Source organism: Lactuca virosa, chromosome 2 (assembly GCF_052849685.1).
Source record: "Lactuca virosa cultivar CGN04683 chromosome 2, Lactuca_virosa_CGN04683_v6, whole genome shotgun sequence".
Lineage (NCBI taxonomy): Eukaryota > Viridiplantae > Streptophyta > Magnoliopsida > Asterales > Asteraceae > Lactuca > Lactuca virosa.
Window position 1 is genome coordinate 112,276,583 of NC_136427.1, and position 72,089 is coordinate 112,348,671.

The following is a 72,089-nucleotide window of genomic DNA, read 5'->3' on the forward strand; positions in this document are numbered from 1 at the left end:
TCTTATAGTCTACGAAACACTTATATGGAAGTGTTACAATCACAAATGATTGCATAAAAGGAGTGTATGGTCACCAAATGGAGCTTTCGGTCCAAGTGGCATGTTCTTAGAAGCTTTCGGTCCTAATGGTATTCTCGGTCCGAAGGGTTCTCGGTCCGAAGAGGTTCTCGGTCCGAAGAGGTTCTTGGTCCGAAGAGGTTCTTGGTTTTTAGGGTTTTCAGTTAAGACCGAAAACTCAGGATCTTTGGTGCATGTGGTGGTTTTCAAGGGCTTTCAAACATGCATAGGGTTTCTAAGCTTTATCCGAAACCTTAAGTGAGTTTTAAGGTCTTAAAGGGACTTTTCTTTAGGGTTTTCGGTTTAAGGAGATGCACTAAACCGAAAACTCCTTTTGTTCTTGGAAGAAGACGATTTCAAGGCCCTAAATCAAGTATCCTTACTAGATAACAAGTATAGGAGATAGATACTTACAATATGGAAGCAAAGAAGGGTGTTTTCGGCCCAAAACACTAGTGTGTGTTCTTGGTGTTCTTGAAGAACACTTGAAGATCTAAGAAAAAGAGAAGATTTCATGGATGAAATTGTGTATAACTACTAGATGAAGTGTTGTATCAACAAATCAAGAGGAGAAACACTTACATTTTTGGAAGATTTGGAAGTATCTCTTATGATACTTGAGAGAAAAAGTGGGTGTTCTTGAGTTTGGAAGTAAGAAATGAGGAAAGGAGAAGTAAACTCATGCCTTATGCATGAGTTCTCGGTCAAAAGGGTTTTCGGCCCAAACCCCTCATGTTTGGCCGTGAGCACCTCATTAAGGTGTTATTTGTTTTATTTGTTCCCCAATAATCCTAGAAAATACTTCCTTTCGTTTATTCTCTCGAAGAATAAAATTTAAAAATACCCAAATGGACTTTAAACCGAGCTAAAAATTACCAGGAATGAATTTGACTTTTAATTGAAGTGTTTGACTGTAGAGTTCGTACAAATGAAAATTTCGGGTTGTCACACAAGTAGTTTTGAAAAGTGTCAACAATTAAGTTGGTGAGTTCATAAGAGTTTTGTTTGAGGAAGAAACTGTTTTCCTTGTAAAAGCGATAGATGTGACAACCCGAAATTTCTATTCTGTACAACAACTCACTTCATTAGAAGTCAGAACAGTTTCTGCTAACTTTCAGGCTTTTTAGAATAAGTTTGAGTGTTTTAAAGTTAGTACTTCGGGAGATATCAGGAGAGGGGATGCCCTAGGGTTTATTGTGCACCAATAATGTCCCAAAACTCCAAGAGTTTGGAGTTTACGGCCTAAACAAGGTGTTTACAGCCGTAAACCCCAAGGGTATAAATATGGCACTTAGCCATTTTTAGCACTTTTTCACCATTTCAAAGCTAGAACTCAAATCCTCTCAAGTATCATCCGATTTTCCTTCTTGATCTTCAACTATTTAAGTGTCTCTTACCCTAAAAAGTTGATATCTTGCTTAACCTAGTGATCTTACATGATTCCATCCGTGAAATCATTCCAAATGTGTAGATCTTCAAGTTTCACCAAGAACACCAAGAACACACACTAGTGTTCTTGGACTTTTAGCACCTTTTCAAGCTTCTACCTAGTAAGTACTCCTACCCTAGTGTATTATAAGACTTGTTACACTTCTTAATCATCTAGAAAACACCAAGAAGCACAAGATTAAAGGTGTTTACGGTCCAAGAACACCTTGGACCGTAAACCCTAATAAAGAGGCCAAAGTGTGCCCTAGTCCCTTACCAAGCCTTGGAAACTAGTCTAGATCCCATCCTTGATGTGTTTAGGACTTAAAACATTAAAAGACCATGAACCATATGGGTTTACGGCCGTAAACACATGGAGAAATGGTCCATGGGCCGTAAACTCCATAAAGGGGTGAAATGTTGCCCTAATCACTTCCAAAGGCTTAGACTCCAAGTAGGAATGCTTCTTATGACCTTTTAAGCTTCAAATCACAACATGGTAAAAGTACCATGAGTTTACGGCCGTAAACTCATGGGTTTATGACCGTAAACTCAAGGGGTGATGGTCACAAAACCGTAAACTCCCAAGGAGCTTACCCTTGAACCCTAAACTCAATAGCCAAATCCTACAACCCTTAGATGCAATCCTTAGGACTTACAACACTTAAATCAAGTGTTTTACTTATGTTAGGATGTCTTATACTTGGTTAATTAGTTGTTTTATGACTAATTGGATACATATATGTGTTATTATATGTTAACTAGGATCCTTGTGTGTGTTCAAGTCTTCACTTGACACTTAGCATCCTATACATTCCGTTCATCCAAACCACTCACTACAGGTGAGTTCATACCCCCTTAATTAACCTTTTAAATGTTTTTAAATGCTTTTATGGGGGGGGGATACAAGTTGATCTATTATAGTTATTATATCAATCACATGTGATTAATAACTACCAGTCTAGTGGATTTCTTACTTTTCAAACTGTGTTTTCAACAAACTACTTTTCAAACGGTTTTACAAGCTCTTTTACATACCAAATTCTTTTATCAAAATCTTTTACATGTCAATTACTTTTACTTAAACTCTTTTACACTTATATTCTGTTATATGTATATCTTTATAGATATAGTTATATAAGTAGGATTGAAAGGACTTAGGACTGATAACTCACCTTACTTCATGTTCCTTGTTTGGTTGTGGACTTAGGGTATCAGTTATTTGTCCGAAGGTCGTTTGAATCCTAGTTATATATTATGTATATGTATATAGATATAAAAGTTCCTTCTTTCATTCAGTTTAAAACCTTTGGGTAGCAAAGGCATACATACATGTTCATACATGCAAATCATATTACTAGTAAGCTACTATAGGAGTAGTTTAGGGAGTTACTAATACTATTACTAGAACAATGAGTCATACAATGAGTCAGTTCATACATTTCAATACAGTCAGTACATTACAATACTTGCTAGATAGAGAGAGAACACACAATACAGCTAGCACACACAGTACATTACAATACTTGCTAGATAGAGAGAGAACACACAATACAGCTAGTACACACAGTACGTTACAATACAGGCTAGACAGAGGGAGAACATACAATACAGCTAGCACATACATTACATATACATTTCTTCAGTTATGTGAGCCACGTAACGGGGCATGGCATCACCTGCCATGACCGTTTTGTATCCAGAATCTCCTTAAGTGGGGAGCGTATGAGTTTGTGTATAGATCTATACTGGATTGACTATCCTATACCTTGCTGCTCGCTACAGTGGGACTTGCAAGTCTACGGGTGCCAAATGTCATTTATTCCGACGTCTTACATCGTCGCGTTCTATATAGTCGGTAGCAGGATACAGGCCGATCACATAAGTACTTTAAATTACAATTGGTTTAAGGTAGTTAGTACAGCAGTAGTTACAACACTACAGTACTATTTCATTTTCCCATTGCATTCACTTTGTGATCTTCACACAATATGCAGTAATGCAAAAACTATATTTTTGGTAAATGATAGTCAGATTTGGGAAAATACACGCTCTTACAAGAGACACACACACACAGCTACTAGATGCCTTGGTAGAAGGCTACTTTCAGTAGGAAACATAGGGTTTTGTAGGAGATTCTAAACTTTTACATACTTACACGTCACATACTTACAAGCACTTTCATACAAATACTGACATTAAAATACTTATGATCTCACCAGCTTTAAAGCTGATACTCTCTTTCAAAATAACTTGTATCCTCAGGTCACCAGTAGACAGGTACCGATGCAAGGTTTAGAGAAGATGGAGCTCGTTCAAGACTCATCTTTCATTTTGATTTATTTTTGGTGTCTATATAACTTGACAGAACACACTTGTATTAAAATTATATTATTAATGCAATGGGTGATGTTGTTGCTTGTTTACTACTATTCATTGTTGTGATACTGTACATGACGTCCTCCGCCCCCGAATGTTCCGCCGTTCTTGGTTTTGGGGTGTGAAAATAGAGTATGATTTCCAGAAAATCCAATATTTTCTTAGTTAAGTGTGAAATGAATGCTCCTATGTTATGCAATAATGAACCCTAGAAAGAACCATAGATTCCCTCTATAATCACTCAGCGTATATAAGTTATATAAAATTTACGTTAAATAAACCGTTGAATATAATGGGTCTGCCCTAGGTCCACAACCAAACAAGGAACAGGAGATAAGGTGGGCCCACCAATTCTAAGTCGATTTCAGTTCAATTTTATATAACTCTAACATGTACACTTAGCAATTATAGCTGAAAACTAACAATTTTAACGATATGTAGTTTTAATATCATAAAAACCATTTTGTGTAAACCTGGTACTTTGTATTTGTACCCCTTTTTGTATAAACCCGGTACTTTGTATTTGTACCCCTTTTTGTATGAACCCGGTACTTTGTATTTGTACCCCTTTTTGTATGAACCCGGTACTTTGTATTTGTACCCCTTTTTGTATGAAAACCTGGTACTTTGTATTTGTACCCCTTTTTGTATAAACCCGGTACTTTGTATTTGTACCCCTTTTTGTATGAAAACCCGGTACTTTGTATTTGTACCCCTTTTTGTATAAAAACCTTTTGTAATGTAAATGAACATAAACTATACCTATTATAATTTATCAAAATGTTTGTAATGTATATGCAACCTAACTATACCTATTATAGTTTAGCATGTTTGTTTGTGGTGTATAAGAACCCTTTTCTATGTAAGTCGAATGTATAGCAAAAATATAACTATGTTTATCATGCCTTGTTTTGTACTAATGGTAATGGTGGAGGATTCTTACGATTCAATGAGTATTTTCTGTTATATAATTATACCACAACAAGAAACACATGTAAAATATGAAATCCTCAAAGATTAACACTTTGCTCAACAAGTTACAAAGTCTGATGAAAGTTATAAGCTGTTATCTAGATTTTGACATTTCTACACTGATTTAGAAAAATCATACGAAGTCGAAAACTGAATCCGTAAATTCTGAGAGTTCACAAAATGTGTCTAGTTTATTCATAATTTTTATTATGATTTTTAGAAGTCTTTAACTTGTGTTAAAATGTTCATATTCACATACTGGTCCGAATTCGTTTCTGAAATGATAGGCAGTTTTGTAAAAATCACCATAAATCGTAGAAAAATCGTATGGAGATGTGCAAGTAGTCATTTTAAAGGTATGAACCTGAGCTATTTGCATATTAAACAGTTTTGAAAGGTATTAAGTTTAAGATAGTCAAAACAGTCCGTGAATAAGACTCAACTTTTCTGATGAAAGCTGTTGTTTGAGTTTTGTTAAGTTTTTGGTGTTTTAACTTGTATTCCCCCCCCTAAAACTTGAAGAAAACATGAAAATGTAGGGGTATGAACTCACCTTGTGTGATTTCAGTGGGTGGATGTTGAAGAAAGGTAGTGTTCAACTCAAGAACACTTAGAAGATTGCTTGAAGATTCGAAGAACTAACACAATTATGATGAAGTTTGTGTAAGCAACCTATGATTTGAGTAGAAAGAGGTGGAATAATCATATGAAGGATAATATTACTTACCAAAAGTAGATGAAGAACTTGAAAATCAGCCTTGAAATCTCGAAATTTAGAGAGAGAAGTGAGAGAGAATGGAGTTTGTTCTTTGGTGGAGAATGAGAGAAATGAGAGAAATGTGAGGAGGGATAAGGGTTTCCAGCCTTTGACCAAGAGTGTGGCTGGAAAAATGGTGGGAAAGGACAATGAAATGACCAGGTATGGTGGAAGGACAAGGGCTGGTCATTGAGTGGGTATGGGGTGGTTGCTTGTGTCATACACTAAGGCAAAGTCAACACTCCACCCATAAATCTTACCTACTAGATTTTATTCTTAGGCAAGGATTTTCCCCAAAATATAATTATAATATGAATATTTAGGGTTTATTATGTTAAAATACGAGTTTGGGTGAAAATCTCGCGTTAAAATCACGAAAAACAGGCTCAAAACGCTAAAAATATTGAAAACCGGGTAGAAATTGCTAAAATCCGAAATTCAGGACCGAAGGTGCGAAGGTTCGCCTCCTTAGGAGCATAGAACCGAAGGTAGGGTTCGGTTGTATATGGGAACCGAGAGGTCTCGCAGGCGACTCATCAGAAGGGACCGAAGGTAGTCTTCTCGGACCGAAGGTAGCCTCTCGGACCGAAGGTTAAGTTCGGTTCCTTAGCAGGTTCGGTTCAGGAGGTGGTTTCGGTTCTCAGGAGGTTTCGGTTCCTTAAGGGAGGTTCGGCTCCTTAAGAGGGTTCGGCTCCTTAAGGCTGTTTTTCCCGTAAACTTCCGTTTTCGAGCGGTTTTCGATTAAATTAAGGGTCGGGATGCCCCGAGTGATTATAAGAAGTTGAGAGAGATTTGGGAGAGATTTCTCACACTTGGAGAGATTTCTCATACAGAGAGAGATTTGGGAGAGATTTCACACACTTGGAGAGATTTCTCATTCAGAGAGAGATTTGGGAGAGATTTCACATACTTGGAGAGATTTCTCATTCAGAGAGAGATTTGGAAGATATTTTCACACACTTGGAGAGATTTCTCATTCAGAGAGAGATTTGGGAGAGATTTCACACACTTGGAGAGATTTCTCATACAGAGAGAGATTTGGGAGAGATTTCACACACTTGGAGAGATTTCTCATTCAGAGAGATATTTGGGAGAGATTTCACATACTTGGAGAAAATTTTCATTCAGAGAGAGATTTGGGAGAGATTTCACATACTCAGAGAGATTTGGGAGAGATTTCGCATACTTAGAGAGATTTGGGAGAGATTTCACATACTTAGAGAGATTTGGGAGAGATTTGAGGTAAAGAGAGATAGAGTGAAAGAGATTGGGAGAGACTTCTTTTGTGACCTTTTTGAGTGTTTGGCTTTGTAACGCAAGGTTTGTAAACCTCGTTAAGTCTCGTTATGATTGTTATATGCCCCCGAGGGTTAAGGAATAATGTTTTATCGAATAGTTTCATCACTTGCCCTAATTAGGGTTTAGAATTTCCGAACACGTGAAAACTCTAAGTGATACTTTGTATTAGGATTGCGAGTTGTACAATAAGAAACGTAATGGAAACCCTAATATACAAGGGTTAGATGAGTTGACCGGTTTGACTTGTTGACTTTAGTTGACTTTGACTTGGCCAAAAATTGACGGTTGTCACACTTTCTGTTCTAGTTATTGTATGTTTGAACTGACTCATGTATGAATTGATTCATGTATAAACTGACTCTTGTAAGTTTCATTGTTCTAGAAATAGTAAGTAGTAATCCCCTAAACTATACCTATTATAGTTTACTAGTAAACTATGCAGTTGAATGACTGATCATGTTTGTACACCTTTGCTACCTAAAGGTAATGAACTGATTGGAAGAACTTTTATATCTACATACATATACATAATATATAACTAAGATTTAAACGACACTCGGATAAACAACCGATACCCTAAGTCCATAACCAAACAAGGAACAGGAAATAAAGCGAGTTATCAGTCCTAAGCCCTTTCAACCTTATTTATATAACTATATCTATATAGACATGATTTTGACAATTATAAGTTTAAAAGAGTTTTGTAAAACGATAAAGAGTTTATCATATAAAAAGAGTTTTAACCATTTGAATGATTATTGATGACTTAATGTCAGTTTATAAAAGAATTTGAAACAGTTCGTTTGGTAACACAGTTTTGAAGTATAAGGAATCTCTTGTTTTGATAGTTATAAATCACATGTGATTGATTATACAACTATATGGTTTTCTACTTGTACCCCCCCCCCCCTCCATAAAAGCATTTAAAATCATTTAAAAGATAAGTTTAGGAAAGATAGATATAGGATGCTTGAGATCACAAAAGGAGTCCCGAAGCACAATTGGATCCTATTAGACATATAATCACATATATTGGCATACAATTAGTGTATATAACAACTAATCATGTAAGGGAACAACCTTAGGTACTAGGAAACACTTGAAATGAAGTGTTACAATCACATATGATTGTTTGAAAGGAGTTCACAGCCACACAAGGATGTGTTCACGGCCAAGGAGTGTTCACGGCCAAGAATGCTTAAGTGTTTACGGCCAAAGCTTGGTCTAAGAAGGGTTTACGGCCATGGGTTGAAGGGTTCACGGCCACCACATGAACTAAGAAGGGTTTACGGCCCTAACAATATCACTTGAAGGGTTCACGGCCGTGAACACTTGAAGATGATGCTTAAATGATGCTTAAAAGGTGCTTGTCTCATGGGGATTCAAGAGCTCCTAATGGATAATAAGTATATGGAAAGGATACTTACTTAATGGAAGTCTTGAAGGTGTTTACGGCCCAAGAACAAGTGTGTGTGTTCTTGGTGTTCTTGGTGAAAAGATGAAGACTTGAAGATCTTGAAGGAAAAGTGATGAATTCAAGGATGTGATTCATATGATCAAGAAGATTAACTAGTAAAAGGGATGAATCACATACGTTTTTGAAGAGAAAGGATGGATTCCCTTGATGATACTTGAGAGAGTTTGAGTGTTCTTGATTGAAAGATGTGAGAATTGAAGAAATAATGAAGGAAATCTATACTTATGATGAGGGGTTCACGGCCAACATGGGTTTATGGCCGTAAACCCTAGTTTGGGCCGTGAACACCCTTGATGAATGTTCTTGGCTCAATTTGAAAGTCATAGATTTGTTACTCACACATCATAGCATCAAGTCCTAAGTGTATGAGGCTTAAAAACTCACAGAATAACCCTTAGCATGGCTAAAAGGTAACAGATACAAGTCTGACTTCACAAGATAGAAATTTCGGGTTGTCACATCATCCCCCCGTTAAAGGGAATTTCGTCCCGAAATTAGATTTTAATCAATTATAGATAAACTAAGGGAAAAGATAAGGATATTTCAGTTTCATTTGATCCTCGCGCTCCTAAGTGAATTCAGGTCCTTGCTATGCATTTTAAGCGGTCCTTCACTTATCGGGATAGGGATCTGATTAGTCCTAACGACTTTGTTGTTTAGGATTTCTATGGATTCTTCCACAAAGTTGAGGTTCTCGCTTACCTCGATCAAATCGAGTGGGATAACAAAAGTCTCGTCGGACGACCAGTCTTCAAGTTAGAGACGTGGAAAGTAGGGTGTATGTTATTGGATTTCCGAGGTATTCGGGGTCTATAAGCTACTGGATCAACTCTAGTAAGAATCTCAAATGATCTTACGTACCTTTGATTTAGCATTCCACGCTTTCCGAAGCATATTTTGCCCCTCCGGATGAGACCTTCACCTGACGAGGTCACCAACCTGGAATTTCCAAGGGTTTTCTCTTATCGAAGGCGTTAGCTTTTCTGCCTGACCCTGGGAGCTTCACGTCACCCTTGGATTTGTACTCTCTTCTCGGTAGTTTCTCGGATGAATTCCGGACCAGCGAAGGTGCCGTCTGGAAATTGGACCTCTAGCTAGTTGCGTGTCGCCTACTTTAATCCAGTGCAGAGAGGATCTATACTTGCAACCAAAGCGGGTTTCAAATTGAGCAACTTTAAGTGCAAGCATGGTCAAGGACTCGACTAGTTGATAAATGGGTATTCTTGTTCTTCCAAAGTCTATCACATAAGTTCTCCGCACAACTTCTAATGATTGAATCGTTCTCTCATTCTGTCTGTTGGTTTTAAATATGGTAGGCTATGCATCATGACTGGCCTAGTTTCTAGAAATTTCTGAAGTGACTGCCTGAACTGGGAGATGATTCAACTATCTCAAACTGAGATAACATATATTGGAACACCGTGCAGTCTAACTAATTTCTCGGACTCACGTCCTAGTTAACTTCTCTATTTTTCCTGATTCATTAAGATTGTAGGAAGGGTGCGGATTTGGCTGATCTGATGATGATCACCCAAAATGGCAATCAAGTCCACATGTTTCCTTGGTTAACTTGATTATGAATCTCTTTGTAATCCGCTACAACTTCCTCTCAGGTATCTCCGGTGGTTTGTAGTGAGCCTGCGGGCTTTAGCTCTAAATTTCATGATAAGACTCATACTTAGGTCATCCACCATCACCTCATGTATACAAGTCGTATATAATTTATATTGAAAAAACGTTCAGATGGGTGGCTCTGCCCCAAGTCCACAACCAGACAAGGAACAGGAGATAGGGCGGAATCACACATCCTAAATCTGGTTAAGTCTAAATTATATACCACTCTTGCATATACACTTAGCAACGATTGATTAACCTAATGAGTTCTTAGTCTCTATTCTTAAACTTAGTTTGCGGTACGAGTGGTCTTTCTCGTAGATCTACTGGGTATGCTTCGGGTGGTTACTGACTTCTGAGACTTCTTTGGTGTTTTTTGCTTCAATTTTATTATCAATGTGTAAGTTAGACGAGCGTGGTACCCCTCGCATGGGTACTTCTGAAGTTCTGAAGTGAGAGATGATATAAGGGTTTGCGTTGTGGATCGGAAGAATTTCATTAGACAGTTGATTAAGGGAAGAGTTCTTTTTACACAACAAAAAAATTTTGCATGGTAAGGACCAAGCCAAACCACGTCGGATGATGATGTCTGAACTTCTTGATGAATCAGGTATTATGTTAATTGGAAGAAGAAATGATTACGAGGACGATGAACTAACCTTGGTATGATTACTACGAACCCTATTTTATCAAAATTAACAAACACAACTAAACGAGGGTTCTGATAATTTGAAACAATGAACTTTCATGAAATGACTCCTACTAGGTCTCTCTATAACCATTTGGTGTACACCAATCATGTATAATTAATTAAAGGGGCTTGGAAGCGTATCAAAATTATAGCAGGGTTCTTTGATGCTTCCCCATATTCTGGGGTCAAGCTTCTCCTGCTTCCCCGCTATTCTTCTCTGTTGGACAGTCCCTTTTGAAATGTCCTATTTCTCCACAAAGGTGGCATATTGGACTGGTTCCAACATTAGTGGTTGAAGTAATGTGCCGGATCGGAATTCTGCAAAAACGGGTAGTGTGCCCGTTTCTGTTGCAGTTCCTGCAATGCATCACTCGGCAGACTCCTTGGTGATGGAAGCTGCACTCTTTGCACTTCGGTAGATTTCCAGCATACTGCCTTGCTGGTGTAGGGGTAACCGGGATATTAGTAGAAACAGTAGTAGGAGTAACAGATGTTGTGGCCGCAGAGGCTACCACTGGTTGTTGTCTCTTGGCTAACTTTTGAGGTGATTTGCCCTTCTTCTTATCCCAGAACATTAGTTTCTTGCTCTTCATTTGGAGGTTCGAAGTGTCGTTGTGAGTAGGCACTCGTTGTTGTACTTGGTTATTACCTTGATTGGGATTTCCGATAACAACGCCACTACCATTTGCGTTGTTAGCGTTAAGATGAGTCATGACAGCTGTTACGGCAGCTGAGACTGCAGCTTGAAAAGTAGCTGTATCTATCTGAAGGATTGGTATTTTGCCAGCGGTTTGGTTTTGTTTCTTCGGAGGCATGATTCTGTTACATGATAAGAAAATGAGTTCGTGAGTGTTTATGGTTGGATCCAGATATATCCTAATCCTTTATGTGATTGTAACTTTTTCGTTTTGTTATAATGTCCACGATGATTCGACCTACATCCATATGATGCAGTCCTGGTAAGGAGTAGAAGTAAGTTTTCAGAATGGTCATAAGGCGGGTGTCATTCGAACTAATTTATCTTTGGTTGGAGGATATCATGTTCCAACTTTCGAAAAGATTTGAAAGTAGCTCATAATAGAGTCTACATAAAATAGACTTATGAATTTTGATAAATAATCACTCTCAATTGAGATTTCGTGATCTGATTTATTGATGTTAGTAAATATCACTGGTATTAAAGATGTAACAAGTTCAGGAAAAATGACCTAGGAGTAGGTCTTACATCAAACCAGAATGAGAAAATTTTGACAGCATAAAGACCTAGTGAAACAGTACTTTCAGTACAGGAATATTTACAGGGAAAAATGCTACTTAGAGCATAGATAAGAAGGCTATTCCTTAAACCAAAAGAAAGGATGAGTAGAGCATCTCCTACTGGCATTGGACACCCCTCAGATGAACCCTTAATTCAGCCAGTTGACGCTCCACATCAAGAAGATGTCGTTCATACACAGTCTGGCGTGCTCGGAGCTCTATGACTTCAACTCGAGTTGCAGCTAGATCTTGCTGCAGAACCTCGTTAGCTCTCATAGCTCTCCCATGAGCAAATTCAAGATTACGAATACGATCCGTATTGGCGTTTGTTTCCGCATCAAGCTCCACGGTTTGTTGAATGGCTGTCGTTCCTAGCTCAACATTTCGAGCCACTTGGCGAACCAAGATGGGAAGGATTCTGTCTGCTGAGCCTCCCTCGCTCAGATTGTAGAAGCTTTTGTCCCTGTTGTATGGTAAGGGTTGACCCTGTTCTTGACTCCATCTACCCAAGTTCTCCGCCCATAGAGGCGTCAGGCCTTGAAAAGCCGGATGAGGGTTAGGATTTAGGATTGGAGCCACTAGGGGTAGATCATTGACTTCTGGCTCGGAGTCAGAATCCTCTAGGAAGTTTTCTGCGAAGTCATCATCTAAAGGAATTGCATGATTCTCTTCTGGCTCTGCATCGAGCCAGCCACCATTTCCTTGGTTGGGAAAGTAAGGGTCGCCGGGGAGATGGAATCCAGCCATGTTCTCTACGCTAGAATAGGGACAAAAAAGATAGTTAATAGACGTACTACTTAAGATAATTATAAGATGATCGTTACCGGTTACTTCAATACTTGCGTAGTGCATACCAGTCATATGTAACCAAAACAGAATAGACCTTCGAATAAGTAACCTGAACTCTAAGTCCACAACCAAACAAGGAACAAGAAGTAAAGCAAAGATCACAAATTCTAAGTCTATGACACCCTAGTCACATATAACCTTAGCGTATCCACTCACCAATTATTGACCTACTAATAAAGACCTTTTAGTTCTCAAATAAGTAATTATAGTAACACAATATACTCCTATAGTATTTTAAGTTTATGTTATGTTCTAAAGTTTTCATTGTAGTAGTGTTGGTAAGTTTTTAGACTTGCTGCAACACCACAACCATTCCTAGGCACATGCTAATCACTTCTCGGAAAGATATAGTTGATCAGGCTATATCACTCCCAGATCTGATTATATGTCCCCAAGCCCAATTGTGTTGTCCAACAATCGCAATACTTTTGTTATGTTCTAGTATGACACTGATCCTAGTATGAATGATTGTATGTATACTTTAGTTAAATATTTTATTATTTAAAAGTATAAACTCTTGGTCATAGTATTTTAATCCCGATGTGTTTATAGTTGTATATCTTTTATGGGTTGATATACTCAATTCACAATAAACAAAGCTCTGATACCAATCTGTCACACCCCCAAACCAAAACGACGGAAATGTTTGAGGGCGGAGGGCGTCATGTTCAGTATCATAACAATGCACAATAGTAAAACAAGCAACAACATCATCCATTGCATTAATAATATAGTTAATACAAGTGTGTTCTGAATGTATTTGTAAGACACCAAAAATATATACATCAAAATAAAAGACGAGTCTTGAACACGCTCCGTCTTCTCAAAAACCTGGTCCAGTGTACCTTTCTACTGGTGACCTGAGAATACAAGTTATTTTGAAAGAGTAGATCGGCATTAAAGCTGGTGAGTTCATAAGTATTTTAGTGTCAAATGTTTGTATAAGTTTGAAGAAAATGTTTGTAAGTGTTTGATGTAAAGTTTGTAAATGTTTGATGTAAAGTTTGTAAATGTTTGACGTAAAGTTTGTATATTTCCTAGAAAATCCTATATTTTCTACTAAAATGGAGAGTAGTCTTCTACCAAGACCCGACTGTTCTGTATGTTTGTTCTTTTGTAAAAGTGAGTGTTTTCCCAAGTATATGACTATTATTACCAGAAAATAGTTTACCTTTTATGTGAGAAGATCACTATATGAATGTAATGGGAAAATGACAGTGTACAGTAATGTTGTAATAAGTAACTACTGAAGCATTAACTACCTTAAAACCAATTTGTTTAATTAACGTTAAAATGTGATGTGGTTATAACCATACTGATTGACGAGTGTTTAACACGACGACCTACTGGCGTCGAAACTGATGTGACATTTGTCACCCCTTGGCCTGCCGGCCAAACTGTACCGAACAGTCAGGATGCGGGATTATCAGTCCCGTATAGATCTATACACACAATGCCCACTCTCCCTCCAGGAGACTTTGGTTACAAAACGCGACCTAACAAGTGTATTGCTAAGCCGTGAAGTAGTGGTTTCACATTAAAGTTATCTTGTTCTTGTAAAAGGATGTATGTTCATTTCTGCTCTTGTTATTGTATGTTCCTTTCTGTTCTTGTTTGTCTATGTTCCTTTCTGTTCTAGTTATTGTATGCTCCTTTCTGTTCTAGTTATTGTATGTTCCTTTTTGTTCTAGTTATTGTATGTTTGAACTGACTCATGTATGAATTGATTCATGTATGAACTGACTCTTGTAAGTTCCATTGTTCTAGAAATAATAAGTAGTAATCCCCTAAACTATACCTATTATAGTTTACTAGTAAGCTATGCAGTTGAATGACTGATCATGTTTGTACACCTTTGCTACCCATAGGTATTGAACTGATTGGAAGAACTTTTATATCTACATACATATACATAATATATAACTAAGATTTAAACAACACTTGGAAAAACAACAGATACCCTAAGTCCACAACCAAACAAGGAACCGAAAATAAAGCGAGTTATCAGTCCTAAGCCCTTTCAACCTTATTTATATAACTATATCTATATAGACATGATTTTGACAATTATAAGTTTAAAAGAGTTTTGTAAAAAGATAAATAGTTTATCATATAAAAAGAGTTTTAACCATTTGAATGATTATTGATGACTTAATGTCAGTTTATAAAAGAATTTGAAACAGTTTGTTTGGTAACACAGTTTTGAAGTATAAGGAATCTCTTGTTTTGATAGTTATAAATCACATGTGATTGATTATACAACTATATGGTTTTCTACTTGTATCCCCCCCCCCCATAAAAGCATTTAAAATCATTTATAAGATAAGTTTAGGGGTATGAACTCACATGTAGTGAGTGATTCGAATGGAAGATAGATATAGGATGCTTGAGATCACAAAAGGAGTCCCGAAGCACAATTGGATCCTATTAGACATATAATCACATATATTGGCATACAATTAGTGTATATAACAACTAATCATGTAAGGGAACAACCTTAGGTACTAGGAAACACTTGAAATGAAGTGTTACAATCACATATGATTTTATGAAAGGAGTTCACGGCCACACAAGGATGTGTTCACGGCCAAGAATGCTTAAGTGTTTACGGCCAAGAATGCTTAAGTGTTTACGGCCAAAGCTTGGTCTAAGAAGGGTTTACGGCCATGGGTTGAAGGGTTCACGGCCACCACATGAACTAAGAAGGGTTTACGGCCCTAACAAGATCACTTGAAGGGTTCACGGCCACATGAGAGGTTCACAGTCGTGAACTCTTGAAGATCATGCTTAAATGATGCTTAAAAGGTGTTTGTTTCATGGGGATTCAAGAGCTCCTAATGGATAATAAGTATATAGAAAGGATACTTACTTAATGGAAGTCTTGAAGGTGTTTATGGCCCAAGAACAAGTGTGTGTGTTCTTGGTGAAAAGATGAAGACTTGAAGATCTTGAAGGAAAAGTGATGAATTCAAGGATGTGATTCATATGATCAAGAAGATTAACTAGTAAAAGGGACGAATCACTTACGTTTTTGAAGAGAAAGGATGGATTACCTTGATGATACTTGAGAGAGTTTGAGTGTTCTTGATTGAAAGATGTGAGAAATGAAGAAATAATGAAGGAAATCTATACTTATGATGAGGGGTTCACGGCCAACATGGGTTTACAGCCGTAAACCCTAGTTTGGGCTGTGAACACCCTTGATGAATGTTCTTGGCTCAATTTGAAAGTCATAGATTCGTTACTCACACATCATAGCATCAAGTCCTAAGTGTACAAGGCTTAAAAACTCACAGAATAGCCCTTAGCACGGTTAAAAGGTAACAGAAACAAGTCTGACTTCACAAGATAGAAATTTCAGGTTGTCACAACCCCGCACCTTAACTGTTAGCTACAGTTAGCCCGGCAGGCCTGGGGTGACAAATGTTGTACCAATTCTGATGCCTAAAGAACATCATGTTCAAGCCATCTTAGGTCATCGAGCATGGTTATGATAACTCACAATTTGGTATTGAACAATACGATTAGTGTACGAATACATAAACAACTTCATATAGTTTTATTAAATAATAAAACTACAATACAGTATTTTAGATTACAGCTGGTGGATCCAGGCACATACATTTACAGAGTTTCATACAAGTATACTTACAACATACTATTTTCCAGTACAGAGAAACTTACATTTCAGAGAAACATTCATTTTCATATGGTTTTATTTAATAATAAAACTACGATATACTATTTTAGAGTACAACAACACTTATACATTTTGGTCTTATGGTATTAAGACTACAATACATTTATAAGTAAAAATATAGGATTTTCAGGAAGAACACACTTACATTTTTGAAGGAACAAATGACAGATTTCAAATACAAACGTGCTTATGAACTCACAAACTTAATTGTTGACACTCTTTTCAAAATCACTTGTATTCTCAGGGAATCGGTAGACAGGTACCCACACAGGTTTTGAGAATATGGAGCTTCATAGAGTCATATATTTTGGTTTTTGCTATACATTTTGGTGTCAAGTATACATTGATTTGAACACAGATGTAAAAACTATACATTATCAATATCATGGTTATTATACTCTGATTACTATTATGCAATTGTTGTGATACTGTACATGACGTCATCCACCCCGAAGTTTCCGCCGTTCCGGTTTGGGGGTGTGACATAACCTGACCCACTCAGTTTATTTGTATCACAGGTGTCGATACGATGATACATTACACTGAGAGATTAAAGGAGATGTAAATCATTAGTATACATGAATGTAAGGACTGTTTTTGCTTATGTTTCTATATTGACGATGACATCCCAATGTTTTAATATAAACAAAATACATTTCTTCGGAAATGCTTTGATAATATCTTGATCATGTTTTCTGGGAATAAATTCCGCAATATTATTCTTTAAAATGGAAACTCTAATTTTTAAATAAGCATAAATAAAATTTGTAAAATGTTCGTGAATTTGGGGATGTCACAGTTGATATCAAAGAATTAGTTTAAGCGAACTAGGAATTGTAAGAAATTTCTAGACTTAAACGTAGAATGCTAAGCGATGATTGTGAGATGAGTGTCTGTTGTATTTAGGATGAATGCCTAAATAGACATGCGCACTAGCTTATTTAGCGGAGATGCCTAAATTGCTTTTATGTGCTAATTGATTTATGCTATAATATGCCTTATATGCGTTATGATATTATCGTTTGATCGGACCTATGGTCTGTTGCCGACCGGATTTTAAAACTTTATGTCTTTAGATTTCTAAACGTTTAATTACGGTATTAGAACTGACATGTAACTTTTCGAAATGATAAATAGATTTATACATCATCGCAAATAAAGCTTTCCAATCTTAATTCTCGTCACTTCACACCGAACGCTTGATTTGGTGTATAGATCGACATGGTGAGAAATCGAAGCGGATTGGGAAATGGTAACCAGCAGCCTTAGCCACAAGTGATTGAGCGTGCACCAGAGGTAGCAACTGCACCCGAGCCAATCATGACGGCAGGAGTCCAGACAATGATATGGGATATGATTGCTGAACAAAGGGAGGAGATGAGGCAAATGTTTCTTAATAGGGATGAACTTACTGTGCCAATTGTAGTACCTGAACTGAATGATGGACAGTCAGAAGAAGGAAACTATAGTAGAACCGTTAGCCAAGCTGAACCGCCAGTGGTTAGAAGAAATAACCAAGATGAAGGGATTGAAAGGAATGGATGCAAGTATAAAGACTTCACGACTTACAAACCATCAACATTTACTGGGAAAGAATATCCAGACGGAGTTATGGACAGGATCTTTGAGATGGAACTAGCTTTCATAACATCTGGTTGCAATGGCAAGCTACAAACCACTTATGTTGTGCGTCAGTTTAGGGGTGGAGCTGTTCGTAGGTGTAACACTTTGGGAAAGATCATGAGCCCCAATGAGCCACTACAACTGACATGGGCAGAATTCTTGGTACACTTAAACGCAAGTTCTGCTCAACCTAAAACATGCTAGCGCTGGATAATCAGTTTCTGACATTGTAAAAGGGCAACATGTCCATTAATGAGTATACTAATGCCTTCACAGACAAGATGGAGTTTGCTTCGCGCATCGTCCCTGACGAGCTAACAAAAATCGATAAGTACACAAAGAGACTACCATGGGAGTACACTGTGCCAATACGCCAGGTACCTACTCTTGAGGAAACCATCTGGGTTGCTAAGTCTGTCAAAGAAATGATCAAAGGCAGAACCACCAACAAGGTTGAAGTTAGCGTGAAGATGAAGTTTGAGGAATCTTCAAGATCCGACAAGAAAAATAGGTTCCCGAAGTATGATCCCAACAACAAGAGGCATGGGGATAGCGATGAAGAAAAGTGGTGTGAGAAGTGCAAAAAGAAGCACTATGGGAGATGCTATGGAGAAGAGACTTGTTATAAGTGTGGGAGGATCGGTCACTATTCCAAGGATTGTACGTTTAATGATAAGGTATGCTACGGATGTGGAGACAAGGGGCATATGTTAAAGGATTGCTCGAAGAAAAATGAAGCAGCGTGGCCGAATACGTTGCCGAAGCCAAAGGCAAGAGCATTCCAGATGATCCTTGATGAAGCAGGTGACGATGCGAGGGATCAGGAGTAAGGATTTATATATTCGAAGAGCGAGTTATAAAGTGGCCACATAAATAGTACCATGTGGTGTAGCCTAATATAAGAGGTATAGTGTAGGGTGAACTTGAATATTATGTAATCGTTTCAAGAAATAATATAAACCTTAGTTATGTTATCCGATGTGTTAAATGATTATGTAAAATTCTTGTATGGTGACTTGGAGAACTGCGAGACAATACTGGGGATGAGTATGAGTAGGTGTGAAAGGTAGTAGAGGCCTATACTACAAGAAGCACAGGACTCACACTTGGATTAAGGAAAGTCACAAGGTTACCAAGGCGCTAGTAATTGATTATGTTTTGTTCATGTCTGTCATTACCATCGTTTTGGTAATGACTAAAAAGATGATTCTTATTCTGACCCTAGTGGTCATATGAAATCGAGTCCAACTAAGATAGGTATGTTACGTAGTTCAGAGAACCAAGTTCAATGTAGCATTCGAATTAAGCCAGAATATTGAAGTGAAAGATAATCGAAGCAATCAATAGAAGTATTGCAATCACCGTGAAAGTAAGAAGCTTGTAGCTAGAAGTGTTACATGATAGAATGTGATTATACCATATTATAACATGAAGGAAGGTATATTCCATTCTGGAATCTGACTTAAAAAAAAGACCCTAGTCTAATCGTTGCATCACACGATGAGAGGTCATTAGAACATGGCCCATCTGGCTGTTACAATAATCGAAGTAAAGACCTTATCTTAAGTTAAGTATGTTTAAGAAGAAGCAGGAATCTCCAACAAGGACCGAGTTTGTAAGTCGAAGGTTATGATTGAAAGTCCAACATAGGATAAAGAGCGGGTGCAAGACTGCGCACCGCCAGCAGTCACAGAGTCCTAGAGTTAGATACTCATTTGAAAGGACATAAGAGTTATGAATACCACCTAGGATGGAAAGGAAACATACAGGGTCATTATACAAGCCCTGTTTTGCTGATGATTCCGGGACGTAATCATCCTAAAGGGGAGATAACTGTAACACCCGCAGATTCGGGCTAGTCAATTAAGATATAATAAGCGTTAAAAATGATTTTTTATAGAAGATTATCTAGGATAAATAATCTTAACCAAAGTAATAGTTAGGGTTAACAATGGTAACCTATTTGACGTAATAAATAAGAATTATATGAATATTATGTGTTTCATGATTATTATAATATAATAAAATAAGAAAAATCAGTCGGATTGTCCGTACACTACTAGAAAAATACCCTTTAATGACACGTATTGCGTGTCGTAAAAGCCACAGACGACACACAAATGCATGTCAAGGAAGGCCCTGTCATAAAGGACGACGACACGCATTTGCGTGGCGTAACCTTACGACGTGCATTTACGATGTGCTCTTACGACAAACAATGCGTGTCGAGGAAGGCCCTGTCATAAAAAAGACGACACGCGTTTACGATTCGCATTGCGTATCATTAAAGCCCCTAAATAAAGAAAAATGACACACATTTTTGTGTGTCATAATTTTAAATGTTTATATATATATATATATATATATATATATATATATATATATATATATATATATATGATAGATTTATTAATTTTCAAATTAAATAACACATTTGAAGTCTCATAATACAAAATAAAATACTTCTATAACAAAACAATCCATTTCATATAATAAATATACTAATATTCAAAATAAATCACATTTAATTGTTATTTTAAACAACAGTCAAACTAGAAAAACAAATCTTCCTAACCCAAATAACGACAAACATAAAACACAAACTATTTTGGAAATCTGGATCTTTGTTACTTGTGTACAATGTAATCGCACCTCATTTTATTAACTAACATAGTGCTGATTCAGCTTCTTCCACTGTTTTAATCCCCTGTCATTCTTCAAATACCAACCTATGTATGTTAAACTACATCGACACAAAGACAAAGGTAAAGTAAGTGTTTGAGTAGGTGAACCAAAACCACCAAATAAAAAAAGAAACCATCAAACCAACACTGATTTGATTTGCTCACAAATTTCATCACATACTTGATTCTGATTGTGAAATTCACGTGCCTCTGTTCCTTCAGATCTTGTAGCAATCAACACCCTTGAGGCTTTCACATCCGACTGGCTTTTGTGCAAACAACTGATACTATGTCCATTATAATTTATAGGACAAACCCATCCAACAATACAACAAAACGAAGCAATTGCATTTTAAATTTGAAATTCATTACACTTCCCAGATCTCAAATATCCATGATACCACCCATTTAATCCATATAAGTAAGATCTCCCCAGATAAAAAAAAAAAGTGCATATTGACAGAGGGAGGCAGTAGTCATCTAAAAAGTGGAAATTGTTAGTTTTCATGGGATCCAAAAGTAACGGAGGGTGTAAACAATACACTCATCTTATATACAAGAAGCATAAAAGGTGATATTTTTATAATAACTCCACATCCACAAAGTTAAGATCACAAATCAGGCAAGGAAATAACCAAAAAAATGTTGCCCCTTAACACACACAGCTATTAAAGCAATATCCGTAGAAACTACATATCAAACAATAAAGACTACTTCAAGACCATTAAAAAACCCTATAAAAGGGTCAAGCCATCTCATAAACTACCTGAGGAAGTGTACTTACTGAATCAAGAACAGTACTAATGGCACTTAGGCATCCGACTGCGAAAGTACCGCTATCATCATCAGCTTCATCTTCTTCTTCAGCTGTGTTCATACACTTCCAAAATGCAGCAGCCTGTGTAATGATTAAAAAAAGTTAGAGTGCTGATAATAACAAAATCTTTAATAAAAAAATCATCACTAGGTTCTGGCATAAGCAAACAACATAGGGTGCCATCTCCTCTTCACATATATGAACAATATTCTCAAGGGTAGAAATCAGATCCATGTTTTCAACTTGATTCATAACCTTAAAAAGCTCTAAAAATAAACCATGTGTAAGAGAAAATCAACAAACAAAATTTGGAATTTGAGCCAACACAACACCAGAAAGGAGCTGTGGAAGAACTGGCTTCATTTCATCAAGATCTACAGAATAAGATTATATTACGGTTCAAAGGAGAGAAACTACAACAAAAAGGGAATGTATTTAAATAGTGGTTTAATTACCTTCACATGCTTTAACGAAAGAACACAATGAAACAACCGAGTCAACACGTATTGGAAGCTCCGAGTCACTTATCCCAGCAACAACACTTTGTAGAAATTATTTTGGTCAGAAAAATAAATATGAGCATATTTTCCTGCAACCCATGCAACTTAAAAAAAATAATCTTTTAGAAAAAAGTTCATAACTATAAAAGAATAAAAAGGAGATAATAACTAAAAAGATTTACCTTTGCTCTGATATGGCCCATTAGACTACTAAACTCTGGGAAAACATGTTGTACCAACATTTGCTCGAGCACCGACTTATAAGCTTCAGTTTGCATCAATTTATCACAGAGTGTTCCAATAACAAGAAGTGTACCATCCTTTTGTCTATAAGGCTTAATCTCAACTAGTCTTGCATCCTTGTATCAGATATAAGATACACCATTACAAACTTTCAAGTCTTTTGTGTAGGAAAGTAGGAAACATGCTAAATAGTAGCTAAAGAAGACATACCTTTTAAAAATTTCTAGAATGAATAATATAACTTTTTGAAGGATTTTTCCACACTCTTTTTCACTAACTTGATCAAAAAGTATAGTGTTGTAGTCCTGGGACTATAATCTTCAATAATATCTGCAGTAAGAATAAAGTGTTGAGCACCTAATAAACTATGGGTTGTTAATATATATATATATATATATATATATATATATATATATATATATATATATATATAAGACTCACCATAACCCTTTGTGACATACTCATGTGGATCTTCCTCCCAGAGCTTTTGATCGTTGTCACTGAAGCACATAAATGGAAAGATTATCTCAAAAAGAACCACATTAAGTCTTGCTTGGAGCAGATTGTATGTAGCAGCCTTGGAAATACTGAATGATACAATATGGAGTAGATCCAATAAAAAATAAAGTAAAAAGGAAGAAATAAGAGAAGTGTGAAGATTATCAGATGAAACAAACCTATTGCTTCAATATTGTAAAATAAGATAGGTAACTCTTTCCGGTAAATAACCACCATTAACAACAGGGATCCCATTTAACAAGTTTAGATAACATTCCAAGATTTTCCCAACATACTTTTTCTCAAAGTGTTGTGCAAAAGCTCTATTGTCTGGATATTGCAATTTCAAATCTCCATACCTGTGTAAAAGCATAATCATTCAGATGGTTATAAAGTCTTAACGTCAATATGTCAAATCTCCATTTAACAAGTTCAGATGACATTCGAAGATTCTCCCCAGCTTCATGCTGGATTTTCCCCAATGCAACTACATGATAAATTGGGTCAATAACTACAAGCTATAGACTGAGATTTTGAAGTGAAATCAGAGCAACAGAGATAAATGTGCCTCCGCCTATGATACTCATATGGAGTTCGTTGAATCAAGAGATATATTTCTGTGAAATATATTAGGAAACCAGGAAAAAATAGAAGAAAAGCGAACCTATAGCTAAGAGGTTGAAGGTTTCTGGTGTAGCTATGGGGTGCGACGGTCTCCATCCGGTGGTGGCTTCACAGGTAGGCGATGGCTAATAGCGGCGAGCATAGAGGACTCGTTAATTGAGGATATGAAGATCGAGAGAAGTAGATGGAGGGTCTATGAACCGAAACCCTGGTTCTAACAATAGTCATGGTTCCAACAACTGTATCCCTTTGATTTCAATTTCATGGCCTGGTGACCAAAAAACCTTCGATTTCACTAAGAACCAGAACCCTAGTTCCAACAATAGTCGATTTTGTGGCCCTATATAGATTTTTAGGCATGAGACTCCTTGATTTCTGTCGACTGGTGTGGAAGAAAGGAGAAGCGACCGTGGTTCTCTGATTGAGGGTTTTTGGATATTTGACTAAGCGAATTAGAGTGGGGGCAGAGAATGGGTGGATACATCGGTCGAAGATCGGAGATTTGGTGATTGTGCGATGTTGTTGTGGGAGAAAAGAGCAGTGACGGTGAGAGAGACATCGTGGTTCTCCGATTGAGGGTTTTTTTGGTATTTGATTGTGAGAGAGAGAGAAGAACGATGGAAAGAAGCTAGAGGAGAACATGGCAGCTTTTCAAACTTTTGGGAATTTCATTTCCCCGGTAAGCTTCTAAAGAAGAGAACACTTATTTATGAAAAAAAAAGTATATAAAACGACATGCGTACACAGGACACATTTTATCATATTCGCCCTCTGTGTTTTTTTTTACACTAATTTTAGGGAACACACAAATGAGTGTCCTCTTTCCTTCAAATTTTAGAAACCAGACATTATTTTTATCACACAAAAAATGTGTATCGTATATCAGGGTGTGTCATTGTTCGCGTGTCATTAAAGGGTTGTTTCTTAGTAGTGGTAAACCGTAAAAATAAGTGTGCCAAAACCTATATATATATATATATATATATATATATATATATATATATATATTAGAAATTACACGTCTTCCCGATCCCGAAAATATAAATTTCGTAGAAATCCGACTCCATATAAATTAGATATGATTTTTATAAGATATAAAAATCAGCCGTGCACAATGAATGTATGACGTAAAAAGCTAGGAAGAGAATGGTTGACTTTTAGCTAAAGCCACCAAAAAGAAAATCATAGTACTCTTTAAAATAAGAATTTTGAGAAAAAGAATGCCAAAAACGGAGTGTGTACGAGAGACTTATGATTTTTGCAAAATCATTTAATTTTTATAAGAATATGGACTGAAAATAAAGCTAAAATTAGTCGACGGAGTGTAAACGAAAGTTGTAGATCTCGTCGATAGTTATGCATGGATATAAAGAACATCAAAAACGGAGTTCGTATGAACGAGTTATAATTTATAATAGCATATTTACGTTTTAAAATAAAGTATATATATATATATATATATATATATATATATATATATATATATATATATATATATATATATATATATATCATTAGAAAGGTATCGACGATGCGGTTGTTATAAGAATAGTGTTGAGTACTTTCGACATTAGTTTAGTACAAATATCACTAAATCTATTTAAAACAATATTATAAATGGGTGCTTAGTCGTTTAAATAACTATAAGGTCATTTAAGTAACTATAGAGGGTGGTTTTTGAAAATTCAATTACTATAAATAAGAGGCTCTAGGCTCTAATATTTCTTGCACCATTCTTTTGATTCAATAGTCTTTCTCTTCTTATCCCCCGAGCATTTCGGTCCCTCGTGATTTGACTTCTCTTTAGGTAGTTTTAGTATAGTAAGCTGAGTGATGAAGCGCTACAAGAATCTTTTTAGAAAGATTTATCGACGAAGTTTTGCCCCGCAGAGCCCGACTCCTAGCTAAAACCCTCTTGTAAGTGAGTTATGCTTACCCTACTTTAAGTATAACTTATGTTTAGGTTCATTATCGTTATTATGAACCTATAAACAATAAATGTGCTAAGTATTATAAATTATATAAAATGTTATTATAATACCTTTTAGTTGCTCACGGTACGGGGAATCTGGTTTGAAGGGCCGCATAGGGTTGTTGGATTTCAGAACAGCTTAAATGCCAAAATGGTCATGCCCTCCGGTGTTTCATGTCTGGCCCCTGTCTGTACATAGTAGTTGAAAAGTATTGTTTAATGTCACACCCCCAAACCAAGGATGGCGGAAACGTCTGTGGGTGGAGGACTTCATGTATAGTATCACAACAACGAGTATAATAGTGCTCAAAGTAAATACAACCATCATAAAATATAATTGAAAAGGTTACACCATAGTATATGTTTACATGTTTCAAAAATAATTACATTATGATGACAAAATGAACTGTTTGACGATTTAACGTCCCATCCTCAAGATGTTGTTGATTTCTCGTTTCACTGATTTCCTGAGAATACAAGTAGTTTTGAAAAAGTGTCAACAATTAAGTGGGTGAGTTCATAAGAGTTTTACTTGAGAAAGAAGTCGTTTTCCTTGTAAAAGCGATAGAGTATGATTCCAGAAAATCCAATATTTTCTTTGTTAAGTGTGAAATGAAAGCTCTTATGTTATGCAATAATGTACCCTAGAAAGACCCGTAGATTCCTTCTATAATCACCCAGTGTATATAAGTTATATAAAATTTAAGTTAAATAGACCATCGAATATAATGGGTCTGCCTAGGTCCACAACCAAACAAGGAACAGGAAGTAAGGCGGGACCACCAATTCTAAGTCGATTGTGACTAGATTCTTATATAACCCTAGCATATACACTTAGCAATTATAGCTGAAGTCTAACAATTCTAAATGATATGTAGTTTTAATACCATAAAACCATTTTGTGTAAACCCGGTACTTTGTATTCGTACCCCGTTTATATGAAAACCCGGTACTTTATAATGTACCCCTTTTTGTATAACCCGGTACTTTGTATTCGTACCCCATTTATATGAAAGCCCGGTACTTTGTAATGTACCCCTTTTTGTATAAACCTGGTACTTTGTATCCGTACCCCATTCATATGAATACCCGGTACTTTGTAATGTACCCCTTTTTGTATAAACCCGGTACTTTGTATTCGTACCCCATTTATATGAAGACCCGGTACTTTGTAATGTATCCCTTTTTGTATAAACCCGGTACTTTGTATTCGTACCCCATTTATATGAAAACCCAGCACTTTGTAATGTACCCCTTTTTGTGAAATGAAAACCTTTTGTAATGAGTTCGTAATGTAAATGAAACATAAACTATACCTATTATAGTTTATCATAATGTTTGTAATGTATATGCAACCTAACTATACCTATTATAGTTTAGCATATTTGTTTGTGGTGTATAATAGACTTAACTATACTTATTATAGTTTATTATAATTATTTGTAGTGGTAGTAACCCTTTGTATATGATTCATACCTTTAAACTAAGGTAAATAATATGTACTATCAACAACATGTATTCAAATAATACTACACACCTTGCTCAGCAAGTTACAAGGTGTAAATACGATTGTTAACTATTTTATAGTTTTTAACTTTCCTGATCCTGTTATTGGAAAATTTATAGAAAAATCATCAGAGGTCGAAATTCTGATCCGTAAACTCTGAGAGTTTAGAAAATATGTCTATTTTATTGATAATTTTTATTATGATTTTTAGAAGTCTTTAACTTGTGTGAAAACGTTCATATTCACAGACTGGTCCGAATTCGTTTCTGAAATGATAGGCAGTTTTGTAAAAATCACCATAAATTGTAGAAAAATCGTATGGAGATGTGCAAGAAGTCATTTTAAAGGTAGAAATATGAACTATTTGCACCTTGTACAGTTTTGAAAACTAAAATGTTTAAGATGTTCAAAACAGTCCGTGAATGGAACTAAACTTTCTTGATGAAAGCTGGAGTTTGAGTTTAAGTTATATTATGATGTTTTAACTTGTATTCCCCCCTAAAACAGAAAGAAATCATAAAAATGTAGGGGTATGAACTCACCTTGAGTGATTTCAGTAGATGGATGATGAAGAAAAGATGTGTTCAACTCAAGAACACTTAGAAGATGCTTGAAGATTCGAAGATCTAACAACAAATATGATGGTGTTTGTGTAAGATACCTATGATTTGAGTAGAAAGAAGAGAAATAATCATGTGAGGAGTGATATTACTTACTAGGAGTAGATGAAGAACTTGTGATCAGCCTTGAATTTTCGAGATTAGAGAGGGATAATGAGAGAGAATGAGTTTTTGCTTCTTGGTGGAGTGTGAGTGAAATGGGAGGACAGATAAGGATTTTTCTATCCTTGGATCAAGGTGCTTGGCTGGAAAGAGTGGGAAAAGGACGATGGAATGACCAGGTATGGTGGAATAGTGACTGGGGATGGTAATGGAGTGGGTATGGGAGGTAACTTGTGTCCTTGCCCAAAGGTTAATAAGTCAACACTCCACCTAAATATCTTACCCACTATATTTTTAATCCTAGATAATGATTACCCTCAAAATGTGATTAGATTATGGAAATATGGGGTCTTATATGTCAAAATATAAGTTTGGGTGAAAATCTCGCGTTAAAATCATGAAAAAACGGGCCTAAAACGATCTCGTGGTCGAAAACCGGGTGAAATGGGCCTTACAGCGAAGCTTCTCGGATGTGGGCCGGAGGTTCGGTCCTTGCTGCCATGGACCGAAGGTGAGTAAGAGCGAAATAGCCCGAAGGCAAAATGGTCCGAAATAGACCGAAAGCGAAGTGGGGAGGTTCGGTCCGAAGGGAGGGGTTCGGGTTCGGTTCGGAGGGTTTGGTCCTCAGCAGGCTTCGGGTTCGGTTCAAGCCACTTCGGTTCAGGATTTCAGTTTCGGTCCTTCATAGTTTGGTCCGAGAGGCTTCGCCCCTTAAGGGAAGGTTTCGGTTCTTTAAGGCTATTTTTCAAGAAATCTTCCCGTTTCGAGCGGTTTTTCACCAAGTTAAGTGTCGGGATGACCCGAATGATTATCAAAAGTTAAAAGAAGTTATGAGAGAGATTTGGGGAGATTTCACATTCTTGGAGAGATTTCTCATACTTAGAGAGATTTGGGAGAGATTTGAAATAGAGAGAGATAGAGCGAGAGAGAGATTGAGAGAGATTTCGTTTGCGACCTTTTTGAGTGTTTGGCTTCGTAACGCAAGGTTCGTAAATCCCGTTAAGCCTCGTTATGAATGTTATACGCCCTCGAGGGGTATGGAATAATGTTTTGTCGGGTAGTTTCATCACTTACCCTGATTAGGTTTTAGAATTTCCGAACACGTGAAAAATCTAAGTGATACTTTGTATTAAGATCGCGAGTTGTACAATAGGAAACATAACAGAAACCCTAATATACAAGGGTTAACGGAGTTGACCGGTTTGACTTGTTGACTTTATTTGACTTTGACTTGACCGGAAATTGACGGTTGTCACATCATCCCCCCGTTAGAAAGAATTTCATCCCGAAATTAATGTTTTGACATGGACTTGAATTGTTTGGGGAGAAGATGTGGGTACTTTTCGTAGCACATGGAATTGATATGGTAAGGACCAAGCCATCTTATGTTAATTGACGACGTTTGGACATCTTATTTGTAACCGGTGTTAAGTCGAATTAAAACCATTAGTGATTGTTTCGGGGTGATGGTGTATTCTATGAATATGCCTTTGTGCTCTCCGCTTTATACTTGGTATTACTACTCCGAATATTTTATAATGTAATTAGCGAGTACTAGCATTACGAGTGCTTCAACAATTTGTGATGAAATTTGCAATATAAGTCCTACCAGATCTTTTATAATCGCTTGGTGTAAACTAGTCGTATATCATTAAGATTTCAAGTGCGTTCGGATGAGTGACCCCGCCTTAAGCCCATAACCAAACAAGGAACAGGAAATAAGGCAGAATTACACATTTTAAGTCCATAGAATCTTAATGATATATGACCATAAAGTTTACACTAGCCATCATAGATTTACTAGTAAAAACCTTGTGTTTTTATATAGGAGATAAGACTTATTCGGGGGAGAGGGGCAGTTTACGACTAGGGTTTGTCGTGTTTTCGAGATGCTTTCAGCGTTTCTCGAATTTGTACTAAGTCATAAGTGATAACTTCTCCTCGGAGCGCTGCATAGGACCTGCTTTATTATTTCTCGTTTGATTAGATCGTTAGGGAACATATGGGTTCGGTTTACGCGACTAGACTTATTCGGATGGTAGAACGTTCACTCGCACTCTTGGGTAGCCTTGTCCCGAAGTTCATGGTAGGACTCGTACCTGGTCCATCTATCATTAACTTGCGCATATAGGTCGTATGTAATTAAGGTTGGTAAGACAGTTGGATGGGTGACTCTGCCCCAAGTCCACAACCAGACAAGGAACAGGAAATAGGGCGGAAACACACATCCAATGTCCGTAGAATCTTAATTATATATTATCCTCGCGTATACACTTAGTAGTGATAGACTAACCGTATTCGTCCCAAGCTTTTGTGCTTGAACCTTATCTGCTGCATGCGTGACATTCCCGAAGGGTCTTCTGGAATTACTTGTGGAAAGGTTTCGGCAGGTATAATACTACTCTGGTGAGTGTTTTGGGGTTTCGCAGCGAGAGATGACCCGGAGGTCCGTGTCGGATTTGTGTTTATGAGAGACGAGGGTTTCGATGTTCAGTGGGTTAGGTGAAGGGTCCTTTCGTAGCCATTTAATCGGGAAGGTGAGGACTATACCAATCAAAATCGAATGACGACAACAGTATCTTTTTAGGTAAAACATGTGTTAAGCTGTATTCACACGAAATGTTCGTTAGAGTGATAGTGCATCCTGTGTTTCTTTTCAGTGTGTTCCATTTTGATCGATGTTATTGTTACTGCAATTGATTCGCATTGATGTTACTAGTACTGATAGTAGGAGTGTTGCAAAACTAGGTTATTAGTTTCCAAGTATAGTATTTCCCGATTTTTTGAATGTGGCAATCAATTCATAGTAGAGGTCTATATAAATAAACTTATGAATTTAGTAGTAATGACTCGAATGTAATCTTGTAATCTTTGTTCCACGCCTGATCCACTCCTAAGATCACTTGGCATATACCAGTTGTGTATAATTAAGGTCCAATAGGGCGTTGAACTTAATGAGTCTGCCCTAGGTCCACAACCAAACAAGGAACAGGACCTGAGGCGGACTCGTCATTTCTAAGTTGATCGTCTCTTAATTACACAAAATCTTGAGGTATACATTAAGCAATCTTAGAGTCACCATAAGCAAATCGTTTGTAATACCAGGTTATGAAGTATGTGATAAACTCCCAATGAAATAAAATACATGCCAATTTTTATTGATATACTCTAGTTCATAGAGTTCAGGAAAGTTTGACCTTATATTAGGTCTATATTTCGTTAATGTAAGGAAAAACTTTGACGATGTCACGACCCCTTGAATAGTGTCGTCTCTACATTTGAAGGTCGAATTTATGTATATGATGGGGTAGTGTTCAAACGCACGCCATGAGTTTGAGCCGGTAAGGGTATGTCAGTAGTGTACACACTACTCGTGGCGGGTGATGTTCCGTGGGCCATAGAATGAAGACATGAAAGTTTGCATTGTCCTAAACTTTGCCCTGGCTTCTGCCATTTGATGTTCTGTTTTTTTTACCACGCGTTTTCTCTAACGCTGTTTGACGTTCTCGATACTCTCTATTCTCGGCTTGAGTTGCGGTCACTTCCCTCTGAAGGCTTTGATGTGTTCTTTGATCTGTTTGTGGCCTCCATCCCGGTGACGAAGGCGAATTGCGGCGATCTTGGTGGTAGTGCCAACCTCCATGATTTCGGTTGACCGTTGCTCGTGTTTGTACGCTCAAGTGAGTGATGTGGCGTATCATGACAAGGAGAGCCCTGTCTACTAATCCTCCTCTTCTGAGGTTGTAGAAGCCTCATCCATGTCATAGGGAGTGTGTTAGCGTTGTTCCTAACTCCGTCTCTGTAAATCTACGGCTTATCGAGGTGTCGGACCATGGAAGCCTCGTCGGGGTCTTCTCCCATTTCTTCTTTTCCTTTGTTTTCCTTCGGTTTCTCTTCCTCTCGCTTCTCTTCCGAATTGTCTTTGGGGTCTTCCTCTATTATTTCTTCAGAATCCTCTTCGAATTTCTCTCTGACCCAACCACCATTTTCCTGGTTAGGAAGAATAGGGTCTCTTGGTAGTTGAGCTCCCGTCACGTTGTTTGTGCGAGAATAGGGGTAGAAGAGATAATTAATAGGCGTCTAATCCTATAATTACTTATAGGAGGGTGATCCTCATTAGTCACGTCTAAAATCACATAGTGCATACTAGTTATACAATAAACCTTCGAATAAATGACTCTAGTCTAAGTCCACAACCAAACAAGGAACAGGAAGTAGAGCAATAGTCATAGATTCTGAGTCTATAATATCTTGAATTATGTATAACCTTAGTGTATGCACTCAGTCATTATAGACCTACTAATAGGGGTCTTTAGTTTTCACATAAGTTCGTTATAGTATCACCAAATACTCCTATAGTATTTCCATGTTTGTCTTATGTTTTCAATGTTTCTTTGTAGATAGAGTTGGTAAATTTTTCGACTTGTTGCAACACCACAACCATTCCCGGGCATATGCTAATCACTTCTGGGATAGACATAGTTGATCAGGCTATGTCATTCCCAGACTTGACTATACATCCCCAAGCCTACTTGTGTCGTTCAACAATCACCACTTTTGTTTTGTTCTAGTATGATGCTGACCTGAGTATGTATGCATGCACGTATACTTTTAACAAGAAACTATTTATTTCTAAAAGTATAGTTATTTGAAAATGTTTAATCAGAGACTTTTAGTCCCAATTCATTTATAGTTTGTATATCTTATGTGGTTCGATATACTTAGTTCACTATAAACAATGCTCTGATACCAATCTGTCACACCCCCAAACCAAGGATGGCGGAAACGTCCGGGGGTGGAGGACTTCATGTATAGTATCACAACAACGAGTATAATAGTGCTCAAAGTAAATACAACCATCATAAATATAATTGAAAAGGTTACACCATATTATATGTTTACATCTTTCAAAATCAATTACATTATGATGACAAAATGAACTGTTTGACGATTTAACGTCCCATCCTCAAGATGTTGTTGATTTCCTGAGAATACAAGTAGTTTTGAAAAAGTGTCAACAATTAAGTTGGTGAGTTCATAAGAGTTTTATTTGAGAAAGAAGCCGTTTTCCTTGGAAAAGCGATAGAGTATGATTCCAGAAAATCCAATATTTTCTTTGTTAAGTGTGAAATGAAAGCTCTTATGTTATGCAATAATGTACCCTAGAAAAACCCGTAGATTCCTTCTATAATCACCCAATGTATATAAGTTATATAAAATTTAAGTTAAATAGACCGTCGAATATAATGAGTCTGCCCTAGGTCCACAACCAAACAAGGAACAGGAAGTAAGGCGGGCCCACCAATTCTAAGTCGATTGTGACTAGATTCTTATATAACCCTAGCATATACACTTAGCAATTATAGCTGAAGTCTAACAATTCTAAATGATATGTAGTTTTAATACCATAAAACCATTTTGTGTAAACCCGGTACTTTGTATTCGTACCCCGTTTATATAAAAATCTGGTACTTTGTAATGTACCCCTTTTTGTATAAACCCGGTACTTTGTATTCGTACCCCATTTATATGAAAACTCGGTACTTTGTAATGTACCCCTTTTGGTATAAACCCGGTACTTTGTATTCGTACCCCATTTATATGAAAACCCGGTACTTTGTAATGTACCCCTTTTTGTATAAACCCGGTACTTTGTATCCGTACCCCATTCATATGAAGACCCGGTACTTTGTAATGTACCCCTTTTTGTATAAACCCAATACTTTGTATTCGTACCCCATTTATATGAAGACCCGGTACTTTGTAATGTACCCCTTTTTGTATAAACCCGGTACTTTGTATTCGTACCCCATTTATATGAAAACCCGGTACTTTGTAATGTACCCCTTTTTGTGAAATGAAAACCTTTTGTAATGAGTTCGTAATGTAAATGAAACATAAACTATACCTATTATAGTTTATCATAATGTTTGTAATGTATATGCAACCTAACTATACCTATTATAGTTTAGCATATTTGTTTGTGGTGTATAATAGACTTAACTATACTTATTATAGTTTATTATAATTATTTGTAGTGGTAAATAATATATGATTCATACCTTTAAACTAAGGTAAATAATATGTACTATCAACAACATGCATTCAAATAATACTACACACCTTGCTCAGCAAGTTACAAGGTGTAAATACGATTGTTAACTATTTTATAGTTTTTAACTTTCCTGATCCTGTTATTGGAAAATTTATAGAAAAATCATCAGAGGTCGAAATTCAGATCCGTAAACTCTGAGGGTTTAGAAAATGTGTCTATTTTATTGATAATTTTTATTATGATTTTTAGAAGTCTTTAACTTGTGTGAAAACGTTCATATTCACAGACTGGTCCGAATTCGTTTCTCAAATGATAGACAGTTTTGTAAAAATCACCATAAATTGTAAAAAAATCGAATAGAGATGTGCAAGTAGTCATTTTAAAGGTAGAAATATGAACTATTTGAACCTTGTACAGTTTTGAAAACTAAAATGTTTAAGATGTTCAAAACAGTCCGTGAATGGAACTAAACTTTCTTGATGAAAGTTGGAGTTTGAGTTTATGTTATATTATGATGTTTTAACTTGTATTCCCCCCTAAAACAGAAAGAAATCATAAAAATGTAGGGGTATGAACTCACCTTGAGTGATTTCAGTAGATAGATGATGAAGAAAAGATGTGTTCAACTCAAGAACACTTAGAAGATGCTTGAAGATTCGAAGATATAACAACAAATATGATGGTGTTTGTGTAAGATACCTATGATTTGAGTAGAAAGAAGAGAAATAATCATGTGAGGAGTGATATTACTTACTAGGAGTAGATGAAGAACTTGTGATCAGCCTTGAATTTTCGAGATTAGAGAGGGATAGTGAGAGAGAATGAGTTTTTGCTTCTTGGTGGAGTGTGAGTGAAATGGGAGGAGAGATAAGGATTTTTCTATCCTTGGATCAAGGTGCTTGGCTGGAAAGAGTGGGAAAAGGATGATGGAATGACCAGGTATGGTGGAATAGTGACTGGGGATGGTCATGGATTGGGTATGGGAGGTAACTTGTGTCCTTGCCCAAAGGATAAAGTCAACACTCCACCTAAATATCTTACCCACTATATTTTTAATCCTAGATAATGATTACCCTCAAAATGTGATTAGAATATGGAAATATGGGGTCTTATATGTCAAAATATAAGTTTGGGTGAAAATCTCGCATTAAAATCATGAAAAAACGGGCCTAAAACGATGTCGTGGTCGAAAACCGGGTGAAATGGGCCTTACAGCGAAGCTTCTTGGATGTGGGCCGGAGGTTCGGTCCCTGCTGCCATGGACCGAAGGTGCGTAGGAGCGAAATAGCCCGAAGGCAAAATGGTCCGAACTAGACCGAAAGCGAAGTGGGGAGGTTCGGTCCGAAGGGAGGGGTTCGGGTTCGGTTCGGAGGGTTCGGTCCTCAGCAGGCTTCGGGTTCGGTTCAAGCCACTTCGGTTCAGGATTTCGGTTTTGGTCCTTCATAGTTTGGTCCGAGAGGCTTCGCCCCTTAAGGGAAGGTTTCGGTTCTTTAAGGCTATTTTTCAAGAAATCTTCCCGTTTCGAGCGGTTTTTCACCAAGTTAAGTGTCGGGATGACCCGAATGATTATCAAAAGTTAAAAGTAGTTATGAGAGAGATTTGGGGAGATTTCACATTCTTGGAGAGATTTCTCATACTTAGAGAGATTTGGGAGAGATTTGAGATAGAGAGAGATAGAGCGAGAGAGAGATTGAGAGAGATTTCGTTTGCGACCTTTTTGAGTGTTTGGCTTCCTAACGCAAGGTTCGTAAATCCCGTTAAGCCTCGTTATGAATGTTATACGCCCTCGAGGGGTATGGAATAATGTTTTGTCGAGTAGTTTCATCACTTACCCTGATTAGGTTTTAGAATTTCCGAACACGTGAAAAATCTAAGTGATACTTTGTATTAAGATCGCGACATAACGGAAACCCTAATATACAAGGGTTAACGGAGTTGACCGGTTTGACTTGTTGACTTTATTTGACTTTGACTTGACCGGAAGTTGACGGTTGTCACATTTAACAGTTATATAATACAAGAAAAACAATATTGCTCGTAGACCTTAACTTAATGATAAATCTAGACTAATAATTAGTCGCAATAAATATTAGACTAAAGTGATAATGATACTAGGTTTCATCAAAGGAAAATAAAACTGTTAGAAGTGAAGCGTTGCCCGAGTTTGGAGTCATCACTTTAACAAGTGAGTGCATAGTTACTTTCATCTTACACTTAGATATGAAGTATTTAATATTAATACATGCTATATGTGTTTATTATCTGTGTTCCTGATATCTATGCTAGATGAACGATTTATACATGTTTTACTTGATTTAAACTGTATATGTATTTTTATACCTATAAATATATTGGGTAAAGATGGGTAGATGAAAGATGAGAGATGAAATATGATATAGATGATGAGAGGTGAACGATGATGAGAAGCATTGACCTTAACAATGATCCAGTCATCAAGTAGAGTATAAATGATGACCACAGACTATTCTAGACAGTCCAGTGTAATGCTAGCAGGCTTGCAACCTGTAGGTGTTGTGAACGATGTGTTCACCAGATGTACTCTAAAAACCCTGGCAGCTATGGACTTAGTGTCTTACAAATGAACGTTGGAAGCTATGGATTTAGTGCCCTATAGATGAACATTGGCAGCTATGGACATAGTGCATAATAATAGTATCGGTAGCTATGGACTTAGTGCCTGTTAGATAAACCCCAGCAGCGATGGACTTCGTGCCTATTCCTTAGGACAATCCTTAGGAATGAATGGGTGAAGAATAGATAATTCTTAGGGTAGAATGAAGAAAATAATGGGGATGGGAAGTTAGGTTAATTGTTTGATGATTAAACATAATAATAATATTATCGTGGGTTGAAAACCGTACGTACTCACCAGGTTTCCCAACCTGACCCACTCAGTTTATTTGTATCATAGGTGCCGATACGACGATACATTACACTGAGAGACTAAAGGAGATGTAAATCATTAATATACATGAATATAAGGACTATTTATGCTTATGTTTCTATATTGACGATGACATCCCAATGTTTTAATATAAACAAAATACATCTCTTCAAAATGCTTTGATAATATCTTTATCATGTTTTTTGGGAACAAATTCCGCAATATTATTCTTTAAAATGGAAACTCTGATTTTAAATAAGCATAAATAAATTTAAAATGACCGTGAATTTGGGGATGTCACAATACTAGTCCGTGGGCGGTAATCTATGTTGTGTTTCCCCAGTTCTATTGCCCATTTCGCCAATAGTCCTGACTTTTCAGGTCTCAGCAAGACCTGTTTTATTGGGAAGCTCGTCAACACTTCAATTTTGTGTGCTTGAAAATAGCATCGTAGGCGTCTGGCCATGTAAATTAGGGTCAGTACCAATTTTTCCAAGACTGGGTAGTTAATTTTGGGGCCTTGTAATGCCTTGCTTACAAAATGTATTGGTGACTGCTTCTTGTTTATCTCTACTGTTAGTACCGATGAGCTGGCTTCATCGGCTGTTGCGAGGTATACCTGTAAGGTTTCTCCCGGGAGGGGGCTCGCCATTTTTGGTAGCCGACGAAGGGCCTCCTTTAAGCATTAGAGGGTTGTATCGGCCTCTTTCGTCCATTTGAAGTGACTCTTGTCGACACACCCTTTCAGAGTGTGTAAGAGTGGTAGGGCTTTTTCTGATGATTTGGCTATGAACCTGCCTAGTGCGGTCACCCTCCCGTTGATTTTCTGGACCGCTTTTATGTTGTGTGGGGTCTTGTAATTGAGGAATTGCTTGATCTTGACTTGGTTTGGTTTGTGTGACAACCCGATTTTTTTTTATTCTCGTTAAGTCAACGTTGGTCAAACTTAATCCTTCCATGGTCTTAAATTAGATGGTTTATTGGGTTATAAGTGTTGAGGCCTAGTTAACTAAGAGTATTAAGGTTTGAAAGAGAAAAGCTTTAAAGAACCGAGAACCTTTGCATGGCCGCAAACTGCTCGCAGCCGTGAACACCGAGCCGTAAACCTGCGAGCCGTAAACCACTTCGGACCGTGAACCGTTGGTTCACGGCCGTAAACGAGGCTTCAACCGTGAACCTCAGACCGTGAACTCCTCGGCCGCAATCACTTCTCTATATATATAGATTTACTTCATTATTTCTTCATTTCTCACATCTTCCAACCAAGAACTTCCATTCTCTCTCAAGTATCATCAAGGATATCCTCCTTGATCTTCAAAAGTGTAAGTTATTCTTCCATATGTACTTGATATCCTTCTTAATCAAGTGAAACCCTTTGATTTCATCCATGAATTCAACTCTTTTGAGTTTAGATGTTCAAATCACCATCTTATTCACCAAGAACACCAAGAACACACACTTGTTCTTGGGCCGTAAACACCCTAAAGACTTCCAATCAGTAAGTATCTTATCCATATACTTGTTTTCCATTAGAAGCTCTTGATTTCCACCCATGAAACAACCACTTTGTGCAAGATCTTCAAGAGTTTACGGCCGTAAACCCTTCAAGTGTTCTTGGCCGTGAACACTTCTTGGTCATGTACCCTTCCTTGTGTGGTCGTGAACTCCATTTAATCAATCACACGTGATTCTAACACTCTATTGAGAGTGTTTCCTAGCTCCTAAGGTTGTTTCCCTTCACGTTAGTTGTTTTAAACACTAGTTATATACATATATGTATCAATATATGTCAATTAGGACTCGTTTGTGCCTCGGGACTTCATTCGTGGAACTTCTCATCCTTACTCGAATCTTCAATTGAATCACCCACATAAGGTGAGTTCATACTCCTATAATCAATCTTTTAAATGTTTTAAATGCTTTTAAGGGGGGGGGGGATACAAGTTGAACACAATGATATTGTGTAAATGTTTATCTGTGATAACCATCACATTAAAGGATTTCTTATACTTTAATAAGTGATCAAATCAATTCAAAAACTCTTTTAAGTTATGTTACTTTGTTGTTTATAAAACTCTGTTTTTAAAGTACAAGCATAACTCAGCAGATAATCGAGTCTTTTCTACAAATCAGGGACAGTACAAAACAAACATACTAGTAAACTATAATAGGTATAGTTTAGGGGTTCAGAACATACTATAACTAGAACAGGGAGGAACATACTAAAACAAGAACAGGAAAGAACATACGATAACAAGAACAAGATAACAATAATGTGAAACCACTACTTCACGGCATAGTAATATATACTTGTTATGTCGCGTTTTGTAACCAGAGTCTCCTGGAGGGAGAGCGGACATTGTGTGTATAGATCTATACGAGACTGACAATCCCGCATCCCGACTGTTCACTACAGTTTGGCCGGCAGGCCAAGGGGTGACAAATGTCACATCAGTTTCGGCGCCAGTAGGTCGTCGTGTTAAACACTGGTCAATCAGTATGGTTATAACCACCTCACATTTTAACCTTAATTAACAAACTGGTTTTAAGGTAGTTAGTGTTCAGTAGTTACTTTATACAACATTACTGTACACTTTCATTTTCCCATTACATTCATATAGTGATCTTCTCACATAAAAGGTAATTCAAACTATTTTCTAGTAGAGAGTCTTAAACTTGGGAAAACATACATCATTACAAAAGACAAACAGAGCAGTCGAGTATTAGTACATTCAGTTAGAAGGGGGCCTATAATGCTAACTTTATGATTCCTCGGTAGATACATCAGGGATATATATTAATCGGGTCCGACAAACAGTAGGATATGTGCTTTCCGCTTCATTTCATGTTCCTTGTTTGGTTGTGGGCTTAGAGCAGGTTCACCCAGTCTACTCTCTATTCGATCTTAGTTATCTATATATCCTGTATACACCTAGTAATCATAAGGAGTAACATGTATGGGTCAGGTCATAACATACAAATTCAGTATACCGCTTTCTAGTACAAAAACTTACTTTTCAGATAGAACATTTAGTAGGCTAAACAAGAAACTTATCAGTAAAAGGTTTAATTCATTTTATTAAACCAATGTAACTTAAAGGACATTTAGTGGTTAATTCTATAATACCTTAGTTGACACATCAGGGTTATATATAATTAATATCTGATAGGCAGTTGGATGTGTGCTTTCCGCCTTACTTCCTGTTCCTTGTTTGGTTGTGGGCTTAGGGCAGATTCACCCATTTAATTGTCCGTTCGATATTAGATTATGTATAGCTAGTATAAACTAAGTGATTATAGAAGGAACTATTGTGGTTACTGTGACAACCCGAAATTTTTTTGTTTTGAAAGCCCAGTCAGTCAACTCAACTGAGTGTCAAACTCACTGGAAATGAGTTCTAGCCTGGTTAAAGGTCATTCTAAGGAGTTTTAAGCCTAGTACACTTAAGGAATGAGTGTTAGAATGTACCTGCTAGAGACACTGTTCAACAAATCAAGCCTTACCCTCATCAAAAAGAGTTCACGGCCACAACACTTGAGTTTACGGCCGTAAACTCAAGGTGCGCCGTAAACTCCCCCTTAAAGACTCATTTCCTTCACTTTTCATTCATTATCTCATTTCCAACTCAAGAACACTCCATTTCTCTCTAAACTATCATCCTGATTTTCATCCTAGATCTTCAAAAGTTGTAAGTGTTCTTCCTTGATTAGTTGATACATCTCTTAATCTAGCTTCATCCATTGATTTCATCCATAGAAATCATCTTTTCTTAGATCTTCAAGAAACACCAAGAACACACAATAATGTTCTTGGACCTTAATCACCATTTCAAGCCTCCATATCGTAAGTACTCTTCCCTGCACTTGATATCTAGTTAGGACTCATGCTTAGAGCCTTGAAAACATCAAAAACACAAGAACAAAAGGAGTTTACGGCCAAGCCATCTCCCATGGCCGTAAACCCCTTTAAGGGTGCCATTTTGGCCATAAACCCTCCTAGATGCAAAGCTTGTGACCTAGAACCCTTCATTGATGAGAATAGGACCTCAAACTACTCTCAAATGCATAATGACCATGAGTTTACGGCTGTAAACTCCTTTGGGCCGTAAACTCATCAAAAGCCTCCATTGAGTTGGTCCTTCTCATCCTTGTGTAGAGCAAAAGTCCCTAAACCCCTTTAAGGGTGCCATTTTGGCCATAAACCCTCCTAGATGCAAAGCTTGTGACCTAGAACCCTTCATTGATGAGAATAGGACCTCAAACTACTCTCAAATGCATAATGACCATGAGTTTACGGCTGTAAACTCCTTTGGGCCGTAAACTCATCAAAAGCCTCCATTGAGTTGGTCCTTCTCATCCTTGTGTAGAGCAAAAGTCCCTAAAACTTCCCTAGCCTTCAAACACACACCTATGCATGTTTGACCATGAGTTTACGGCCATAAACTCCTTTTGGCAGTAAACCCATGGTAGTAAACTCATGATAGTACCATTCCACTCTCCTTTGATGAATCACATGTGATTCCAACACTTGGTCAAAGTGTTTTCTAGTCTCGGAAGGTGTTTCCTTTCATATAGTTGCTTATAAACACTATATTCATGCCAATATATGTCATTTAGGACTTGTTGTGTCTCGGGACTTCATTCATGGAACTTCTCATCCTTACACGCGTATTCGTTGAATCACCCACATTAGGTGAGTTCATACCCCGTAATGAATCTTTTAACTGTTTTAAATGCTTTTAAAGGGGGGGGGGGGGGGGAATACAAGTTGAACACAATGATAATTGTGTAATTGTTTGTTATAAACATCTTTCAAAATATTGCTTATGTCTTTTATAAGTGATCAAAACATTTCAAAAACTCTTTTAAAGTTATGTTACTTTATAGTTTTACAAAAACTCCGTTTTTAAAGTACAAGCATAACTTAGTAGATAAATGAGTCTTTTCAATAACAGTTCAAGTAAAACATTAGTAAACTATAATGGGTATAGTTTAGAGATTCAGTTCATACTAGATACAATACACGATAACAGAACGAACATACTATATGAGAAACAGAACAAACATATTAAGTTGCTATAGCATAGAACAACTATAGGATCTAATTATACCAATAAATCACTAAATCATTGTTCTTAACAAAAGGTGATCGTTAAATTGGGTATACATGATCATATAACTTTAATGTGAATTACACGATTAGCAATTGTTTGCTACAGTCGCGTTTGGTCCCCAAAATCTCTTGACAGGGAGAGCGTATAGTATGGGTACTAGCCTTCACATTATGACCTTACTAAAACAAACATGTTTTAAGGTAATTGGTACTACAGATTGTCAATTCAAAAGACAACTGCGTACTTATAAATTCCCATTACTTTCAGTAAGTGGCAGTTCCACTTGAAAGTCAAATGCAAACTATTTTCGAGTTAAGATAGTTATAAACTAGGGAAAACTTACATTTTACAAACGACAAACAGAACAGTCGAGTCTAGTACATTCAGTAGAAAGGGACCATAATGCTAACCTTATGATTCCTTAATGTATACATCAAAGGATATATATAACAATAGGATCCGACAGATAATAGGATGTGTGTTCTCCGCTTCACTTCCTGTTCCTTGTTTGGTTGTGGGCTTGGAACAGATTCACCCAATCTATTATCTATTCGATTTTAGATATATATATATATATATATATATATATATATATATATATATATATATATATATATGTTCAGTATACATTAAGTCATCATAAGGGTACCAGGTATGGGTCAAGTCATAGGACACAAAGTCAATGCACAGTTTTCTAGTACAAAACATACTTTCCAAATAAGAACTTTTGGTATTCAAAACTAGAAACTTTCCAGTAAAGGGTTTAATCCATTTTATTAAACCAGTATAAACTTAAAGGACTTTAGGTGATTGACTCTATAATACATTAGTTTATACATCATGGTTATATATCATTAATACCCAACAGGTAGTTGGATGTGTGCTTTCCGCCTTACTTCCTATTCCTTGTTTGGTTGTGGGCTTAGGGCAGATTCACCCAATTAACTATCTATTCGATATTAGATCATATATAGCGAGTATAAACTAAGTGATTATAGAAGTAATCACTATGGTCACCATTTTATTATAAGAAATAAGGGTTTTCTTAAAGAATCTTTTCATCAAATATAAAGGAACTATTACAATTAACTCCATGAGTAACAAGTGAATACGCCAGAGTTATATACAACAATGATCTAACAAACAATAGGATGTGTGCTATCCGCCTTACTTCTTGTTCCTTGTTTGGTTGTGGGCTTAGGGCAGATGCGCACAGTCGATTGTTTGTTTACTTTGAGTCTTATATAACTTGTATCCATTTAGTCTCATAGAAATGGTTGTAAAGTCATTTTTACTTATCTTTCATTAAAGTAGGAAATATAGGATTTTCATTAAAGTAGGAAATATAGGATTTTCAACAACATTTTACAACTTACTACATCTTTCAACTACATTTTTCAACAACATTTTACAATTTACTTACATCACTAAAATCTTATGAACTCACCAGCTTAATTGCTGATCAACTCTTTCAAATAACTTGTATTCTCAGGAGACTAATAGACAGGTACTCGTGCTGGGAATTCAGAAGATGGAGCATAATAGCTTCAAGTTTTGTTTTGTTATTTGCTTATGAATTCTATGTTTTGTGAACACACGCATTGTAAACACTTTCTTTCTAAAGAAATGGTTGTTCATTACTTGCTTACTATAATGCATATCTTGTGATACTAAACATGACGTCCTCCACCCCCGATTGTTTCCACCGTTCCGGTTTTGGGGTGTGACAGATTGGTATCAGAGCATTGTTTATAGTGAACTAAGTATATCAACCGATAAAAGATATACAACTATAAATACAATGGTGCTTAGGTGCTCTGGATAATGATATATTTTAAGAGTATAACGATAAGTTATAAAAATATACCTACTTGCTTATACATGTAGACCAAGTATCACAAGAAGAATAGAACTAAAGTATTTAAAGGTTGAGCACTGTCGTCAAACCTAAACAGTTATGTAATCATAGCTATGATCAATATAGCCTGATCAACTATATTCATTCGAGATATGACCGACATGTGTTTGGGAGTGATGTGGTGTTGCAACAGTCTTAAAACTTACCTAAACACCAGTCAAGAGAATTCTAGATCAAGTACATTACGTTAAAATACTATAGGAGTATTTTAGGCACCATACAAATAACTTATGTGATAACTTAAAAGACCCTTACGGATAGGTCTATAATCTTACAATGTATACTCCCCAGGCTTTATATAAATTGAGATCTTATAGACTTAGAATTTGTGATCTACGCTTCACTACCCATTCCATGTTTGGTTGTGGTTTTGGAGTAGGATCACTTATTCGAAGGTCTGTTTAATCTTGAATTATATACAGCTTGTATACATTGTACAATTATAGAAGGACTCTGTAAGGATCACCCCATAAAGTTACCCTAAATCTCATAGATTCTTTAGAAACTTCCATTCTCGCACGACAAACCCAAATAGATGTAACCACTTCCTCATAAGCAGTCAAGAGAAGCTTTCAAAGAGGGATCAACAGAAGTAACCAAAACGTCTTACCTGTCACACAAATAAATAATAATCTTGTTAACTTAATGAGTTAGTGGAAACACTGCTCACATTATGTGTTAGGATTATTTTCTTACATGCAGTTGGTAACAGTTATTCAGGTAACAGATATTCATTCGAGGATAGCCATTCAAAATCATAGAGTTTATTAGGTATAGACTCTTTTATGAATTGTTTCTAGAACCCTGTGGAAGTCAGGACCCGATGCACTCAGAACTAGGATAACCTTGTCTTTCAGCTTTCGGTTTATATCCACTGTTTTAGACTCACGAGATCATTCTTCGCCATGCGGCAGATTCATGTCTTCACAAGGAGGGAACCGACCACCACGCGAAGCACCAATTCTACAAATAGACTCTGCTACCTTTCAGGTTGTGGTCACTACTGCTGTGACAGCCGTTTTCGCACAGTTCGATACAAATAACGCTAGCGGAAGCGGAGCCAGTTTTGCTCATCACAATAGTAATCAAGGGAACCCGCGAGTGGCTGCTGTCAAGGACACCCCAGGCCACGAGCCTAATAAAAAGAAGCAAAAATACTGGGCTAGACAAAAGAAAAAGTCGACCCAAGGTTCTAACAAGAGACGACAGCCCGTGGCTACCCCTGTGGCCACAACAGCAGTCACAACATCTGACACTTCAGCTACCACTACAACCCCCGGTAAATAATATGCTGGAAATCTCCCAAAGTGCGACAAATGCACTTACCACCACAACGGAGCTTGCCGAGTGATGCAATGCACAAATTGCAGCAGAAAGGGGCACACTGCCCGTTTCTGCAGGAAGCCGACACGACCAATTCCCCAAGTAAACTTGGCTTGTTCCAAGTGCGGCAAATCGGGACACTTTAAGAGGAATTGTCCCATGGAGAGGGAAGACGCAGAAGCTCATTTCTGTGAAACCCCAACTCAGCACATCACTTCCACCACCGATGCGGGTATAGTTCAGGTATGCCATGCATGTGGTGAAATGGGTCATGCCAAGAGAGACTGCCCAACAGAGAGAGGTGACGGAGGAGGAAGAAACTAACAAAAAGACATAAGGGAGCAGCGAGGAATCCCGCTTTTGAGATTTTGGTACGTTTTCAAAATAGTAATTACTTTGAAAAATTATTTATATTCATATAAGATTAAAACTTGGGGGATAACACTTAAAACTAATTATAATAACTCACATATTGAAATAGATAACAATATTCAAGAGAACTAAAAGATCCGTTTAGAGAAGCCATGATGGCTTAGCATATACATCAGGGTTGTGCATAACTAAGATATTGCAGACTTAGAGTGAGTAATTCCGCCTTAATTCTTGTTCCTTGTTTGGTTGTGGATTTGAGGCAGAGTTACTCAGTCGACTGTCTTATTCATCTTAAATATTCATAACTTGTATATGACAGGCGATCGTAGTGGTACCGAGGAGGATCATGATATAAAGTATCATCACCAGTTAATCAAAGCACTCTCATTTGTATGTATGCGCACATAGCGGTACGATACATAGGAGTGTTAACATCAAAGGGAAAACAGAAAGCCCTGGATCATTTACAAAGAGTACATTATCGAACACACTAGGGATACATCATCGTATAATAGACGTTGCTTTCAAATTGGCCAAAACTTTGTTCAGTAAAGAGTCCGTTACTATCATTCGTCATGAATTGGCATAGTCCTCACCATACTAAGTTCATATGTTTCTATCGCCTCGATCGACAAGTTCTCGGAACTTTCGTCATTCGTATCGACAGTCCGACCTAAACCTCAGTTTTATCTTTCGTATTCTAAACCCCGAAGTACTCATGCGAAGAATACTTTGTCCTCTAAAGTCTTATCGTCAGATGTCCGCAGACCGTCACGAAATACCACTCGTCCAGCAGACCAAGTTCAAGCACACAGGCTAAGGACGAATACAGCCCACCTATCCCTATTCAGTGTATACACGAGGGTGGTATATGATTATGATTACGCAGATTTAGTATGTGTGTTTCCGCCCTATCTCCTATTCCTTGTTTGGTTGTGGACCTGGGGTAGAGTCGCACATCCGACCGTCTTACTAATCCTAACTATATACAACTTGTATACACGAGGTAATGATAGATGGACCAAGTATGAATCCTATCATGAACACCAGGGCAAAGTTGCCAGGTCTACGAGTGGGTATTCTGCAAATCAGAGGAGCGCCCCCCAGTAGTGTAGTAAGAAAGCTAATTTCGGGACGAAATTCCATCTAACGGGGGGATGATGTGACAACCCGAAATTTTTTTGTTTTGAAAGCCCAGTCAGTCAACTCAACTGAGTGTCAAACTCACTGGAAATGAGTTCTAGCTTGGTTAAAGGTCATTCTAAGGAGTTTTAAGCCTAATACACTTAAGGAATGAGTGTTAGAATGTACCTGCTAGAGACACTGTTCAACAAATCAAGCCTTACCCTCATCAAAAAGAGTTCACGGCCACAACACTTGAGTTTACGGCCGTAAACTCAAGGTGGGCCATAAACTTCCCCCTTAAAGACTTATTTCCTTCACTTTTCATTCATTATCTCATTTCCAACTCAAGAACACTCCATTTCTCTCTCAACTATCATCCCTATTTTCATCCTAGATCTTCAAAAGTTGTAAGTGTTCTTCCTTGATTAGTTGATACATCTCTTAATCTAGCTTCATCCCTTGATTTCATCCATAGAAATCATCTTTTCTTAGATCTTCAAGAAACACCAAGAACACACACTAGTGTTCTTGGACCTTAATCACCATTTCAAGCCTCTATATCTTAAGTACTCTTCCCTACACTTGATATCTAGTTAGGACTCATGCTTAGAGCCTTGAAAACATCAAAAGCACAAGAACAAAAGGAGTTTACGGCCAAGCCATCTCCCATGGCCGTAAACCCCTTTAAGGGTGGCATTTTGGCCATAAACCCTCCTAGATACAAAGCTTGTGACCTAGAACCCTTCATTGATGAGAATAGGACCTCAAACTACTCTCAAATGCATAATGACCATGAGTTTACGGCTGTAAACTCCTTTGGGCCGTAAACTCATCAAAAGCCTCCATTGAGTTGGTCTTTCTCATCCTTGTGTAGAGCAAAAGTCCCTAAAACTTCCCTAGCCTTCAAACACACACCTATGCATGTTTGACCATGAGTTTACGGTCATAAACTCCCTTTGGCCGTAAACCCATGGTAGTAAACTCATGATAGTACCATTCCACTCTCCTTTGATGAATCACATGTGATTCGAACACTTGTTCAAAGTGTTTCCTAGTCCCGGAAGGTGTTTCCTTTCATATAGTTGCTTATAAACACTATATTCATACCAATATATGTCATTTAGGACTTGTTGTGTCTCGGGACTTCATTCATGGAACTTCTCATCCTTACACGTGTATTCGTTGAATCACCCACATCAGGTGAGTTCATACCCCGTAATGAATCTTTTAACTGTTTTAAATGCTTTTAAGGGGGGGGGGGAATACAAGTTGAACACAATGATAATTGTGTAATTGTTTGTTATAAACATCTTTCAAAAGATTGCTTATGTCTTTTATAAGTGATCAAAACATTTCAAAAACTCTTTTAAAGTTATGTTATTTTATAGTTTTACAAAAACTCCATTTTTAAAGTACAAGCATAACTTTGTAGATAAATGAGTCTTTTCAATAACAGTTCAAGTAAAACATTAGTAACTATAATGGGTATAGTTTAGAGATTCAGTTCATACTAGATACAATACACGATAACATAACGAACATACTATATGAGAAACAGAACAAACATATTAAGTTGCTATAGCATAGAACAACTACAGGATCTAATTATACCAATAAATCACTAATTTATTGTTCTTAACAAAAGGTGATAGTTAAATTGGATATACATTATCATATAACTTTAATGTGAATTACACGATTAGCAATTGTTTGCTACAGTCGCGTTTGGTCCCCAGAATATCTTGACAGGGAGAGCGTATAGTATGGGTACTAGCCTTCACATTATGACCTTACTAAAACAAACATGTTTTAAGGTAATTGGTACTACAGATTGTCAATTCAAAAGACAACTGCGTACTTATAAATTCCCATTACTTTCAGTAAGTGGCAGTTCCACTTGAAAGTCAAATGCAAACTATTTTCGAGTTAAGATAGTTATAAACTAGGGAAAACTTACATTTTACAAACGACAAACAGAACAGTCGAGTCTAGTACATTCAGTAGAAAGGGACCATAATGCTAACCTTATGATTCCTTAATGTATACATCAAAGGATATATATATAACAATAGGATCCGACAGATAATAGGATGTGTGTTCTCCGCTTCACTTCCTGTTCCTTGTTTGGTTGTGGGCTTGGAACAGATTCACCCAATCTATTATCTATTCGATTTTAGATATATATATATATATATATATATATATATATATATATATATATATATATATATATATATATATATGTTCAGTATACATTAAGTCATCATAAGGGTACCAGGTATGGGTCAAGTCATAGGACACAAAGTCAATGCACAGTTTTCTAGTACAAAACATACTTTCCAAATAAGAACTTTTGGTATTCAAAACTAGAAACTTTCCAGTAAAGGGTTTAATCCATTTTATTAAACCAGTATAAACTTAAAGGACTTTAGGTGATTGACTCTATAATACCTTAGTTTATACATCATGGTTATATATCATTAATACCCAACAGGTAGTTGGATGTGTGCTTTCCGCCTTACTTCCTGTTCCTTGTTTGGTTGTGGGCTTAGGGCAGATTCACCCAATTAACTATCTATTCGATATTAGATCATATATAGCGAGTATAAACTAAGTGATTATAGAAGTAATCACTATGGTCACCATTTTATTATAACAAATAAGGGTTTTCTTAAAGAATCTTTTCATCAAATATAAAGGAACTATTACAATTAACTCCATGAGTAACAAGTGAATACGCCAGGGTTATATACAACAATGATCTAACAAACAATAGGATGTGTGCTATCCGCCTTACTTCCTGTTCCTTGTTTGGTTGTGGGCTTAGGGAAGATGCGCACAGTCGATTGTTTGTTTACTTTGAGTCTTATATAACTTGTATCCATTTAGTACTCATAGAAAGGGTTGTAAAGTCATTTTTACTTATCTTTCATTAAAGTAGGAAATATAAGATTTTCTAGAGGAACAGGCGAAATTTTCTAAACAGAACTTACAACTTACTACATCTTTCAACTACATTTTTCAACAACATTTTACAACTTACTACATCTTTCAACTACATTTTTCAACAACATTTTACAACTTACTTACATCACTAAAATCTTATGAACTCACCAGCTTAATTGTTGATCAACTCTTTCAAATAACTTGTATTCTCAGGAGACTAATAGACAGGTACTCGTGCTGGGAATTCAGAAGATGGAGCATAATAGCTTCAAGCCTTGTTTTGTTATTTGCTTATGAATTCTATGTTTTGTGAACACACGCATTGTAAACACTTTCTTTCTAAAGAAATGGTTGTTCATTACTTGCTTACTATAATGCATATCTTGTGATACTAAACATGACGTCCTCCACCCCCGAACGTTTCCGCCGTTCCGGTTTTGGGGTGTGACAGTTACCATTTTTACTAAAGGAAATATATGATTTTCTTAAAGAATGTTTTCATCAAATATAAAGAACTATTACAGTTAACTCCATAAGTACTAAATGAATACGCAAGGGTTGTATATAATGAAGATCTAACAAACATTGGGATGTGTGCTTTCCGCCTTACTTCCTGTTCCTTGTTTGGATGTGGGCTTAGGGCAGATTCGCACAATCGATTGTCTGTTTACTCTGGTTTGTATATAACTTGTATCCATTTAGTACTCATAGAAGGAATTGTAGAGTCATTTTTCACTTATCATTCATCACATCAGAAAATATAGGATTTTCTGGAGGAACATGCGAACTTTTCTAAAAGAACTTACAGTTTACTTTTCATAACTAAAATACTTATGAACTCACCAGTTTAAATGTTGATCTACTCTTTCAAAATAACTTGTATTCTCAGGAAACTAGTAGACATGTACGCGCTATGGGATTCAGAAGATGAAGTATAGTAGCTTCATGTCTTGTTTTGTTATTTACTTTTCAAGTCAATCTTTTGTGAATCACATACTTTGTAAACACTTTAATATTAATACAATTGTTGTTTGTTACTTTGATTAGTATGATGCATGTGTTGTGATACTACATATGACGTCCTCCGCCCCCGAACGTTTCCGCCATTCCGGTTTGGGGGTGTGACAGTTTGATTCCCTCTTTAGTTATTCGGTATCCCAGGAATTGGCCCTCTTCTACCTCGAAATAGCATTTTCCCGGTTTGAGTTTCATCTATGCTCGCGCCAGGGTCTGGAGGGTCTCCTCGACATCTTGGAGCAATGTTGCTTCGCTGCGACTTTTAATGACCATGTCGTCGACATATACTTTCACATTCTTTCCGATCTGCTCTGCAAAGACTTTATCCACCAGACGATGGTATGTCGCACCGATGTTTTTAAGGCCGAATGGCATTTTCTGGGATCAGAAGTGCCTCGATTGGTATGGAAGGCCGTCTTTTCCTCGTCTTCCCGTCGCATCTAGACTTGGTGATAGCCTTTGTAGGCGTTAAGAAAACATTTGAGTTGGAAGCCTTATAGGGATTCGACCTTTTGGTCTATTTCTGAGAGAGGGTAATGGTCTTTTTGTCACACCCCAAAACCGGAACGGCGGAAACGTTCTGGGGCAGAGGACGTCATGTTTAGTATCACAAGACATGCATAATAGTAAGCAAGTAATAAACAACCATTTCATTTGAAAGAAAGTGTTTACAAAGTATGTGATTCACATAATATAGAATATATAGCAAATAACAAAAAGACATGAAGCTATACGGCTCCATCTTCTGAATCCCAGTGCGCGAACCTGTGTACTGGTCTCCTGAGAATACAAGTTATTTTGAAAGCTTAGATCAACATTTAAGCTGGTGAGTTCATAAGATTTTAGTGATGTAGTAAGTAGTAAGAAAGTTTGTAGAAAGTTGTAGTAAGTTGTAGTAAGTTCTGTTTAGGAAAGTTTGCCTCTTCCTCCTATATTTCCTGCTTTGATGAAAGATAAGTAAAAATGACTCTACAGTCCTTTCTATGAGTATTAAATGGATACAAGTTTTATAAAACTCAGAGTAAACAAACAATCGGTTGTGTGTATCTGCCCTAAGCCCACAACCAAAACAAGGAACAGGAAATGAGGCGGAAGACACACATCCCATTGTTTGTTAGATCATCGTTGAGTATAACCCCTGCGTATTCACTCGGTACTCACGGAGTTAACTGTAATAGTTCCTTTATATTTGATGAAAAGATCCTTTAAGAAAACCCTTATTTCTTATAATAAAATGATAACCACAGTAGTTCCTTCTATAATCACTTAGTTTATACTAGTTATATATAATCTAATATCGAACAGATAGTTAATTGTGTGAATCTGCCCTAAACCCACAACCAAACAAGGAACAGGGAATGAGGCGGAAGGCACACATCCAACTACCTATCGGATATTAATTATATATAACCCCAGTGTATAAACTAAGGTATTATAGAATTTACCACCTAAGGTCCTTTAAGTTTTACTGGTTTAATAAAATGGATTAAACCCTTTACTGGTTAAGTTTCTAGTTTTGAATACCAAATGTTCTTTATTTGAAAAGTATGTTCTTTAAAGTTATATGATCATTTATACCCAATTTAACTATCACCTTTTGTTAAGAACAATAAGTTAGTGATTCATTGGTATAATTAGATCTTGTAGTTGTTCTATGCTATAGCATCTTAGTATGTTCGTTCTGTTATAGTATCTTAGTATGTTCTCGTTGAAGTATTGTATCTAACTCCTTGTTTCTCTTTATGTTATCATGTATTGTATCTTCCTCCCTGTTTCTCCTTTTGTTATCATGTATTGTATCTTCCTCCCTGTTTCTCTTTATAGTATGTTCTAGCATCTAGTATAAACTGAACCTCTAAACTATACCCCTTATAGTTTACTAGTATTTTACTTGAACTGTTATTCAAAAGACTCATTTTACTACTAAGTTATGCTTGTACTTTAAAAACGGAGTTTGGTTAAACTATAAAGTAACATAACTTTAAAAGAGTTTTTGATCACTTATAAAAGACATAAGCAACCTTTTGAAAGATGTTTATAACAAACAATTACACAATTATCATTATGTTCAACTTGTTTCCCCCCCCCTTTAAAAGCATTTAAAACAGTTTAAAAGATTGATTACGGGGTATGAACTCACCTTATGTGGGTGATTCAACGAATAAGCGCGTGTGACAACCGTCAAAATTCGAGTCGGTTCTAGATTTAACTAAACTTAGTTGCACATATAGGCACGACACATACTAGACTTAGTGACTAGAAGCTAAGTTATAACCTACTAGAAACTCGGAAACAAGTAGAATTGAAGGATAGTGTACTTAGATTTCACATTGATATGTGAATTCTACTACTACTTAACTGTAGTGACTATCCATATTTGGGTCACTCTTTGACTCGAACACCTTTTCATGAATCATATACACACATCATGCACTTGACCTAAAAGTAGAAATTAGGTCAAAGTATCATAGAAACTTAAGTCAAAGTTGAAGACTAGGACTAGTATTCTTGATTCCTCAATTTCGCTTGAATCTCGGAATCACTACATAGAATGCCAATAAACCGGTAAAAATAAATTAGAAACATTATTTCTAATTTGAATAAGGGTTATGAAACTCAAAAATAAATTAAAGTCTCAAAGATTCAATTTATTTTGATATCCAAATATTTACAAACTCTCAAAAACCCTTAAATGCCCTAAAACCTAAATTTATAAAATTTAACCTTAAAAAGTCTATAAAAATAGCTATGAATCTTATAATATGTTCTTATAATAATTAAAATTATGAAAATGCATTCAAGAAAATAATAAAATTTCACTCATTAACATTTACCCTTAATTTATGAATCAAAAATCAAGGTTTATGAATAAAAACTTGATTTTAGTGCACATTTTATAAAAGAGTTTGATATTTTTATAAAAGATTTGAATTTTATAAAAATAGAAGAGAGGGAAACCCTTTCTTATCCACCAAAACCGGCCACCCCTCTTCCCAAGACACTCCCCTCTTCCCAAAACACATAATCACTTCTTTCTCTCTCACACTCCACTTTTTCTCTCATTTTCTCTCATTTCTCTCTACCTTCACTACTCCATTTTCTCTCTTCCTCTCTCTATACCCACGAAATTTTCCATAAAATAAGTCCAACAACACATCTTCAACTTAAAATCTTCATCATCTAGTGGTCTTCATTAAGGTAGAACACGATTTCCTTTCATTTTCCTTCAAGTTTTCAAGGTTTTTCTTGCATTTCCTTCTTCTTCTACACCTTTCTCTTAGAAAATTTGTGTGCATGTTCATTCACTTCAGTTTTGATGATGATGGTGGCAGGATTTCACCCAAAAACAACATGCATGTTGTAAATTGTGAAATCTAAGGACCAAAACCTAAGTCAAAATCAACAAAATGCACTTTTCTACACGTTTTTATGGAAAATCACCACCTGCATCCAAAGTTTTCTATCAAAAATGATTTTTGAACATTTCAAACTCATGAATGGTCTTCAAACCAACATGCATGTGATGATCTTCAAGCTTAGATGCTTGATGATCAAAGTTTGTTGTTAAAAAGCTTTCAAATAGGTTTATAAAGGATTTATTCCCAAATAAATATCTAAAACAACTTTTCTGATCAAATCAGATTTTTCCCTGTATTCCACCAACAAAATGAGATGTTCTACAAATTTTCAGAAAATAATTCATTTTTCTCGAATTAATATAATTATTGCAATAAAATAGGGCAATAAATCATATAAAATACTTTCTGAGGTCTATAAATCCTAGGTAAATTCGTGAATGACCCCTATGCTACATAATGATCTCTCATTAAATTTCATCGATTTTTGTTACTGTTTAATGTGGTTTTGAATTTTCTTTTTGTTTTACCCCAATAAATCATAAAACCAGTTTAGAGAATGTGAAAATGGTATCTAATAATTTTTGCAGATCCTACCCTATGTGTAAGACACAAAAAACTATTTTCAGAATTTTTCATAATGCATTCCTATTTTTCTACGATTTTTGTATTTATACTGGACTAAAAACAGGAAAAATAGTTTTGCTCATCCAAAATTCATAAAAATTTACCAGAACACCTTATAATATATTAGGATGCTACATAAACATTTTGATGATTTTTCTCTTCTGTATGCTATTTTTTCTTCTATTTTCCCTAGATTAAATACACTTAAATCCATTTTTATTAGAATAAATACACAAAAATCATAAAATTGGGTTAAACAGTTTAGAAATCCATTTTTATATTTTTCCCAGCTTAAGAATGTCGAATAACAGTATTATAAGAAGTTTGGGTAATTTTGGAAAGTGTTTTCTATTTATCTCCATTTTTATTAGAATAAAAGCACAAAAATCATAAAATTAGGTTAAACAGTTTAGAAATCCATTTTTATATTTTTTCCAGCTTAAATATGTCTAATGGCAGTATCATAAAAAGTTTGGGAATTTTTATCATTTGGATGCTATTTTTCACGAATTTATATTGATATGAAGGCTTAAAATTTTGGAAAGATAGTTAATCATATCAAAAATTCAAAGGGAAATTTCTGGAAGACCTCTACTGTATTTAAAATGAAAATACAAAGTTTAACAATTTTTGGAAACTGTTTGATAATATTTTGGATTTTTAGGAGTTTAAAACAACATTAAATGTATTGAAATACCCTCAATTAATATTACAAAAATATGGAAAATGATATCCAAAATTATCTTAATCACATGAGTTATAAAATTTCACAATTTCAGAAAAATATTTGTAACTTAACAATATTAAATTTTGACACATTATTGGCATAATTCTATTGTAGTAGTAAATATACTAGTATTAGATTTCAATTAGAGACTCATTAGTGTGTAACATCGTTGTAGGAAAACGATAGTGGTACGAGTGGAGCGTAGTTCAAGGCACCATTTGCATCATCTCAATACATATTGTGAGTATTCACGCACTCCCCTATTTTTGGTTTTTATGTTTTGGGGTGGAAAAGCATGTCTGAAAAACTATTTATTGTTCGTTGCATTTAAATTGATTTGTATCAAACTCGATAGCTATATTTTGCTATATTCTGCTATGTATGTCTATGCAACACGGAACATGAGAACTTATCGTCTTAAGTCCCTTCCCTTATACTTTACTCCAACCATTAACTCTTTGAGCCAATGGTCATTATGGATAGCGCTATTAGGAATTGACACCTCCTCACTCGCCCGATTGCTGGAGTGCATGATACCATATAATCTATGGAACGATAAGCATAGATCTTGATAGGGCATCAGTCATAGGCTTGGTTGGTAACTCATTATTTGCTCATACACATACAAAATTGTTATTAATTATGGCAATAAACTTGTTTATTAATTATAGCAATGAACTTTGTTTCTCATTATAGCAATGAACTTTGTTTCTCATTACAACATCGAAATTTTATTATTAGAAACTTATATACATGTTTTAGCAATGAAATTGTTTCATGAAACCAATATTATTATTTTAATCTGTGAGTACTCACCAACTATTTTTATAGTTGACGCTCGTTTTACATGCTTTTTCAGGAATCATCAAGTAAGTGGCACTTAGGGACACATCACTTTTAGGAGCATTCGCATGTGTTGTATTTCAATTTACATTGTAATTCTTTTAAAAGTTGTTCAAACCTATTGTAATTTTGTAATGATTTTTAATACTATGGTTGGTGTTGTCTTTTAACTTTTGCTATGAAACCCTTTGTACTGTCACCCCCCGTGTTTCCGCTTTAGCGGGGTGTGACAGAAATGGTATCAGAGCCGAAGGTTATAGAGAATACCGGTTTTCCTTTGGAAAACCACAACTATAGCCAAAAAAAAATATTTCAAAACGTTTTTAAAATACTGAACATACTACTAGTATAACTAATTCGAGTACACATTATTGGACTTAATTAAGTATAGCCTGGCCAACTATGCTTAATTAAGGAAAGTTAATGTGAGGCTGGAAACGGTTATAGTAGAATTATGTTCAAAACAATTTTCAACTTAAACTTTTGAAAAACAAAAATTTTTCGGTGTGCGTACGGGCATTGCATATTATAGGCATTCATCTAGATACACTTAGAAACTAAGTGCACTTTTATAACAATGCCTTTATTTAGAAATAATATTATCCGTTATCAAGTGCTAGGTTAACCACTTAGGTTATATCACTAGCCACTCTAGGAGCAATGCACGTAGTACTGAGAATGAGTATTCCTCGGTAGCTGTTGACTTTAGATGTAAGGTTAGTAGCTAGATATACACTAGTAATAATCTTAAGTCGAAACCTATTCCAATTATTCCTCAATACCTCTTCATCGTCTTCGTACTATAGTTACAACTAGGAAAGTGTTCCGATACCGACACGGATGAAAATTGGAGCATCACGTAAGGAGGTAGATGAGTCTCCACTAAGTAATCACATGGATACCATTGGCAGACATTCCGAGTTCGACTCACGAGGAGACACAGAGGTTTAACCCATACGTGAGACTTCTCTACTACGCTACGAATTTAGCTTTAGGTTTTTTCCACCTTGAGCTTAAAACTTAACACAGGATATTCCTTTGACCTCTATAAAAGGGTAGGAAATTCCATTGACACTTAAAAACGTTTTACAAACAAATTTTCTTGTCCTTTATTTTGGGGAAAAGACATCGTTACCCGCCTTAGTATTTAGGTATGATCAGCTACACTAATCTACCGGTTCCTTTTTAATCTTCCATCAAAAAGATATTTCACTTCATCGGTTTTATGTAACTCACTAAAATATTTTGACAACTTGCTTTAACTTAACACTTTTCTTCAAAACTCAATTTAACCAATGTTTGTTTTAATCCTTCTATTTCAATTTCATTTCAAATCCATTTCAATGGATAGATGTACGTTTAAGGGCATATAAACCATTTTAAACCTTGATTACCATTTTCGTACGTTTTCAAAAAAATGTAATTATTCTTTTAAATATGTTAAGTCCTTACCTTATCCGTTTTAATCATTGTTGGACCCCAGTCAAAAAGGTCAAAACTCTCAGATTTTCAATTACAAGTTTTAGTGTTTCTTCTTTTTCACAAATGGAGTTTAACTTAATAGGTAACTCGTGAATTTTTAGCAATCCTTAGCAAACACATTAAAACTCCCACATGTCTATTTAATCATCAATATACATCAAATATTTAAGTTTGAAATATATCTCAATCTGGTTTTAAATCTACCTATAGGTATTGTTCTTATAATTTTAACAATAACAGTCATTCCCGCCGCTACCTGCCTTTTTCTTTCCCCCGAACTTTATTTCTCGCTCTCCTTCTGATTTTAGATCTCGCACGCCATAATATTAACATAATACATTGTCTAACTTTATTTCTGTCTATTTTGCTTCTCCTGGTATCATGTTCGTACACATAAAGACTAGAAGTCTACCCCTCCGTTTTGAGCGATTAATAAGTATATAGTCGTGAGGCATACTTTTGATTTAGTCAACTTTGATATATTCAATTACACCTTTTATCATATACATCTTGTTTTTATTTTGAAATCTCTATAAACAAGTGATCCTTATTTACATTGCTCTTTTGTTCTAAATTTAGAAACTTGATATGAAATGCAATTTTCATTGTATTTTTCCTTATAATTAATACACAATATGAATATTCTTATGCTTATCATTTTTCTATATTCGGAAATTATATGGGAAGGATATGTTTCCTTATGTTTTTCTTTTCTTTAAATACATCAAAAGTTTTGAATTTTACGATTATCTATTCTGTAAATGATTGTTTTTGTAGAAACACTAAACTATGAATGCACTATTTTCAAAGATTGATATTTTTTACACCTTTCTTAAAATAGTATTTTACTTTGCAATTTTCAGTGAGTTCCTAAACTCTCAAACTTGTTTTCATAAGTATTCTGACTCCTCGTAAACTTGAATTTTTCCTGACTTAGACAATTGGACAATTTCTGAAAAATTTAATACAAATATTTCTATACAAATTCCTTTAATGACAACTTAAACATTTAACCTTAATTAATCTTTATATTATTTTACTACTTCGTTGGATCGCCACACATGTATCTTCATTATCTGGGAATTATTACACATTTTGATAATAGTGAGATTAATTATCATTTCTAAACACACATTTTGATAACAGTGAGATTTTTATCACTTCTAAACACTTAAAATGCTATCTATACAATGTATTTTAATTTATCATAAACTTTCATCGCCTCCATTTGCAACAATGACTCTCTAAATATATTCATCCTTCGAATAAGATTTTATTATTGTAAGAGTAACCGTAGTAGTAATTATAGCCTCGGAGATCCTCAATCATTTCGTAATTTATTTTGTTGAGATGTACCAAAACTTCGTTGCCTACCCTTAGTACGTATTTTTAGGAACTTACCCTCGATCGCTTCCCTTTCATTCGTGCTACCCCTTCTTATTTGTGAATATACCTTTTTCAGATTTAGTAGCCGATCCGAAAGTGAACAAATTGTTCCTAATCCCTTCTTTATTAGATAGCGAAATTATACTTAGCGATGATTTAGATCGCGACTTAAGGATCAATGCGGACTTAACACTTAATGCAGTTAGTGCTTCGGCAAAACTTATAGCGCTCTCATAAGATAGATATATCTAACTAGATAATCTTTTCAACTAGGTAGCCATGGTTGGATCATGATTTCCATGATCCTAAATTCCCACAATCTAGACGACAGAACTCGATTTAGAGAAACACTAATTTGATTATAGCTAAAGAGTTGGGCCCTTCCCTTGAGGAATTCACCCAAAATAATCAAAGAGCTCTTCAAGTTACCATCTCTCCAATTATACAATTGTATTCGGCTGAATTCTAATAGAATGCGTCATGAATTGAATTTCGGGACGAAATTCTTTCAACCGGGGGAGACTGTGACAACCGTCAAAATTCGAGTCAGTTCTAGATTTAACTAAACTTAGTTGCACATATAGGCACGACACATACTAGACTTAGTGACTAGAAGCTAAGTTATAATCTACTAGAAACTCGGAAACAAGTAGAATTGAAGGATAGTGTACTTAGATTCACATTGATATGTGAATTCTACTACTACTTAACTGTAGTGACTATCCATATTTGGGTCACTCTTTGACTCGAACACCTTTTCATGAATCATATACACACATCATGCACTTGACCTAGAAGTAGAAATTAGGTCAAAGTCTCATAGAAACTTAAGTCAAAGTTGAAGACTAGGACTAGTATACTTGATTTCTCAATTTCGCTTGAATCTCGGAATCACTACATAGAATGCCAATAAACTGGTAAAAATAAATTAGAAACATTATTTCTAATTTGAATAAGGGTTATGAAACTCAAAAATAATTTCAAGTCTCAAATATTCAATTTATTTTGATATCCAAAGATTTACAAACTCTCAAAAACCCTTAAATGCCCTAAAACCTAAATTTATAAAATTTAACCTTAAAAAGTCTATAAAAATAGTTATGAATCTTATAATATGTTCTTATAATAATTAAAATTATGAAAATGCATTCAAGAAAATAATAAAATTTAACTCATTAACATTTACCCTTAATTTATGAATCAAAAATCAAGGTTTATGAATAAAAACTTGATTTTAGTGCACATTTTATAAAAGAGTTTGATATTTTTATAAAAGATTTGAATTTTATAAAAATAGAAGAGAGGGAAACCCTTTCTTATCCCCCAAAACCGGCCACCCTCTTCCCAAGACACTCCCCTCTTCCCAAAGCACATAATCACTTCTTTCTCTCTCACACTCCACTTTCTCTCTCATTTTCTCTCATTTCTCTCTACCTTCACCACTCCATTTTCTCTCTTCCTCTCTCTATACCCATAAAATTTTCCAGAAAATGAGTCCAAGAACACACCTCAAACTTAAAATCTTCATCATCTAGTGGTGTTCATTAAGGTAGAACACGATTTCCTTTTATTTTCCTTTAAGTTTTCAAGGTTTTTCTTGCATTTCCTTCTTCTTCTACACCTTTCTCTTAGAAAATTTGTCTGCATGTTCATTCACTTCAGTTTTGATGATGATGGTGGCAGGATTTCACCCAAAAACAACATGCATGTTGTAAATGGTGAAATCTAAGGACCAAAACCTAAGTCAAAATCAACAAAATGCACTTTTCTACACGTTTTTATGGAAAATCACCACATGCATCCAAAGTTTTCAATCAAAAATGATTTTTGAACATTTCAAACTCATGAATGGTCTTCAAACCAACATGCATGTGATGATCTTCAAGCTTAGATGCTTGATGATCAAAGTTTGTTGTTAAAAAGCTTTCAAATAGGTTTATAAAGGATTTATTCCCAAATAAATATCTAAAACAACTTTTCTGATCAAATTTGATTTTTCCCTGTATTCCACCAACAAAATGAGATGTTCTACAAATTTTCAAAAAATAATTCATTTTTCTCGAATTATTATAACTGTTGCATTAAAATAGGGAAATAAATCATATAAAATACTTTCTGAGGTCTATAAATCCTAGGTAAATTCGTGGATGACCCCTATGCTACATAATAATTTCTCATTAAATTTCATCGATTTTTGTTACTTTTTAATGTGGTTTTGAATTTTCTTTTTGTTTTGCCCCAATAAATCATAAAACCACTTTAGAGAATGTGAAAAGGGTATCTAGTAATTTTTGCAGATCCTACCCTATGTGTAAGACACAGAAAAGTATTTTCAAAATTTTTCATAATGCATTCCTATTTTTCTCCGATTTTTGTATTTATAATGGACTAAAAACAGGAAAAATAGTTTTACTCATCCAAAATTCATGAAATTTACCAGAACACCTTATAATATATTATGATGCTACATAAAATTTTTGATGATTTTTCTCTTCTTTATGCTATTTTTCTTCTATTTTCCCAAGATTAAATACACTTAAATCCATTTTTATTAGAATAAATATACAAAAATCCATTTTTCCCAGCTTAAGAATGTTGAATAACAGTATTGTAAGAAGTTTGAGTAATTTTGGAAACTGTTTTCTATTTATCTCCATTTTTATTAGAATAAAAGCACAAAAATCATAAAATTAGGTTAAACAGTTTAGAAATCCATTTTTATATTTTTTCCAGCTTAAGTATGTCTAATGGCAGTATCATAAAAAGTTTGGGAATTTTTATCATTTGGATGCTATTTTTCACGAATTTATATTGATATGAAGGCTTAAAATTTTGGAAAAATAGTTAATCATATCAAAAATTCAAAGGAAATTTTCTGGAAGACCTCTACTGTATTTAGAATGAAAATGCAAAGTTTGACAATTTTTGGAATCTGTTTGATCATATTTTGGATTTTTAGGAGTTTAAAACACCTTTAAATGTATTGAAATACCCTCAATTAATATTACAAAAATATGGAAAATGATATCCAAAATTATCTTAATCACATGAGTTATAAAATTTCACCATTTCAAAAAAATGTTTGTAACTTAACAATATTAAATTTTGACACATTATTGGCATAATTCTATTGTAGTAGTAAATATACTAGTATTAGATTTCAATTAGAGACTCATTAGTGTGTAACATCGTTGTAGGAAAACGATAGTGGTATGAGTGGAGCGTAGTTCAAGGCACCATTTGCATCATCTCAATACATATTGTGAGTATTCACGCACTCCCCTATTTTCGGTTTTTATGTTTTGGGGTGGAAAAGCATGTCCGAAAAACTATTTATTGTTCGTTGTATTTAAATTGATTTGTATCAAGCTCGATTGCTATATTTTGCTATAATTTGCTATATTCTACTATGTATGTCTATGCAGCACGGAACATGAGAACTTATCGTCTTAAGTCCCTTCCCTTATACTTTACTCCAACCATTAACTCTTTGAGCCAATGGTCATTATGGATAGCGCTATTAGGAATTGACACCTCCTCACTCGCCCGATTGCTGGAGTGCATGATACCATATAATCTATTGAACGATAAGCATAGATCTTGATAGGGCATCAGTCATAGGCTTGGTTGGTAACTCATTGTTTGCTCATACACATACAAAATTGTTATTAATTATGGCAATAAACTTGTTTATTAATTATAGCAATGAACTTTGTTTCTCATTATAGCAATGAACTTTGTTTCTCATTACAACATCGAAATTTTATTATTAGAAACTTATATACATGTTTTAGCAATGAAATTGTTTGCTCCTTGTAGCAATGAACTTGATTACTCATTTTAACAATATATTTTCATTTATGGAAACTTTTATCAAAACTTGATTTCGATTCATGAAACCAATATTATTATTTTAATCTGTGAGTACTCACCAACTATATTTATAGTTGACGCTCGTTTTACATGCTTTTTCAGGAATCATCAAGTAAGTGACACTTAGGGACACATCACTTTTAGGAGCATTCGCATGTCTTATATTTCAATTTACATTGTAATTCTTTTAAAAGTTGTTCAAACCTATTGTAAATTTGTAATGATTTTTAATACTATGGTTGGTGTTGTCTTTTAACTTTTGCTATTAAACCCTTTGTACTGCCACGCCCTGTGTTTCCGCTTTAGCGGGGTGTGACAGCGCGTAAGGATGAGAAGTTCCACGATTGAAGTCCCGAGACACAACAAGTCCTAAATGACATATATGGCATATAAAGGCATGAATATAGTGTTTATAAGCAACTATATGAAAGGAAACACCTTAAGGGACTAGGAAACACTTTGACCAAGTGTTGAAATCACATGTGATTCATCTAAGGGATGTTTAAGGCCATCATATGGTGTTTACGGCCATGGGTTTAGAGCCAAGGAGCATTGGGCCGTAAACTCATGGCAAAAGGTGCATAAGAGGGTGTTTGAAGGCTTGGGAAGCTTGAGGGACCATTGCTCTACACAAGGATGAGAAAAATCAACTTATTGGAGGGTGTTGAGGTGTTTACGGCCACACCAAATGTGTATGGCCGTAAACTCACCAAATGGTCTCATTTTGGGTTTTAAAGGGAAGGGTTCTCAAGGGTTCAAGTGTCTCAAAGGTTAGGTAGTGTATAGAAGTGTTTAGGGCTCAAATCTTGGCCATATTTAGGGTTTACGGCCAAGGGAGATGCTCTTTGGCCGTAAACTCTCATTTATGTTGAGTTTGGTGATGTTTCAAGGCTATGATCTAGTGTTTAACAAGGCTAACTAGAAGATAGATGGAATACTCACACTTTTGAGGCCCTTAGATGAGTTTGCGGCCACCAAGAATAAGTGTGTGTTCTTGGTGAAAGATGAGGATCTAGCAAAATGTTGATTTCCATGGATGAAATCAAAGGGTGATTCATGAGTAAGAAGAGTAATCAACAACTAGAGGGAAGAATCACTTACTTTTTGAAGATCGGGAATGAAAATCTCGATGATACTTGAGAGAGAATGGAAATGTTCTTGAGGTGTAAGTGAAATAATGGAGGAAAAGTGAAGGAATGGTGACTTATAGGGGAGTTTACGGCCAACCATGAATTTATGGCCGTAAAATCATGAGTCTTGGCCGTGAACTCCTTTTTACTGGTCTTAAGGCTTGAATGTTGCACAGTGTCTCTAGCAGGTACATTCTAACACTCATTCCTTAAGTGTACTAGGCTTAAAACTCCTTAGAATGACCTTTAAGAAGGCCAGAACTCATTAAAATGAGTCTGACACTCAGTTGAGTTGAATGGTTGGACTATACAAGGCAAGAATTTTCGGGTTGTCACATCATCCCCCCGTTAGATGGAATTTCGTCCCGAAATTAGCTTTCTTTGCAGTACTACTGGGGTTGCGCTCCTCTGATTGGCAGAATACCCACTCGTAGACCTGGCACTTTACCCTACTATTCATGATAGGACTCATACTCGGTACACCCATCATTATCTCGTGCATACAAGTCGTATATAATTAGGATTAGTAAGACGGTCGAATGTGCGACTCTGCGTAATCATAATCATATACTACCCTCGCGTATACACTTAATAGTGATAGGTGGGTTGTATTCGTCCTTAGCCTCTGTGCTTGAACTTGGTCTGCTGGACGAGTGGTATCTCGGAAAGGTCTGCGGACATATGAAGGCAAGGCTTCGGAGGACAAAGTACTCTTCGCACGAGTACTTTGGAGTTGAGAATACGAAAGACAAAACTGAGTTTTAGGTCGGACTGTCGTTACAAATGACGAAGGTTTCGTGAACTTGACGGTCGCGACTGTAGAAACATATGAACTTAGTATGGTGAGGACCACGCCAACTCATGACGAAAGATCGAAACGGGCTCTTTACTGAACAAAAGTTTTGGCCGATTTGAAAGAAGTGTATGTTATACGATGATGTACTCCCTAATGTGCTCGAAAAATGTACTCTTTGTAAATGTTCTAGTGCTTTCTGTTTTCCTCTTGATGTTAACACTTCTACGTATCGTACCGCGATGTGCGCATACATACCGCGAAAGTGCTTTGTTATCTAGTATTGATACTTAAACTACGATCCTCCTTGGTACCACTAAAATCGCCTGAAATATACACGTTATGAATACTTAAGATGAATTGGACGGTCGACTGAGTAACTCTGCCTCAAATCCACGACCAAACAAGGAACATGAATTAAGATGGAATCACTCACTTTAAGTCTGCAAAATCTTAGCTATGCACAACCCTTAATGTACATACCAAGCCCTCATAGCTTCTCAGAACGGATCTCTTAGTTCTTTTGAATACTGTGACCTACTTCATTATGTGAGTTATTATAATTACTTTTAAGTGTTATCCCCCAAGTTTTAATCTTATATGAATATAAATTAATTTTCAAAGTAATTACTATTTCGAAAACGTACCGCTGTTCGATGACGACTCCGATGTCGATTCTCCTGCGGTGATCATCAGAATTCTTCCATCCGCTCCTGAGTTCTTTGTTATCGGGCAGTCCTCCTGGTAGTGTCCAGTCTCACCACAGCCATAGCAGGCTTGGTTTTCTTTAACTCCGGGGACTTGGGAGATTGGTTGAGCCGGTGCCTTGCAGAAACGGACTGTGTGTCCCTTTCTGTGGCAGTTCTGGCACTGTATTTCCCGACATACTCCGGTGTGGTGATAGTTGCACTTTCCACACTTCGGGAGGGTTCCAGCATATCGACTGGCAGGTGCTGGAGTAGCAAGTGTTGTGGCGGCGTACATAGTACTCGTTTGTTCCTCCTGCGAGGTATCCTGTGTTGTTCGTTTCTTCTTCCTCGTGTTCCCCGATCTCGGGCTATTTCCCTCTTCCCTCGGTGGCTCGGGAACAGGGAATTCTACACCATGGAGGACTTCGGGGTCGATGAGTGGCTGAGCCAGGCGTTTAGCACTGTCGAATGTGGCTGGGTTAGAAGACATCACATCACATCTCCTTGGATCGGGGCAGTTAGACCCTAGATGTATCTTTCTATCATCTTGCTCTCCGGGGTAACCATCCCGGGGCATAGAGTTGCTAGGTCGCTGAACCGGTCAGTGTAGGCCGCTATGTTTGAGCTGACCATCGTGAGCTCCCATAGGTCTTGTTCCAGCTTTTGAACTTCGCCCAACGGGGAATATTCTTCCCGCACCAACTCTTTTACGTTTTCCCAACCTATTGAGTTAGCCACTGATAGGGTCAGTGACTTTACATGGCTGTTCCACCATGTCAGGGCTCTGTCAGATAAGGTGCAGGCAGCAAACTTCACTTTGCTCCCTTCAGGGCACAAACAGATTTCGAAGACCGAATCTGTTTTCTCGAACCATTGCATCAGAGCGATGACTCCACCATTTCCATCGAAGGAATTGGGTTTGCAGTTCATGAAGTCCTTATACGAACACTCCCTTGGGTGTTCATGAGTAACTCCGGGGTTGGTTAAGTGGGTACCGCTACCAGATCCGAGGGTACCACTTTCACCGAAGTGAGCTAGAGCAGTTGCCACTGCGGAGGATATCGCTGCTTGAAGAGCAGTAGGATCCAATTGCAACGGTGGAGTTGGAGTTATCGGAGTAGCGCGTCTGTTTGATCTGCGAGGAGGCATCTTTGCTAAAAGAATACAAAGATGAGATGGAATAAGTCTAAAGCAATGGACACAAGTCGAAAGCTGAAAAGACAAGGTTATCCTAGTTCTGGGTGTATCGGGTCCTGACTTCCACAAGGTTCTAGAAACAATTAATAAAAGAGTCTATACCTAATAAACTTTATGAATTTGGAATGGCTATCCTCGAATGAATATCTGTTACCTGAATAACTGTTACCAGCTGCATGTAAGAAAATAATCCTAACACATAATATGAGCAGTGTCTCCACTCGCTCATTAAGTTAACAAGATTATTATTTATTAGTGTGACGCATAAGACGTTTTGGTTACTTCGGTTGATCCTTCTTTAAAAGCTCCTCATGAACTTGCTCTCGTTTCCTCCTGATTCTTCTGTTGTCTACTGTGAGGAAGTGGTTACATCTACTTGGGCTTGTCGTACGAGAATGGAAGTGACTAAAGAATCTATGAGATTAAGTGAAACATTATGGGGTGATCCTTAGAGAGTCCTCCTATAATTGCACAAGGTATACAAGTTGTATATAATTCAAGATTAAATAGACCTTCGAATAAGTGATGCTACTCCAAAACCACAACCAAACAAGGAACAGGTAGTGAAGCGTAGATCACATATTCTAAGTCTATAAAATCTCAATTATATATAACCTTGGGAGTATACATTGCAAGATTATAGACCTATCCGTAAGGGTCTTTTAAGTTATCACATAAGTTATTTGTATAGTGCCTAAAATACTCCTATAGTATTTTAATGTAATCTACTTGGTATGTTCTAAACTTGTTCTCGTGTTATAGTATCATAGAATACTCCTATAGTATTCTAACTCTAATGTACTTGATCTAGTATTCTCTTGACTTAGTATTAGGTAAGTTTTACGACCTTTGCAACACCACATCACTCCCAAACACATGTCGGTCATACATCGAATGAATATAGTTGATCAGGCTATATTGATCCTAGCTATGATTACATAACTGTCCAGGTTTGACCATAGTGTTCAACCTTTAACTTCTTCTGTTATGTTCTTCTCGTGATACTTGTTCTAGTATGTATATATATGTATAAGTAAGTATGTATACTTTTATAAGGTATCATTATATGTTTAAAATATATTCTTATCCAGAGCACTTCGGCCCCATTGTATTTATAGTTGTATATCTTTTATCGGTTGATATACTTAGTTCACTATAAACAATGCTCTTATACCAATCTGTCACACCCCAAAACCGGAACGGCGGAAACGTTCTGTGGCGGAGGACGTCATGTTTAGTATCACAAGACATGCATCATAGTAAGCAAGTAATAAACAACCATTTCATTAGAAAGAAAATGTTTACAAAGTATGTGATTCACATAATATAAAATACATAGAAAATAACAAAAAGACATGAAGCTATACTGCTCCATCTTCTGAATCCCAGTGCGCGAACCTGTCTACTGGTCTCCTGAGAATACAAGTTATTTTGAAAGCGTAGATCAACATTTAAGCTGGTGGGTTCATAAGATTTTAGTGATGTAGTAAGTAGTAAGAAAGTGTGTAGAAAGTTGTCGTAAGTTGTAGTAAGTTCTGTTTAAAAAAGTTTGCTTGTTCCTCCTATATTTCCTGCTTTGATGAAATATAAGTAAAAATGACTCTACAGTCCTTTCTATGAGTATTAAATGGATACAAGTTTTATAAAACTCAGAGTAAACAAACAATCGGTTGTGTGTATCTGCCCTAAGCCCACAACCAAAACAAGGAACAGGAAATGAGGCGGAAGACACACATCCCATTGTTTGTTAGATCATCGTTGGGTATAACCCCTGCGTATTCACTCGGTACTCACGGAGTTAACTGTAATAGTTCCTTTATATTTGATGAAAAGATCCTTTAAGAAAACCCTTATTTCTTATAATAAAATGATAACCACAGTAGTTCCTTATATAATCACTTAGTTTATACTAGTTATATATAATCTAATATCGAACAGATAGTTAATTGTGTGAATCTGCCCTAAACCCACAACAAAACAAGGAACAGGGAATGAGGCGGAAGGCACACATCCAACTACCTATCGGATATTAATTATATATATAACCCCGGTGTATAAACTAAGGTATTATACAATTTACCACCTAAGGTCCTTTAAGTTTTACTGGTTTAATAAAATGGATTAAACCCTTTACTGGTTAAGTTTCTAGTTTTGAATACCAAATGTTCTTTATTTGAAAAGTATGTTTTGTACTAGAAAACGGTGCATTGAATTTGTGTCCTATGACCTGACCCATACATGGTACCCCTTATGATTACTTGGTGTATACGGAACATATATATAGCTAAGCTCGGATAGATAGTAGGCTGGGTGTATCTGTTCTAAGCCCACAACCAAACAAGGAACATGAAATGAAGCGGAAAGCACACATCCTACTACCTATCGGACCCGATATATATATATATATATATATATATATATATATATATATATATATATATATATATATATATATATATATATATCCCTAAATACATACACTAAGGGATCATAAAGTTAGCATTATAGATCCCTTTCTACTGAATGTACTAGACTCGACTGTTCTGTGTGTCGTTTGTAAAATGTAAGTTTTCCCTAGTTTATAACTATCTTAACTCGAAAATAGTTTGTATTAGCTTTCAAGTGGAACTGTCACTTACTGAAAGTAATGGGAAACTATAAGTACGCAGTTGTCTTTTGAACTGACATCCTGTAGTACTAATTACCTTAAAACATGTTTGTTTTAGTAAGGTCATAATGTGAAGGCTAGTGCCCTTACTATACGCTCTCCCTGTCAAGAGATTCTGGGGACCAAACGCGACTGTAGCAAACAATTGCTAGCCGTGTAATTCACATTAAAGTTATATGATCATGTATACCCAATTTAACTATCACCTTTTGTTAAGAACAATGAGTTAGTGATTCATTGGTATAATTAGATCTTGTAGTTGTTCTATGCTATAGCATCTTAGTATGTTCGTTCAGTTATAGTATCTTAGTATGTTCTCTTTGAAGTATTGTATCTACCTCCTTGTTTCTCTTTATGTTATCATGTATTGTATCTTCCTCCCTGTTTCTCTTTATGTTATCATGTATTGTATCTTCCTCCCTGTTTCTCTTTATGTTATCATGTATTGTATCTTCCTCCCTGTTTCTCTTTATAGTATGTTCTAGTATCTAGTATGAACTGAACCTCTAAACTATATCCATTATAGTTTACTAGTATTTTACTTGAACTGTTATTGAAAAGACATTTTACTACTAAGTTTTGCTTGTACTTTAAAAACGGAGTTTGGTTAAACTATAAAGTAACATAACTTTAAAAGAGTTTTTGATCACTTATAAAAGACATAAGCAACCTTTTGAAAGATGTTTATAACAAACAATTACACAATTATCATTGTGTTCAACTTGTTTTCCCCCCTTAAAAGCATTTAAAACAGTTTAAAAGATTGATTACGGGGTATGAACTCACCTTATGTGGGTGATTCAACGAATAAGCGCGTAAGGATGAGAAGTTCCACGAATGAAGTCCCGAGACACAACAAGTCCTAAATGACATATATGGCATATAAAGGCATGAATATAGTGTTTATAAGCAACTATATGAAAGGAAACACCTTAAGGGACTAGGAAACACTTTGACCAAATGTTGGAATCACATGTGATTCATCTAAGGGATGTTTAAGGTCATCATATGGTGTTTACGGCCGTGGGTTTACAGCCAAGGAGCAGTGGGCTGTAAACTCATGGTAAAAGGTGCATAAGAGGGTGTTTGAAGGCTTGGGAAGCTTGAGGGACCATTGCTCTACACAAGGATGAGAAAAATCAACTTATTGGAGGGTGTTGAGGTGTTTACGGCCACACCAAAAGTGTATGGCCGTAAACTCACCAAATGGTCTCATTTTGGGTTTTAAAGGGAAGGGTTCTCAAGGGTTCAAGTGTCTCAAAGGTTAGGTAGTGTATAGAAGTGTTTAGGGCTCAAATCTTGGCCATATTTAGGGTTTACGGCCAAGGGAGATGCTCTTTGGCCGTAAACTCTCATTAATGTTGAGTTTGGTGATGTTTCAAGGCTATGATCTAGTGTTTAACAAGGCTAACTAGAAGATAGATGGAATACTCACACTTTTGAGGCCCTTAGATGAATTTTCAGCCACCAAGAACAAGTGTGTGTTCTTGGTGAAAGATGAAGATCTTGAAAAATGTTGATTTCCATGGATGAAATCAAAGGGTGATTCATGAGTAAGAAGAGTAATCAACAGCTAGAGGGAGGAATCACTTACTTTTTGAAGATCGGGAATGAAAATCTCGATGATACTTGAGAGAGAATGGAAATGTTCTTGAGGTGTAAGTGAAATAATGGAGGAAAAGTGAAGGAATGGTGACTTATAGGGGAGTTTACGGCCAGCCATGACTTTATGGCCGTAAACTCATGAGTCTTGGCCGTGAACTCCTTTTTAGTGGTCTTAAGGCTTGAATGTTGCACAATGTCTCTAGCAGGTACATTCTAACACTCATTCCTTAAGTGTAATAGGCTTAAAACTCCTTAGAATGATCTTTAACAAGGCTAGAACTCATTTGAAATAAGTCTGACACTCAGTTGAGTTGAATGGTTGGACTATACAAGGCACTAATTTTCGGGTTGTCACATCCAGCATATCGACTGGCAGGTGCTGGAGTAGCAGGTGTTATGGCGGTGTACATAATACTCTTTTGTTTCTCCTGCGGGGGTTCCTATGTTGTTCGCTTCTTCTTCCTCTTGTTCCCTGACTTCTGGATATTGTCCTTTTCCCTCGATGGCTCGGGAACGGGGACTTCCACACCATGGCAGACTTCGTGGTCGACGAGTCGCTGAGCCAGGCGTTTAGCACTATCAAATGTGGTTGGGTTAGAAGACAGCACATCTCCTTGGATCGGGGCAGTTAGACCCCAGATGTATCTTTCTATCTTCTTGCTCTCCGGGGTAACCATCCCAGGGCATAGTGTTGCTAGATCGTTGAACCGGTCAGTGTAGGCTACTATGTCTGAGCCGACCATTGTGAGCTCCCATAGTTCTTGTTCCAACTTTTGAACTTCGCCCAACGGGCAGTATTCTTCCATCATTAACTATTTTAGGTTCTCCCAACCTATTGAGTTAGCCACTGATAGGGTCAGTGACTTAACATGGCTATTCCACCATTTTAGGGCTCTGTCTGAGAAGATGCAGGCAGCAAACTTCACTTTGCTCCCTTCTGGGCACGAACAGATTTCGAAGACCGAAATTGTTTTCTCGAACCATCGCATCAGAGCGATGACTCCACCATTTCCATCGAAGGAATTGGTTTTGCAGTTTATGAAGTCTTTATACGAACACTCCCTTGGGTGTCCGTGAGAATCTCCGGGGTTGGTTAAGTGGGTACCGCTACCAGATCCGAGGGTACCACTTTCACCGAAGTGAGCTAGAGCAGTTGCCACTGCGGAGGATATCGCTGCTTGAAGAGAAGCGAGATCGAATTATGGCGTTGGAGTTGGAGTTATCGGAGTAGTGCGTCTGTTTGATCTGCGAGGAGGCATGTTTGCTAA

The 72,089-nt window shown here is 36.3% G+C and overlaps 1 long non-coding RNA gene across 8 annotated transcripts; it reads right to left on the minus strand.

Moving 5' to 3' along the window:
- Nucleotides 1-20,588: 20,588 nt before the first annotated feature.
- On the minus strand, nt 20,589-24,171 carry LOC145159371 (uncharacterized). 8 transcript variants are annotated; one of them, XR_013737667.1, is made up of 8 exons: nt 23,510-24,171; nt 23,025-23,332; nt 22,789-22,934; nt 22,558-22,677; nt 22,287-22,463; nt 21,572-22,208; nt 20,969-21,267; nt 20,589-20,846 (listed from the first exon to the last, which is right to left on the minus strand). It is a non-coding gene; the product is annotated as an uncharacterized LOC145159371 (long non-coding RNA). The 8 variants fall into 8 exon arrangements; XR_013737663.1 differs by having other exon boundaries at nt 20,590-20,846; nt 20,969-21,978; nt 22,060-22,208; XR_013737664.1 differs by having other exon boundaries at nt 20,591-20,846; nt 20,969-21,685; nt 22,060-22,208.
- Nucleotides 24,172-72,089: the final 47,918 nt, after the last annotated feature.